This window comes from Suricata suricatta, chromosome 9, assembly GCF_006229205.1.
Source record: "Suricata suricatta isolate VVHF042 chromosome 9, meerkat_22Aug2017_6uvM2_HiC, whole genome shotgun sequence".
Classification (NCBI taxonomy): domain Eukaryota; kingdom Metazoa; phylum Chordata; class Mammalia; order Carnivora; family Herpestidae; genus Suricata; species Suricata suricatta.
Window position 1 is genome coordinate 9,520,118 of NC_043708.1, and position 64,958 is coordinate 9,585,075.

General features: G+C 50.2%; 2 protein-coding genes across 2 annotated transcripts; one reads left to right on the plus strand and one right to left on the minus strand.

Moving 5' to 3' along the window:
- The first annotated feature begins 17,279 nt into the window (after positions 1 to 17,279).
- DDX24 (DEAD-box helicase 24) lies at positions 17,280 to 35,154 on the plus strand. Its single transcript, XM_029950291.1, has 9 exons — positions 17,280 to 17,388; positions 18,585 to 19,295; positions 24,530 to 25,042; positions 26,094 to 26,247; positions 26,556 to 27,071; positions 29,155 to 29,230; positions 31,487 to 31,675; positions 33,043 to 33,172; positions 34,611 to 35,154. The coding sequence occupies exons 2-9, from the start codon at positions 18,590 to 18,592 to the stop codon at positions 34,883 to 34,885; spliced, it is 2,559 nt and encodes an 852-aa protein (XP_029806151.1). The 5' UTR covers positions 17,280 to 17,388; positions 18,585 to 18,589; the 3' UTR covers positions 34,886 to 35,154.
- Positions 35,155 to 39,510: 4,356 nt separating this feature from the next.
- OTUB2 (OTU deubiquitinase, ubiquitin aldehyde binding 2) lies at positions 39,511 to 57,906 on the minus strand. The gene is made up of 6 exons (XM_029950292.1): positions 57,718 to 57,906; positions 46,491 to 46,586; positions 45,047 to 45,165; positions 41,428 to 41,512; positions 40,694 to 40,888; positions 39,511 to 39,731 (listed from the first exon to the last, which is right to left on the minus strand). Exons 1-6 carry the CDS (start codon positions 57,718 to 57,720, stop codon positions 39,525 to 39,527), a joined length of 705 nt encoding a protein of 234 aa, XP_029806152.1. The 5' UTR covers positions 57,721 to 57,906; the 3' UTR covers positions 39,511 to 39,524.
- Positions 57,907 to 64,958: the final 7,052 nt, after the last annotated feature.

Below are 64,958 nucleotides of genomic sequence, written 5' to 3' on the forward strand. Positions count from 1 at the left end.
CCCGGTCCCCCTGGTGTTAAGGAGCAGAGAATGGCCCGAACAAAGGTAGCCGTGAGCTTCTATGGACTTCAGCAAGGCATCAAACATCATCACTCAGTTACCCAATTAAAGGTCACAGCACTCAGGACACCCAGTCACATTTTTACAGACAGACAGTAGTTCCGGCGGGACCCTATCAGGTTTAAAGTTCTTTGTCTTATGAGGGTCTTGGAATGACCAATCACAGTCAGGCCCTCCGGGTTCTGTGAGACGGTGACTCGCGACTTCTCACGCCTATGCTTTGTCTCGACAGCTTCAGACAGGGGGGCGGGAGTGCAATTTACAACCTAAGTTGTGTGTTTAGAAAGCAGGTGAATTTACAGGCGAGGTTAGCACCTTCTGATAGTTCCAACAGAGAGCCATAAAGCGTCACCAGGTAGTTGGAGCAGTGAGCAGAGAGATACATTTGCAAAGCAATGTACAGAAGCCAAACCAGCAAGTTAATGATGTTCAATTTTTCACTCAGTTTGCTAACCTACAACAACAGAAGCGAGACAAGGCAGTCAGCACCTTCTGACAACTGGCAGGGAGCTACATAGGCTTTTATCTCAATGTTTCAGCAGTCACCACGCAGTTAGAACAGTGAACGGGGAGATGCATTCGCAAAGCAATTTACAGAAGCCAAAACAGCTGGTTAATGATTTTCCATTTTACTCAGGTTTGTTAACCTACAACACTCACAGTTCATGAGATTGAGCCCAGGATTGGGCTCTGTGCTGACAGCTCAGAGCCTGAAGCCTGCTTCAGATTCTGTGTCTCCTTTTCTCTTCCCCCGACCCCCAACCGGGCTAGCACTTTGTCTCTGTCTCGCAGCCAAGAGGGTCCTGATTTCAGGATAGAAATCAAACATGAGCTGAGCAGAAGTGAGAGCAGAGTTTATTGAAGAGGGTAAGTGATAGAATATAAAACAGACAGAGTGTCTGGGAGATTCAGAAAGGAAAATCTCCTTTGCTTGGGGTCTGGGATTTTTACCGAGGACTGTGGTCCAGTATACATGTCTTCTCAGACATCCAGGAACTGGTCAAAACAGGATGAATGCTCAGGTGTCCTCCATGAGTCACTTAGGCCCTGGAGCCAGGGGTCTTGCAGTCAAGGTGTCTGGAGTCTGTAGTTTTGGAATATGTACATCCAAATGATGACCTGGCCCAGTCGCTCCTTAGATATTATCAATTGTGCTAGTGACAGGGAAAATCTGTTGTAAGATGGCCAACAAGACTAATAGAAAAACACCTGTCCCTGATTAATGAGGAATGCAGAAGCAACGGGCTATGAGTTGTTCCCTCTGCTAATGCTCTGGGCTCAGACCTCTGGAGAATGATCTCCTCTGAGCCCACCGGTGTAAAATAAACCTTCTGCCTTCCAAGATCTCCGAGTGCCGCTTGGTTCTTCCACCGGGTGATCCAGACTGTTATACATGAGTTTAGCTTCAGTCCTTCCATCTTGACCCAGAATTTTCCTTCTGGGCCTGCACTACGAGCTACTGGCTGTCCTCAGGTACAAGGACAAAAACCAGTAAGAAGGCAAGCGTTAATGTCCCTTGCTAATGAAAGGACACAGGTCTGAATCAAACTGACTCCATGACAGGCTTTAAGTTTCCCCTCTGAGCTTAAAGGCCTAAGTTTCAGTTTTCCAGAATCACTAGACAATAAAGGGAAAAGGGCACCACCCTAGTGACACCCAATCAGAAACGTCCAGCTAACATACTTAACATTCCTAAGGACAGGCCTGGAGATGGAAACTATAGATAGTCACTTATTGTTTAAGGCTAGGTTAACCAGTTACACACCCCCACGTGGGGGTCCTTAGCCCACCCTGTAATTGGTTATTTTCGAAAAAGCACTAAAGGTCATGATTGGGTCCTGCCAAAAGTAACGAACACTCCGGACAATGTGCATGGTTAGAATTGTTGCTAAGGGTGTTGTACAATGATGATTGGATTACTGTGTCTGTGACATAATTTTCTGTAAACCCCCTTTTCCAAACCCCTTAGGAACCCTACCCAGCCTTGGTTCGGGACTCTCAGCCCGGATCCACTGCGTTGGTGAAATCTGAGAGTCCGAGCTTAAACCCGAATAAACGCCCTTTGCTTTTGCATATGTGACTCGGACTCCTTGATGGTCTCGGCTGGTGGGGATTCTGTGATCTGGGCATAACACTAATCGTTGTTTATGGCACAGTTTGCATACTTTGTCCTTGAGACAAAGGTTTGTCCCCTACAACCCTCAACCGCACTTTCAAAATAACAAATGATGTCCTACATACCAGGGAGGGGCTGCTCTCTTGATCATTTTGTAGCCTTTTGTGGGTTTTTTTTTAATCTCACAATAACCACTCAATTCTGCTTCCTTCCTGCTTGCTGATTATAAAAAGCCCTGAGTCCTTGGGCTCAGGCCATACATGTAAAGTCTGTGTTAACCCTTGCGGTCCCGGCCAGTAATAAAGACACCCTTCATTTGGCTTCAGTGGTCTCGGTTGGTCTCTGTATCTCTCGGCATAACACAGACCAGATTCTGTGACACTAGAAGACCCCAAAGAAATCACTGAATCCTAACCTTTACGAGGAGGGCATTCATGATCTGAGCCATAAGGTATGTGTAAAATGGGGGTGTACATAAAAACCATATTTTTCCATGGGATCCCTCCAGTTTCCCTGTCTCCTATTGAAAAAAAAAGTTTTAAGCCCTTGGATTCAAGAGGCATTCTCAGAGAAGGTGCAAAAAGAATGTTCTGTTCTTTTTTCTCTGAGGTACTATTGGCAGATAGCCAAGAAAGCTCACTTTGGTAGGAATTTTCACCATTAGCCCAATCTGTAGCTCTGATATTTACCAGAATTTGGCAATTTTTTTAACTTTTTTTTTTTTTTTTTTGAGAAACAGAAAACGAGTAGGGGAGAGGCAGAGAGAGAGGGGGACGCAGAGTCCAAAGCAGGCTCCAGGCCCTGAGCTGTCAGCACAGAGGCTGATGGGGGCTTGAACCCACAAACTGTGAGATCATGACTTGAGCAGAAGTCAGATGTTTAACTGACTGAGCCACCCAGGCTCTCTGGTTTCTTGTTATTTTTAATTTTAGTTTTCCCTTGGATCTTTAAGAGAATAAGATAGCTTATCAGTAAACCCCCCCCCCCATCTCCACCACTTTGAGAGACACATGCCCTTCTCTGAAGGTAGACATGGGGGTGTCTGCAAGGCCATTAATTTGGTGCACTTTTGCTTATGGTCGTATAGTCTTTACAGAGTGGAAAAACAATGTAGGAGATTAGTCGTGTTGAGAGAGAGAGAGAGAGAGAGAGAGAGAGAGAGAGAGAGAGAGAGAGAGAGAGAGAAACAACTCCCTAATGGAGTCAGGACACCAAGAATTAATTGCAGGAATGGGAACCTTAAGCGGTCAATCTGGAATTTCCTGAAGACTCATGCCACCTCCCTGTCCCCCAAAGGAAGATGACCTGGCCTGAAACAAGGGCTTTCTTGTCCCACCCCGGTTCTACCTGTAAATGTCTCCCACTTGATAATACAGCATCTGGGAGCGCCTTTCTACTTGCGGGATGCGGTGGCGCCCTCATCAGGAGTATTTGAACAAAGCCAATTAGACCTTCAAAGTTTCTCAGCTGATTTTGTTTTATACCACTAGAGGGGACACGCAAGCAAAGGAGGAAGGAGGCAGTAGTTAAGAGTTACATCTGTCTTACAGTGTTTTATTTTGGTGCCTCCTTCATCTTTAATTTTTTTGTTTGTATTTTTGCAACACATCTTTCAATGAGGCTATTTTGGAATTTTGAAGCCTTTTGGAGGCTTTGAATGCCAATTAAAATAGGTATATCATTCCGTTTGCTTAATTGGGGGACTTTTGGTTTTTTCTTCATTTATTTTGGAAAGAAAGATAGAGTGAGAGAGCATGAGTAGAGGAGGAGCAGAGAAAAAGGGAGAGAGGATCCTTCTGTGCTGTGAGTGCGGAGCCCAGCACGAGCTCTGTCTCAGGAACCGGCAGATCATGACCTGAGCTGAAATCAAGGGTCAGTCAGACACTTAACCAAATGAGCCACCCAGGAGTCCCTAATTTGGGAACTTTTTTTTTTAAATTTAAGGTCTTTTAAGTGACTTCTTTTTTTTTAATGTTTTATTTATTTTTGATACAGAGAGAGACAGAGCATGAGAGGGGGAGGGGCAGAGAGAGAAGGAGACACAGAACCAGAAGCAGGCTCCAGGTTCTGAGCTAGCTGTAAGCACAGAGCCTGACGCGGGGCTCGAACCCACAAACATGAGATCTGACCTGAGCCGAAGTCGGAGGCTTAACTGACTGAGCCACCCAGGCGCCCCTAAGTGACTTCTTAAATGATGTTATCTAATAGGAATGTTCCTCATGGTAGCCATTGTAATTTTCCTCAAGGGCTAGCAGCAGTATGCTAGGACCCTAACCAAAAATGGGGTGCAACCTACATTTCTGTCTGGCCGTCTTTTGGGGCCCCGAACCTGATGGTTACCAAGACAAGTTCTCAGGAAACGAAATAAGCTTAGTAAGATTTTGCCATTTGGGTAGGTACTTATAGCTTCCAGGACTATAGTTCTTAGATTAAAAAAAAAAAAAAAAGGCAGGTGTACCAGAAAGTGGACCATTTGACCCTTTAGAGTTTAAGGATCTTTTTGGCTAAGACTTGGGGTTTCTCCGGGCTGAACCAATCCCAAGGACTGATGTGCTGCTGGGTTAGTGTTATACAGTGTACATCGCTGCATGGAGATTTTCTTGAGTCTGGTGGGTGACCTAGTGTTGTGATAGGGTCCCCTCCCTAAAGAGAGAGGAAAAAAAAGGGAGAGAAAACATCAAGGTAACCTGGCTATGCGCCTATGTGACTACATCCCTCATGACCTTGTAAACTGAAACTACTTAATCAGATGGTATGTTTAGGTGTGTTACCATATATGGGAGACAAAGAAAATGTATAAAAAACTATGCTATGTGACGTTCAGGGCTCAGTTCTTGAGTATGAACCCAACTGAGTGGTGCTGGCACGAATAAAACTGCTTCCTGGAAATTAAAAAGCCTTGGTGTCATGACTCCCTGTGCGAGAATCCTGCTCCATGGCCAACTTAAACTGTCATGACCAACTTATCCTAACACAGGAAGCTTTGGGTTCTGTAGTGATTGCTCTAATAACTCTTAGGTTCTTGACCCATGCCCACCAATTTTTGTGGCTTTTTGGCTTTGGAGACCCCTATTAGCAATAGCTTTTATGTACATAAAATAAGGTGCATGAGCGGCGCCTGGGTAGCTCAGTCTGTTAAGCATCTGACTTCAGCTCAGGTCATGATCTCATGGTTCACAGGTTCGAGCCCTGTGTTGTGCTCTGTGCTGACAGCTCAGAGTCTGAAGCCTACTTCAGATTCTGTGTTTCTCACTCTCTCTCTCTGTCCCTCCCCAGATCACACATTGCCGGAGGCCCGCTCCAGCTGGTCCAGGGCTCCCTGAAGGGGTACGGTGGGTGCAAAAATGGGTTGAGAGATATTCATGCAGTTTCTTTCTTTCTTGGCATCATCTTCCTGGCATCATCATCTTTCTCACCAGGTTTTGGGCCTTTATATATAGACGTATGACATCAAAAAGTGGAATTTTTACAAATAATTCTCAGTGATAAAGATGCCTTGAAAAGGGTGCAGAAACAGGTTGTACGGAGGCATTTTTGCAGAACTACTCTAATTACAATGAGGTAACTTAGACATCATAGGATAACAGGAGATTCTCAGTGAAAAGCAGATAACATACACATTTGTTTGAACCAGCAGTAAATCTTACAACTAAGAAGATAGCAGGATGTTTTCAGTGAGAAGCAGAGAGCAAACACATTTTATAACAATAACACTAAGATTCAGGCATAAACAGGGCTAGAAGGGATTCTATTAGGCTCACAAGGGAAAGAATGTATTTGTGACGGTTATTAAATAAACCTTTTGTCAACCTTGTTCTTCGATGTTGAAGGTGTAAGTGTCATAGGTGCCCTAGATGAGCCGGCCTTTACATAGGAATTTAAGTTGTAACTACTCTTACCCATCCTCAGCATGGGCACCAAATTAGCATATGTATGTGCAGTAACTTATGCCTGACTCTTGTTTGTTTCTTATTCCCAAGTTAGGCTCCTTTTCTCCAGCCCAGGGTAAACATTATTCTTGTGTTCTTTAACCCCCTTTATTATCCATGTCTTAAGTTTGTGAAGCTCAATAGAAGAGCCTTTCAGCAACATCTGCAGTGCTTTGCTTAACTTCCTCTTTATAGAGGTGGGAAAAGCTTCTTCCCATGAGGTATCTGTGTGGGGAATATCGGTCTGACTTGGAACATTGTGAGGCCTAATCAATAGCAATAGGCTTAATTTCACATGAGCAGTAGTAGCAGGAGATGCCAGTTTTCGCCTCTCATGGCAGGAGCCATGCAACGTCTGCCATTTCCTTACTGTGACCATGTCATCCAGCAAGGCCGGTGCAGCTCCCAGCAACACATTCCTTCTTTCTCAAAAAAATAAATAAACATTGGGACCCCTGGGTGGCTCGGTTACTTAAGCTTCTGACTTTGGCTCATCATGATCTCATGGTTGTAAGTTTGAGTCCCGTGTTGTGCTCTGTGCTGACAGCTAAAAGCCTGCTTTGGATTCTGTGGCTCCCTCTCTCTCTCTCTTCGCTTCCCTTGCTTATGCTCTGTCTCTCTGTCTCTCAGAAATAAATAAAAGTGTTAAAATTTAAAAATAAATAAATAAACATTAAAAATAAAGAAGGTGCACAAACATGTGTGCCTCACCAAACCAGCAGTAACCGAGAGATGATATTGGCCAAGAGGAGGCAGTGCACCCCACCAGTAATTCCCACTGTGGACTAACCCAGCAGACCAGTAAGTGGGGACTGCAGCCTGGAACTCGGGAAAGGAATCCCAAACAGCTGGGGAACTGTGCCCTGAACCAAGGGCTAGAGACTCAAGTTCCAGAGAGAACGGTCTTCCAGCTCTAGTTGACCTGCTAAACCTGGAACTAGAAAGCCAATTAGGTGGGGAGCTCGATGCCAAGAGGACAGAGCTCAGAACTGGAAGGACCTTGGCCCTGACCCCATATGGCGGCATGGGCTGGTGGTTAACAGCACGATCTCTGAACCAGTGGCCTGGGCTGGAATCCTTACTAGTTGTGACCTTGGGCCAGTTCACTAATGTTGATGTGCCTGAGTTTGGTGACAACGGGACACTCAGAAAATGGGTTTTTTCTTACATTTACTGTTTCTGTGTCTTGCTCCTGGTGGAATAAGTTCCATGGAAGTACAGATTTTCTGTCTTTTTCTCTTGGGTTAGTACTCAGGAGCTCAGTAAGTGTGTTTTGAATGGACACATGCATAAGGAGGGGAGGGAGGAAAGGGAGAAGAATCTTAGTGTGACGTTGACGAGGAAAGGAGGGGCAGGAAATGAAAGAAATGGCAGAATCTGGGGCAGGAGAGGCCTCTTATCCAAGACAAGGAAGTGAGGTGGCCAGACCCAGCGCCCTGCCCAGACCCCTTTAGCTTTGGAACAGCAACCCTAAGAGTTCGGCAAAAACTGCTCCAGCTTCACCGGGATCCTGTGTCATCAGTGTCCTTGGGACGAGGGTTGGGGTAGAGGTTTGCAGGAAAAGTCTCCAGATGGGCCGCTATTGGTTCTGCCTTCCTGGCGGCATGCACGGCATCAAGGACATTCCCCACAGGGAGAAAGGGCAAGGTCGTTTCTCTGAATCTCCGGTCACTAGAGGACAGCTAGAAAGACAACCCGTGGGACAGAAAAAAGCGGTGCCATCAGATCACATCTGCCATGAAAAACACCATGAATGAGGCTCAGAGCAAATGACCTGCCAAGGGAGAAAAAAAACCCCAAACCTTTGCACTGTTACTATCTCCATACTCAAGAATTCTTATGAATCAGTTTTTGAAAGGAACTATTTTCTTTCTTCCTTCCTTCCTTTTTTTTTTAAGTAGACTCCATGCCCAGCCTGGAGTCCAGTATGAAGCTTGAACCCAGAACCCTGAGATAAAGACCCAAGCTGAAATCAAGAGTCAGACACTTAACTGATGGAGCCACCAGGTGCCCTTGAAAATAACTATTTTCAAAAAGAAACCCGAAGACAAGAAAAGGTAGTCTCCAAGGAGAGAATTACATACGGCCAATAAATATTTGAAAAGGTGTTCAATCTCATGAACAGTAAAATTGTTTTTTAAAGGAGATAACTGTGTGTGTGTGTGTGTGTGTGTGTGTGAGAGAGAGAGAGAGAGAGAGAGACAGACAGACAGACAGACAGACAGACAGACAGACAGAAAGACAGACAGAGACAGAGAGAGATGCATCTATTATTGGTCCATTAGTCAAGGTTTGGCCACAGGTAACAGAAGTCACTCCAGCTAACTTAAGCAGAATGGGTTTTAACACAGGGAATCAGGTGCCTTCAAAATTATTTCAAGATGGGAAGACGGGGCTCGAGGTTGAAATTCCGTCCTCAGAGCAACACTGAAGACCTGGACCACCAACGGTGCAGCAACTCCTCCCAGCATCAAGAAACCGAGACATCAAGGGCACCTGGGAGGCTCAGTCAAACATCCAACTCTTGATTTGGGCTCAGGTCATGATCTCACAGTTTCAAGAGTTCAAGCACAACATTGGGCTCTGTGCTGATCCCTTGGAGTCTGTTTAGGATTCTCTCACTCTCTGCTCCTCCCTTGCTTGCGCTCTTGCTGTCTCTCTCAAAATAAATGAGTAAACTTAAAAAAAAAAAAAGAGGGGCGCCTGGGTGCCTCAGTCAGTTGAGCGTCCGACTTCAGCTCAGGTCATGATCTCATGGTTCATGGGTTCCAGCCCCGCATCAGGCTCTGTGCTGATGGCTCAGAGCTGAAGCCTGCTTTGGATTCTGTGTCTCCCTCTCTCTCTGCCCTTCTAAAGCTCATGCTCTGTCTCTCAAAAATGAAATTAAAATGTTAAAAAAAGATTTAAGAAAAAAAGAAACTTTGGGATATTAAATAGCCACTGTCCCACATGTTAGCTCTGGGACCAAACTGTCTCAGATGTCACCTATGCAGGAAGAATGCTGCATCTTGATAAGGTTAAGAGCTGGATCCCGGGACTCTACTGCTGCTTCTGAAAACCAGGGTCCCACTACTATGCTTGGCAGCTAAAGCCCTGTCCCCCTCCCACTTTCCAGTTCTGGTATGGAGGCGGGGACTGTGCTGGGAGCCGCACCAGTCTTGCTCCATGACAGGGTCACAGTAAGGAAATGGCACATGTGCACGGCTCCTGCCACTAGTGACAGAAACTGGCATCTCCTTTGCTACTACTGCTTATGTGAAATTAAGCCTGTTGCTATTGATTAAGCCTTACATTGTTCCAAGTCAGACGGATATTCCCCACACAGGTACCTCATGGGAAGAAGCATATTCCCACCTATATAAAAAGGAATTTAAACAAAGCATTGCAGATGTTGCCGAAAGGCTCTCCTAAGGGGTTAAAGAACACAAGAATAATATTTACTCTGGCCTTGAGAAAAAGAGCCTAATTTAGGAATAAGTAAACAAACAAGAGCCAGGCATAAGGTACTGCGCATACATATGCTAATTTGGTGCCCGTTGTGAGGATGGGTAAGAGTAGTTACAACTTAACCTCATGCAAAGGTGGGCACATCTAGGGCACCTATGGCACTTACACCTTCAACATCAAAGAACAAGGTTGACAAAAGGTTTACTTACTAACCATCTCGAATACATTCTTCCCCTTGTGAGCCTAATAGAATGCCCCCTAGCCCTGTTTATGCCTGAATCTTAGTGTTATTGTTATAAACAAATGTGTTTGCTCTCTGCTTCTCACTGAAAACATCCTGCTATCTTCTTAGTTGTAAGATTTACTGCTGGTTCAAACAAATGTGTATGTTATCTGCTTTTCACTGAGAATATCCTGTTATCCTATGATGTGTAAGTTACCTCATTGTAATTAGAGTAGTTCTGCAAAAATGCCTCTATAAAACCTGTTTCTGCACCCTTTTTAAAGCATCTTTATCACTGAGAATTATTTGTAAAAATTCCACTTTTTGATGTCATGTTAACACTTAAATTTATAAATAAAGGCACAAAACCTGGCAAGAGAGAGATGCCAGGCTGGTGACCAACTAAGAAAAAAAGAAACACATGACTCTCTCAACTCTCTCATCTCCAATTTTCCACCAAATTTTCACCAACGCTGTCACTTCCTTCAGGGGACCCTGGACCAGCCAGAGCTGGCCTCCAGCAGGACTGTGTGACACAACCCAGGTTATGTGCAGAATTGGTGCCATGCGGGCGGTTGGGGGACATGCACGTTAGCTCTCCGTCATGGAGAACTTAGAACAGGGGAGGAAAGAGAGATGATTGAGGACCGCTTCAACATCTGCTCCAGAAAGTCAGTAACTGAACACACGCAGTGTTTGCTGGGCACACAGAGGCGAGCCCTCTCCTACGGTGCTGGGTGGTGTGTGTTCTGAGGCCTCTTTCTGGTTAGCAGCATGAAAACAGATCATAAAAGCTTCCATTCCATTTGACCCAGAAATTTTGCTTCTTGGAATTCATTTTAAGAACAGAATCAGACATGTGCAGCAAAATATCAGCCCATGAATGGCTATCATGGTGTTACTCAGGACAGCAAGTGTTTGAAACAACAAGGAATTGAGTACACAAAACTTCATACCTCCTCGGGCGCCTGGGGGGCTTACTCGGTTAAGCGTCGGACTTTGGCTTAGGTCACAACCTCACGGTTCGTGGGTTCGAGCCCTGCGTCGGATTCTGTGCTGACAGCTCAGAGCCTGGAGCCTGCTTTGGATTCTGTGTCTCCCTCTCCCTCTGCCTCTGCCCTGATCATGCTCTATTTCTGTCTCTATAATAAATAAATGCAAAAATATTTTTAAAAAATTTGTACCTCCACATAATAGAATCCTATATAACAACTGATGATAGAAACAAAGGCAGGTTTGCCACAAAGCGAAAAAAGAAACCTGAGCTCAGGGACCCTTGCTTGTGCTGGCTCCTTCTGAGACCCCGAGAGCGATTCTGGCCATGTGTTCACTCCACTAGTCTCACTCTTTGCAGAAGTATGATATTTTTAAAGTACTTGGTTAAGACAGTTGTCTCTTTCCAATCTGACTTTCCTCATCCATCCATCTGATTTTGGATGACATTATAGCACTACTGGGATTTTGTATTGTAGTTATATTTTTTTTTAGAGAGCTCTCCCTCCCCAATTATGTAAGCTTCAGGCCTCTAAAACCTGGATCATTATGATAAGTGTGCCCTCCAATCTCCATCACCAATTTCACCCATCCCCCCCCATTCTCTGGTAACCATGAGTTTGTTCTCTGTGGTTAAGAGTCTGTTTCTTGGTTTGCCTCTCACTCTCTTGTTTCTTCTGTTCATTTATTCCTTAAAACCATATATGGATGAAATCATATGGTATGTGTCTTCTTCTGACTGATTAATTTTACTTAGCATAATACCCTCTAGGTCCATCCATATTGTTGCAAAGGTCATGATTTCATTCTTTTTTGTGGCTGAGTAATATTCCATTGTGTAGCTATACTACATCTTCTTTATCCATTCATCTATTGATGGGCATTTAGATAACTTCTAAATTTTGGCTAATGTAAATAATGCTGCAATAAATATAGAGGTGCATATATCCCTTTGGATTCATGGTTTTTTTTTTTTTTTGTAAATAGTAGTGCAGTTACTGCAACATAAGGTAGTTCTATTTTTAACTTTCTGAGGAAACTCCATACTGTTTTCCACGGTGGTTGCACCAGTTTGCATTCCCATCAACAGTGCATGAGGGCTCCTTTTTCTCCCACTTCCTCTCCCACACCTGTTGTTCATTGCGTTTTTGATGTTAGCCATTCTAACAGGTGTGAGGTGATATCTCGTTATAGTGATTTGTATTTTCCTGATGATGAGTGATACTGAACATTTTTTCATGTGTTTGTTGCCCATCTGGATGTCCCCTTTGGAGAAATATCTGTTCATGTCTTCTGTCCATGTTTAATTGGATTATTTGTTTTCTTGGGGTGTTGAGTTGTATCAGTTCTTCTTCTTTTTGAGCTTTTTTTTTTTTTAAGTTTATATACTTTTTTGAGAGAGAGGGCAGGGGAGGGCCAGAGAGAGAGGGAGACATAGAATCCGAAGCAGACTCTGCGCTGACAGCACAGAGCCTGATGCTTGAACTCATAAGCCACCAGATCATGACCTGAGGCAAAGTTGGAAGCTTAACAGAAAGAGCCAGCCAGGTGCCCTGAGTTGTATCGGTTCTTTTTTTTTTTTAATTTTTTAACAAATATTCATTATGAGAGTCATTTATTCATTTTGAGAGAGACAGAGCACAAGTGGCGGAAGGACAGAGAGAGAGGGAGACACGGAATCTGAAGCAGGCTCCAGGCTGTGAGCTGGCAGCACAGAGCCCCACATGGGGCTCAAACTCACAAACCATGAGATCATGAACTGAGCTGAAGTCGGCTGCTTAACCCACAAAGTACCCAAGTGCCCCATATCAGTTCTTTATATAATCTGGATACTAACCCTTTATTGTATATGTCATTTGCAAATATCTTCTAGCATTCAGTAGTTTGTCTTTTAGTTTAGTTTCCTTTGCTATACAGAAGCTTTTTATTTTGATGTAGTCCCACTAGTTTATTTTTGCTTGTATTTCCCTTGCCCCAGGAGACATATCTAGAAAGATTCTACTACTGCATATGTCACAGAAACTACAGCCTGTGCTCTCTTCTAGGACTTTTATGGTTTCAAGTTTCACATTTAGGTCTTTAATCTATTTTGAGTTTATTTTTGTGTTTTCTTGTGTATGGTGTAAGAAAGTGGTCCAGTTTCATTCTTCTGCATGTCTTTGTTGAGTAGACTGTCTTCTTCTCATTGGACAGTCTTTCCTCCTTTGTTGACGATTAATTGACCATATAATTGTGGATTTATTTCTGGGCATTCTATTCTGCTCCATTGATCTATGTGTCTATTTTGGGGCCAGTACCATATTGTTTTGATGACTACAGTTTTGTAATATAACTTAAAGTCTGGAGTAATGATACCTCCAGTTTTGTTTTTCTCTTCTGAGATGGCTTTGGCTATTTGGGGTCTTATGTGGTTCCATAAATAGTCTAGGATTACTTGTTCTAGTTCTGTAAAAGAATGCTCTTGGTATTTTGACAGGGATTGCATTAAGTCTGTAGATTTCTTCGGGGAGTACAGACATTTTAACAATATCCATTGTTCCAATCCACAAGCATGGAATGTCCTTCCATTTCTTTGTGTTGCCTTCGATTTCTTTCTTCAATATTTATAGTTTTCAGAGCACAGGCCTTTCACCTCTTTGGTTAAGTTTATTCCTAGGTGTTTTGTTAATTTTGGTGCAAATTATAAATGAAATTATTTTCTTAATTTCTTTCCCTACTGCTTCATTATTACCATATAGAAATGTAACAGATTTCTGTATATTAATTTTGTGTCCTGCAACCTTACCAAATTCATTTATCAGTTCCAGTAGTTTTTTGGTGGAGTCTTCAGGGTTTTTTATATATAGCATCATGTCATATGCAAATAGTGAAAAGTTTTACTTCTTCCCTACCAGTTTGGATGCCTAGGACTTCCAGTACTATGTTGAATAAAAGTAGGACCCCATGTGTTTTTCGTTTTCCAGGACTTTGTTGAAGAGGCCAGTCATCCTATAGAATTTTCCATAATCTAGACCTGCCTGAGTGTTTCCTCATGATTAGATTCAGGTTAAACTTTTTTTTTTGGTAATAATACAATGTAAGCATTGTAGTTTTTTCAACTTTGTAATTTTGAAATAATTATAGAATTACAGGGAGTTGAGAAGCTAGTACACAGAGATTCTATGCTCCCTGCACCCAATTTCTTCCAGTGACCACATCACCTGTAGTGATAAGACAAAAACTAGAAAATCTGCATCGGTAGAAGGTGTGTGTAGAGATCCGTCATTTTATTACATGTGTAACCACAATTGCGATTGAGACACAATGATTCCATCACCACAAAGGTTTCCTTTGTGCCACTCCTCCATCGTCACACTCGCCTCTAACCATGCCCTCCTTCCTAATCTCTGGGAACCGCAAATTTGTTCTCCATCTTATAATTTTGTCTTTTCAAGACTGTTACATGCCTTTTATTTATTTTTTTAAGTTTATTTATTTTGAGAGAGAGAGAGAGAGAGGGAGAGGTGGGGAGGGGCAGAGAGAGAGAGAGAGAGAGAGAGAGAGAGAGCGAGCAGGAGAGGGGCAGAGAGAGATGGAGAGAGAATCCCAAGCAGGCTCTGCACTGTCAGCATGGAGCTCCATGAGGGGCTCACACTCATGAACCGTGAAATCATGACCTGAGCTGAAACCAAGAGAGTTGGACACTTAACGGATTGAGACCCCCCAGGCGCCCCTGTTATATGCCCTGTAGACATGGGCTTTTTTCACTTGATAAAATACCTTTTAATTCCATCCAAGTTGTGTGTGCCATTAATTCATTCCTTTCTAATGTTGAACAGATGTACCACAGGTTTTCCCCCCAGTTTTATTGAGATATAATTGACAAGATTGATAACACTGTAAAATTGCAAGGTGTACAACATAATGGCTTATTATATGTAGATATCACAAAATGATTACCACACACCACACTTTAACCGCCCACCTATCTTAGGACGTTTTGGTTCTTTCTAGTTTTAGTCTGTAACAAGTAAAGCTTCTATGAACTATGAACAGGTGCTATATGACAAGGTCAGTACGCATTGTCACTTTCGGTGCTGGGTTCAACTACAAAAGTGGATGGGGGAACCTGTCCTCAAGCCAAGGTCAACTGCTTTTTTCATTCATTCATTCAACAAACAGCTATGACTCCCTAAGTCAGCCAGACACAGACTAGGCATTTTAGGGGATACCAAGATGAATCTAAGGGGAATTCCTTGAGGAACTTGTAATCCAGGAGAAGTAAGACAAGAAGGTAAATCTCCCAGTCGAATGCAGAGCTGAAAGTGCTATACTCTATAGAGAACGCCTGGGTAATCCTAAAGAAGGAGATGCTTGTTGAACTAAATTATTAGAAATCTGAATTATACTTCACTTAACCTTGGCCACGAGTTTTAAGCAATGATCTGCAAAGAAATTCTCTCTCTCAGCCTCTTCAATTTCAATCCTTTTATACTTTAAAGGAGGCTTTGAGCGAAGTGTCACAATTTGAGACAATTTCCTTGCTAGGTCTAACACTCTTCAAGGAACCTGCTTTAGAAAAAGCAAGGAAACCCTGCACTTACTATTTTCTTCTCAGTATTTTGCCTTCACTAAAACAGACTCAGAAAGAATGCCATTTTAATGCCTCATCCATAATAATCAGGGAAAACAACACTCTGTTATCTTTTGAAAAAAAGAATGAATAAACAGAAACACCATTTAACATGATGTCAAAATTTCCACTTCACATGCAAATGTATAACTTCTCTTTCTTCTCCAGCTTAGGTCTGATCCAGGCTCTGAAGCATAGAGCTGGGGGGACGGGAGGTAATCTGCTCCTCACCTCTCTTTACTTCCTCCCCATATGGCTGCTTTTGGTGACTTCAGGGTCAACTGAGCAAAACCATAAGGGACAAAAGGGCAAAAGGCTACTTTAACTTAGCTGGTGCTTGCACATCTTTCTTGGCTGGCCCTCAGAGTTGTCCCCTCCAACATGGAGGACATCCAAACAAAAATTTCCCTTTTCTCTCTTAGAATACTGTGATGGTTAATTTTATACACCATAGGATGGGCTACTATGCCTGGATATTTGGTCAAACATTATCTAGATGTTTCTGTGAAGGTGTCTTTTTGGATTAGATTAGCATTTAAATCTGTGGATTTTGGGGAAGGATTACCTTCCACAGTGATGGTGGGCCCCATCTAACCAGTGGAAGGCATCACTAAAACAAAGACGGCATCCCTTCACTAAGAAGGGATTCTGCCCATTGGCTGCCTTTGAACTCTTCCCTGAGACTTCAGCCTGCTGGCCTACCTTATCTGAGTTTGGATATGTCAATCCTCCACAATCACTGTGAGCCACTTTCTTAAAATAAATTTCTCTCTGTACATACCTATCCTGTTGTCTTTATTTCTCTGGAGAACCCCAACACAGATGCTTTTGTCAGTTTTTCCGAGGCCTCATTGAGAATCTCCACCATGCCCCATTTTGACCCTTCAATAGGGCCCCCAAGTCCCACCATAGGACCTCCTGTTTCTAGCCACTTTCTGTTGAGGACCCTTTTCCCACCACACAGCCACGTTAGGCAAGGTTCAGAGTCAGGATGACGCCGCAATCCTCCAAGGTGTGTAACGAGCCCAGAGGGGACAGGACTCGGTTCTGCCGTGTAGTAGGGACATGCAGCCCTTCCCCGTCACTCTGCCATCTGGACAGCCTTAGTCTCTAGTCATCAGACTCCTTCAGATAACCACTTGGGCACAGGCTTTATGCCATCCAGCCTCTTGGAGATCCTTGCAATTTTCCTCAAGAAATGAGTTAACTTCTGTCCCATGGTGGCTCCAAGATGGGGTGGTCACTTGACCTAAACTTTATGAATTCCTTTAGGACTTTCCAAGATTACCAGACAGAGACAGCATGCGGGAAATGTTTCCCAGGTGGTGTGATGATGCCCACATCGAAAAAGGGTCATCGCCTACCCTGACGCTGATTTCTCTGCATATAACAGAGGAGCCAGTTTAGCTTGGTGATTAAAGCATGAGCTTTGGGGTCAGGCCAACCTAGCCTAACCATCAGTGAGCAATAGGCGAGGCATGAAAAGACTGTAGAAAACAGTACCTCTGATTCAGGCTGGTTGGGGTTGCAAATTAGATGCGAAAACGTTTGCAAAAGGCTCCAGACACACAGTAGGTACTTCATTTGTGGACAGCCATTGCACTAAAACTAGACTAAGAATACAAGAAAACTTGCATTCCGGTGCCCGAACTGCACTGAGCCCATTTGGACTCTAGACAGCGGATTCGCTGGCCTAGCATGTGGGACTCAACCTCACCTCCCGACGCCCCCCCCACCCAGGCCCACCCCCTCGCTCGGTCCCGCCCCCCTCGCTCGGTCCCGCCCCGCTCCGCTCCCGCTCCCGCCCCTTCATCGCGGAGTCCGAGATCCAGCCGTAGCAAGTCACGTAGCGGCGTCTAGCTGGGGGCGGGACTTCCTGCCGCAGGGCGCACGCGTGCGAGAGCGCAAGCCCCGCCCCGGAACTGCAGTCGTCGCTGCAGCTGCGGGAGTCGCGGAGGCGTGCGGGGTGCTCGGCCGGCGTGTGAGGGAGCAGCTGCGGCTTCTCCAGGTCAGTACCGGCGCCGGAGCGGGACCGGGGTCGGCCGCGGGCTTCATGCCGCGGGTCTGTGTAAGCTGCTGGGCTCTCGGGCCCCGAGAGGGCGGCCGGTGGCGCCGCGCCGGGGTCCCCAGCTGTGGGCGTCCAGGCTCTGTGTTGGCCTCGGCCTGTCTGCTTCGTGCGCCTGTCGTGCCTGAGGCGAGGCGCGAGCGGGGCCGAGCATCTCGCCCGCTGGGCCTGAGCGCCCCTGGCGCCGTGGAAGCCGGGTGCTGTGCGGCGGTGGCGTCGCCGGTGCTGCGGGGGACGTCTCCATGCGTGCTGACGTGCGGCGTCGTGCCCGGCGGCCACCGACGCGCGCCACCTGCCATTGGCGTAACGGTCCCCCAAGACAGTCCCTTCGTCATCCCCATTTTACAGGCGAGGACTCGGGGGTTCACGGAGACTGGGGACGTCCCACCACGGACCCGAAGCTGGTCCGGATTGGAAACTACGTTTTACCTTTGTCCTTCCTTTCGGGATCTGTCCTTTTTTTCTGGGCCTTTCTGGAAAGGGAGACGATGGATCGAGTTACCCTCAAGCGGCCTCTGTTGAAAAATGCATTTAAGTCACTGCCAGTGTAATGACAGAGCTGGATGGGCAAAGGCCAGGCGGGTGGCATAGGCGGTTTGGGCGTCTTGGAGCCAGACGTGAAGAGGGGGAAGGTCTGTGCCCGGATCAGAAGGCTGGCCTCCTGTCCCCTCGCGCGCAAGCCACCTCATTCTTAATTCGGCCTTCAAAATGACTTGGGTGTGGCAGGCTTTATTCTCCAGGTGCTACATAATTTTGTTTATATGCGTAAAGCATTTTGTGACTAAGATATTAGGCGGCCTCTCCTCCATTTTAAAAGACGATGACACCTGTGGTCCAGGAGGATTGGGCAGACCTGTCCGTGGAACACGAGCAGTTAAGTATTTGACAGTTAAGTATTTGGGTCTGGAATCCAAACCAGAGGTAGCGCGTGTCTGCTCCGTGTCCGGGGCGCCCTCGGTTCCAGGCCGGGCTGCCTAGGCTGTTGGTATGTTTCTGCTCTAACTCGACCTTCTCTGTGTCTGTATCCTCGATTCGAGGGGCCTGATACTGTATTCCGCTTAGAAAATGTCTGTTGCCTCCTACCCCTGTGCTTCTCAGTTGCCGACTTAATGGACCATTTCCTTCCTTCTCTTTTTCAGCAACCATGAAGTTGAAGGAAACAAAGTCAAGGCCCAAGCCACCAAGCTATGGCAAGTTTCAGACGAAGGGAATCAAAGTTGTGGGAAAATGGAAGCAGGTGAAGATTGACCCAAATATGTTTGTGGATGGGCAGATGGATGACTTGGTGTGCTTCGAGGAACTGACAGACTACCAGTTGGTGTCCCCTGGCAAGAATTCCTCCAGTCTTTTCTCCAAGGAGCCCAAGAAGAGAAAGGTACAGGCTGTCTCAGGAGAGGAGGAAGGAGAGTCTAGCTCCTCAAAGAAAAAGATAAAGTTGAAGAAGAATAAAGACATGGAAACCGGAGGGACCAGTGCCGAGGAGTTGGAGGTCAGAGCTGCTGAGCCCGAGCCCCAGGGACATGGCACAGTTTGTCCTGATCTGGAGGTAGAAGAGATGGTATCAGAAAGCTCATCCCAGACTGTTCCAAAAAAGAAGAAAAAGAAAGGGAAAAAAAAATTGGAGCCTTCCCAGGGTACTGTTCCAAAGGTGCCCAAAAAAACAAAGACATGGGTGCCTGAGACGCATGACCAGAAGGCGGACGTAACAGCCTGGAAAGACCTTTTTGTACCCAAGCCAGTTCTCCGAGCACTCAGCTTTCTAGGCTTCTCTGCACCTACACCAATCCAAGCTCTGACCTTGGCACCTGCCATCCGAGACAAACTGGACATCCTTGGGGCTGCTGAGACAGGTAGGGGCATTTTTAGCTGGCCAGGGCAAGATTGCTTCTGGGTTAGACTTTCGGCTGTTAAAAGGTTGGATGGCTGAGAGAGGGCAGTTTGGGGATATAACTGCAAAAGCAGTGTTGAATCAAGGTCATTAGAAGTCAGCCAGCTCTGGTTCAGAATCTGGCACTTAAAAAAAATTTTTTTTTGAACGTTTGTTTATTTTTGAAAGAGAGAGAGAGAGAGGGAAAGACAGGGCATGAGCAGAGGAGGGGCAGAGAGGGAGGCACAGAATCTGAAACCGGCTCCAGGCTCTGAGCTGTCAGCACATTGGGGCTCGAGTTCACGGACCGCGAGATCATGACCTGAGCTGAAGTCAGAGGCCCAGCTGACAGTTCCCCAGGCGCCCATGATCTGCCACTTTGTAATTGGTACCCTGGACAGGTCACTTCATCTCTCTGACCTCTGTAGGTCCCATTATAAAATGGAGGTAACAGCAGTACCTGCTTTTTTTGTTTTTTGTTTTTGACTTTGTGGGTTAAATGTAAAGTCATGGTAAAGTTTCCACAGTATGTTGTAAGTGATCTGCAAATGATAGTTGTTTCCTGTTCTTGAGCCTTTCTCAGTGGCCCAGAGGGGTAAAGTCGGGCTAAGCTCAGCCCTCCGGAGAGGTAGATCCTCATTAGTGTAAGGAACAAGTGTCTCATTCTCAAGAGTGGTCCAAGGGAAAAAGGGCTGCCTTGGGAGTTGGTGAGTTTCTGTCCTTGGAAAGATTGGAGTGTGTGGTAAATAACCGTTAGGTGGATTGCGTAGGTAGACGCCGGTGTGAGATGGCTGTTAGGACTAGGCATTGTTTAAAGTTCCCTCGTTCCTGGGCCACCTAAGACTTTGTGAAGCAGTGACGGGTTGACTTGCCCTCAACAGACTAAACTACTGACTGGAGGGCGGAGCTTGTGCTCTCTGAAGTCCAGCTCGACCAGAAGTAACCAAAAGAAGTGTACGTGTAATGTGAGCCACGTATGTAATTTTAAATTTCCTAGGAGCCATATTTTAAAAAGGTAAAAAGAAACAGGTAAAAGGTAAAAATTAATTTTAAAATATATTTGTTAATGTAATCAATTATAAAATTATTGAGCTATTGTATATTCTTATTTTTATGTTAAGTTGTTTAAATCTGACATTTTGAGCTTGCAGCACATCAGTTTAGAGTAATCACATTATGGGGCGCCTGGGTGGCTCAGGTGGTTAAGCATCTGACACTTGATTTTGGATCAGGTCATAATTTCGCAGTTGTGATATTGAGCCCCACATCAGGCTCTGCACTGACAGCGTGGAGCCTGCTTGGGATCTCTCTCCATCTCTCTCTGTCCTTCCTCTGCCACAGTTCTCTCTCTGTGTCTCCATGAATGAATGAATGAATGAATGAATGAATGAATAAAAAATCTTACAGAGGAACTGCATTTTAAGGGCTCGATAGCCATACATGGCTAGTGGCTATTCAGTGTGTGGCAAAGGACTAGACCATCTGGACACTTGGTGCCTTGGATTTCTGGAACGAGTGGTGGGGGCACTGTGGGTGAGGTCCTGTGTGAGAGTCACAGAGATGGAAGAGTAAGGAAGCCTCAGGGAAATGAAAGTAATAATAATTCAGGACATTTTCTTAGATAAGATGTATCATGCACTGCGTTAAGTACATTACATTGATGAACTCAGTTCTGACAACCACCCCGAGATAGCTTGCATTATTCTTCTCATCTTACTGTGGAGGAAACTCAGCCTCACAGAGGACAGTCTCCCTAAAACTGCTCGGCCGCAAGTGGTGGTGCCTGATGCCAGGCGCGTTCTGTGCTGTCAGGCAGCCTGCTGCACTGCCTGGGCACGCACAGAGGCCCGGAAGTGCGTTTCTGGAAGCGGAGGCAAGGTTGTGCAACCCACTGTCGCTGGACCCTGACGTTTGGATTTGTACCACAGCTCCTACCTGGGTATGCCTGTGGCATGCTGTGACTCTGCGGGTCCAAGACTCACAAAGGCTTCTGGGGCTGGCGACAAACTGCTGCCCGTACGGATAATGAATGTGTCCATCACCCCCAGAAGATGCTTTGGGCCCTTTTTGTAATCTCTCCTTTCCTGGGCCTTACGCCTTGTTCATTCCCAGACAACCTCTGGTATGCCTTCTGTCACTATAGATTAGTTCGTGTTTTCAACAATTTATATAATGGAATCCTACAATATGGATTTTAGAGACGAGGTGGGTGTTCTGGGACTTAACCATTTTTACAAGTACCAGTAGTTCATTCCTTTTTATTGCTGAGTAATATTCCAGTATATGGATAAAGCACAGTTAGGTTATCCATTGATGAATATTTTTGTTCTTTCTATTTTTTGGCTGTTACAAATAAAACTGTCGTAGGGGCACCTGGGTGGCTCAATCAGTTATGCATCGGACTCTTGAATTTGGCTTAGGTCATGATCTTGAGAGTTCGAGCCCCGTATCGGGCTCTCTGCTGTCAGCACGGAGCCTGCTTTGGATCCTCTCTCTCTCCATGCCCCTCCCCTACTTGTGCACACTTTCTCTCTCTTTCTTTCTCTTTTTCTCTCCCCCTCCCTCTCTCTCTCTCCCGCCAAAATAGATAAATATTTTTAAAAACTATCATAGATATTGGCCTATTATTCCTGTATGTGTATATGCTTTGATTTCTGTTGGGTAAATACCTGTGAAATGGCCAGGTCTTACGGTGAATATAACTTTTTAGGAGTTTCCCAAAGTGATTATACCATTTTACGTACCCATCAAGTTATGAGAGTTTGAATTGGTCCATGTCCTTGCCAATACTTGGTATGTACAGTCTTTAATTTTATGTTAGACTTTAAAACATTTTTGTGTTCTTTCCTTGTGACTTTAATTGACATTTCCCTAGTGAGTTGTTGAGCATCTTTTCAAGTGCCTGTTTGTCATCCATATTCCTTGGTGGCATCTTGTCAGTTCTCTTACCCATTAAAAAAATGTTTTTTAAATGTTTATTGGAGAGAACGAGAGTGCAAGCAGGGGAGGGACAGACAGAGAGGTTTCCTTTTAGTAGGATGGGTTTTAACTACAAATTTAATTGCTTTAATATATTAGAATATTTGTGTTACTTATTTTTTCTTGAGTGTTAATTTTCTTTGCAGTTTCATTCATTTCTGTTTGCTGTCCTTTGAAGCTCTGTTATACTTGTGTTTAAATGTTTAGGACTGTTACATCCTCTAAATGAATTTATTCTTTTCATTATGAAATGGCCCTCTTTATCCCCAGTCGTCTTTTTTCTAAAATCTTCTTTATCTCATATTAATATGCCTTTTCCAGCTTTATTTTGATTAATGTTAGCATAGTGTGGTTTTTTCAGACTTGTACTTTTATTTTTTTAAAGATTGTATTTTTAAGTAATCTCTACACCCAGTGTATGGCTTGAATTTACAGCCCTGAGAATGAGTCACATGCTCTGCCCTTGAGCTGGCCAGGCGACCCTCCTACATGTACTTTTAACCTGCTTATGTCTCTATTTAAAGTGGGTTTCTTGGAGGTTCTAGGTTGGGGAACACACCGGTGTGCTGGGAGGGTCGTGCGCCCCCGTTCTGCAGGGACAGAAGCCCTTGCTCTTGGGACCCTTCCAGACCTTGCCCTAGGTACCTCTTCATCTGGCTTTTCATCTTTATAAAATATGCTTTATATTAAACCGAGACCTGTAAGGAAAACAAACAAAATGGCCTTCTTGAGGACAGCATATATTTGGATCTTGCTGTTCAGTCAGTCTGACAGTCTTATTTGTTGAGGTCATTTATCTTTAATTTGATTATTGATAATGGTTGGGTTGTAGTATGTTGTTTTGCTATTTGCTATTCTTTTTCCTCTCCTTTTGGGTTGAATATTTTTTGTGACAACATTTTATGTCGTTTATTATTAGCTGTAACTCTGTTGTGTCCTTTTAGTGGTTGCTTTTGGATTCATAGTATAGATCTTTAATATGTTACAGCCTTTAAGTAATAATACACTATTTTATATATAGTATAAGAATCTTACAAAAATATATTTCCATTTCTCCTCTCCTTTGTGCTTTTTGTCTTATACTTTATATGTGTTAGTAATCCAAAATACATTTTTATACATAATAATTTTAAGTTGAAGTAAGTTTAAACTTAAGTAGTATGTGTAAGTAAAAGACCTCTTTCATATTTACCCACGTTATTGTCACCATTTTTGGTGTTCTCCCTTTGTACAGATCTGGAATTTCATCCAGCAGCATCTTTGGCACGGAAGACTTCCTTCAGTACTTCTTGTAGTCCAGGTCCTGCTGATGATAAATTATTCAGCTTTCGTGTGCTAAAATTAGTCTTTACTTTGCATTTGTTTTGAGAGGAATTTTTGCTAAGTGTAGAGTTCTATGTTGTCAGGTTTTTTTTTTTTTCAGGTGTTCAGGTAAAGATGTAATATTGTTTTCTAGCTTTGATGTTTTGTGATGAAAAGTGCCATTTTATCTGAAGTGTTATGGGTCTGTTTTGCTCTCTTACTATTCTTGTTTATAGTATACCTTGTTTTCTTGTGGGTTTTTTTTTTTTTAACAGAGCTGCTCATTTTCCTCTGAAAATTACTAGAGAGAATTCTTTGAGTCTTACAATACAGGTTTCTTCCTCCAGAGACCATTTATTTGCTTTTGCTTGGGGCATTAGAACGTTGAAACTGCTTTAACTTTTCAACTTGAGGTGGTTTGTATTAACCACCTGGAGGCTGTGAATTTGGGCTTCATGTACATTCAAAGGTCAGTTTGAAAATGTTCAAGCATGGATAAAAGTGTGCTGATTTAGCATTTTCTCAAAAACTAAGACAATGGTCTTTTCCCACCTTCTTCATCAAAGGTCTTGCAAAACTATACAGATTTCCATTCCTAGTACCCTAACGTGGTGGGGTTCCTTCACAACAGGGACAACACGCGCACACAGAACTCACCTGTCTGTTCAGAGTTTCAGCGCGTGGATTTTGTGCGTAGTGCCCGTTGGTGACCTGAGCCTCAGGGCTCGTCTGCCAGACTTCTTCTCCGGCTCTGAATTACAGGTGCCCTCTGGCGGCGGTGCTGCAGGGAAGCTGTGCCGGGTGGGGGAGCTTTGGGTTGGTCAGCCTGACACTTGGCTATTCCCGGATCCCTTAGTGTGTAAAAGACAGAGCCCCAGAGAAAGAATATGTGCGTTTGTGGATTCACACTGTTTCTGTTCTTGTTTTACTTCTAAGGAAGTGGAAAGACTCTTGCCTTTGCTATCCCAATGATCCATGTGGTACTGCAGTGGCAGGGGAGACAGAAGCCGCCTCCGGCTCAAACGGACCCAGGAGCGGTCTTTGGCGAGACTGGGACTGATCCTGGAACCGAGGCTGGAGTTTTGCCTGATGAGATTGGAATTGAGGGGGAAGCCCTGCCCAGGGATGCTGAAGTGAAGGCTAAAGCACCACCCAGCAAGGTCAAGAGCGGAGCTGCCGCGTCAGAGCAGGCGCTTCCCCTCTGCGATGATGATGCTGGTGAAGGACCGTCTTCCCTGACCAGGGAGAAGGCCATCCCCAAGCAGGACGAAGACAAAGAGGAAAAGCTTGATGAAGAGCAGACTGGAAGGTTACAGCGGGAGTTGGGTGGCAAAACTGCCACCTGTAAAGCACATCCAAAGCGCCCTCTACTTGGACTGGTTCTGACTCCCACTAGGGAGCTCGCTGTTCAGGTCAAGCAGCATATTGATGCTGTGGCCAAGTTTACAGGTGAGGTTTGTTTAATTCCATATGATAAACGTCCTGAGAGGATCCTAGATACGGGGGTGGCAAAGGTGAAGGAGCATGGCTCCTTCCCTTCAGGGGAGTTGTTCTCATCTGCCAGAGAATTAAGCCTTACAGAAATTGAGTGACTTTTGTCCCTTCTCCCAAGGGTGACATGTAGCTAGTGGCATTTGAGATGCATAGGAAATTAGTTATTTATTGTATATGGGGGATGCTTAGGCTAGGCAGAGATGGGCAAAGTAACTCTTTTTGTAAATAAAGTGCAACCACACCCATTTGTTTACATCATGTCTGTGGCTGCTTTTGCACTGTCAGGGCAGAAGGAAGTGATGTCCACTTAACTCGGTAGGCCAGAATGTTCACTGTGGACCCTTTAAGAACAAGCTCCCCAGCCTCTGCCTTAGGGCCATTAGAGCTTCCTCTCCCGGGGAGCTCCTTTTGGGGTGGGCCGCAAGGTATGAATTTTAACTTTATGATAAAAGCAGCGTTTACTTACCAAGCTCTTACTGTGCCAGGCACTTTGCTAATAAGCACTTTGCCTGCATGATCCTGTGTTTCTTTCCACATTGGATACCTTGAGATGTCTCCACGAGAGAGAACAGAACAGTGGCTGTTAGAGGAGGTTCAGATTAATTCTAATTGAGGGGGATGGGCAGGGCTTCCTAGGGCGGTGTGTGACAGCTGCAGAGTGACATCATTCCCAGCACTGTGCACTGCTGCCCAGTTTTCCAGGAACTTTGGGTGTAAGCATGCCTGGGGTCGAATCCAGGTCTTCTGTTGTTGATAGAGGGGAGGGCGTAGAAAGAAATGAGGTTGGGGAAGCACGCAAGGCCTAGGTCACAGGAGACTTGATGTGCCTTCTAGGAGTGGCAGCCACAGTTAGGCCAGGCCCACTCTTTTAGTGCCCCCCTAAAAGAGAGGGGAACTGTCCTGGTGATTGATTGTCTCTGCTACTCTGGGAGCACCCATGGCAGCCATGGCAGAAAATAAGCAGCCGGACCGAATAACAGGGTCCCTTCTGTTCTGTGTGCCATAGGGATTAAAACCGCTATTTTGGTTGGTGGAATGTCTGCGCAGAAACAGCAGAGGATGCTGAACCGCCAGCCAGAGATTGTGATCGCCACTCCGGGCCGCCTGTGGGAGCTAATTAAAGAAAAGCACCCTCATTTGAGCAATCTTAAGCAGCTCAGGTAAGTGACAGTATCTCTCCTTTCCCTTTCCCTCCCTTTCTGAAGAGGGCCTGAGGTAGCATGGTAGTGTATGCAGTACCTTCTCCTCATCACTAAGTGCCCCGGTGTGGAACCAGCAGACTTTGGCCTTTAGGAAACCAACTGTGCGTGAGGGAGATTAGGTGAGGCCGTGGAGGTGGTGGTGGTGCGTGTGTGTGTGTGTGTGTGTGTGTGTGTGTGTGTGTGTGTGAGGGCTGGGGTGGTGGTCGAGTGTGCTGTAAGTGACTCCTGCTGCTGACCAGGTTAAGTGTGTGTGTCTGGATCTGCAGGTGCCTGGTGGTCGATGAGGCTGATCGGATGGTTGAGAAGGGCCACTTTGCTGAGCTCTCACAGCTGCTGGAGATGCTCAGTGACTCCCAGTACAATCCAAAGAGACAGACGCTTATTTTTTCTGCCACGCTGACCCTGGTACATCAAGCTCCTGCTCGAATCCTTCATAAGAAGCACACGAAGAAAATTGACAAAACTGCCAAACTTGATCTCCTCGTGCAGAAGATTGGCATGAGGGGCAAGCCCAAGGTCATTGATCTCACCAGAAATGAGGCCACAGTGGAGACACTGACAGAGACGAAGATTCACTGTGAGGCTGACGAGAAAGACTTCTATCTGTACTACTTCCTGATGCAGTACCCAGGCCGCACCTTAGTGTTTGCCAACAGTATCTCCTGCATCAAACGCCTCTCTGGGCTCCTCAAAGTCCTGGATATCATGCCACTGACCTTACATGCTTGCATGCACCAGAAGCAGAGGCTCAGAAACCTGGAGCAGTTTGCCCGTCTGGAAGAGTAAGTCGGGCCTGTATGCAGAGGCCAGGCTCTAGCCATTACAGCAAGGCTGTGGGGATGGTGGGAGAGGGTGGGAAGCGGCCTTCTGACCTGGAGGCCTTCTCCGTAGAAGGTTGACCTTTTCTGCACATCACAAAGCAGGCTTACTCTCACTAATGAATTTGTTTGCTAATAGTGTCCAATAGAAACTTTCTTAACAGTGAGTAATGATCGGGGCTCCTGGGTGGCTCAGTCAGTTAAGCTCTTGATTTCAGCTCAGGCAGTGATCTCACGGTTGTGGGATCAAGTCTGGAGCCTGCTTAAGATGTTCTCTTTGCATCTGTCTCTGCTCCTGCGTGCGCGCTCTCGCTCTCAAAAAATAATAATGAGTAACGGTTACGGTAATACTGTTATTGAACACTTAATAATAGAGTATTACACTGGCATTTTAGATACGTTATCACATTCATTGAATTTTAACATTCTTGTGAAGGAGCAGAATAGATTCATGGGTAAAAAGAGACTGGAACCAGAGTGTTTGAGATCAAGACTTTGGCTGTGCCTCTTCTAGCTGACCAAATTACTTTAGTTGTGTTTCACTTTTTTCATCATTAGCATAACGGTATAGTAATAGAAGCTAATTGTGAGGTTGTTAGGTAGGTTAAGTGCATTTATACATAAAAAGTATTCAGAACCATGCTTGGTCCACAGTGTGCCCTTGCTGAATGTTAGCCTTAATACTTAGTACGGGTCATTCACTATCATCATTCTCGTACTGTAGATTGAAAAAAGTAAGATCTAAGAAAGCTAATCAGCTTGCCCAAGGTTTCTCATCCTGACAGTGACAGAGCTGGGCCTCAGACATGCCTGTCAGGCCCAGAGCGCATGCTGTGTCCTGCTGTGCTGTCACTGTGCGTCTCTTCTTGGGCCAGACTGAAGCTCAGGCACTGTGTGCGTGTTGTCGGGAAGAAGGGCCTGTGAAGTTGAGGTTGAGTCTAGATCGACTTTTGCACAGTGTTTTGTCACACCTCCCATGGAATGTTGCTAGGTAGAAATTAGTGGTTTACTTGATCAGAGATTAGGAAACTATGGCCCATGGACCAAATCTGGCTCACTGCTAGCTTTTATAAGTACAGTTTTATTGGAACGCAGCAAGGCCATTTATATATTGTCTCTGGCTGCTTTTGTACAGAGAATAGCAAAAGTTGAGTAGTTTCAAAGAGACTATCCCTTGCAAAGCCCAGAATAATTTACCGTTTGGCACTTTACATAAAAAGTTGCTGCCCTTGACTTAGAGCCGTGATTTTATGTTTTATAAACTTTAATGTGCATCACATTCTCGAGCCCTACCTGGGAGTGGGGGTTCTGAAAGGCCCAGAATCTCACATGTTGAAGACCTACTCAGGTGCTTTTGACTTTCCTCGAGCTATGCATACGTTAAGAAACATAACCCAGTGAAATGATCTCATGCTTACTCTGAACCGGGCACTGTTGTAGGTAGTGGAACTGTTCACTAACAGTGCCAAGTCCTTGCTGTTACGGGGCTTGCATTCCAGTGGAGGGAGATGATAAATTGAAAAGCACGTACGTAGTTGTCCGGCTGTGCTGAGTGCCGAGGAGCAAAGTTGTGCAGACTGGATGTGGTCAGGGAGGCTTCTCTGAGGAGGATTGTAGCGGAGTGTGGACAGAGCAGGGCCACCTGAATGTCTGAGGAAGCCCTTGTAAGGCCTCAGGGGCAGCAAGGACAAAGGCTTAGAGGCCAGAGCATATTTGGCATGTTTGAAGCAAAGCGAGTAGGTCTGTGTGTGTGGATGGAGGGAAGGAAGAGGGAGGGTGACCGAAGATGAGGTCACTGACCTAGGATATGCGTGGCCTCATTTAAGTTACTGGAGATGTCGTTTTTATTGCGGAGTGTGGCTTGTTGACTGCAGTCAGTGAGGCCCCTCGTTGGATCCTGGCTTCACAAGTGAATAGCCCTGTTTGTGCCTTGGGAAGTTAATCTCCCGGAGCCTCAGTGTCTTCATCTAGTGTATTCAGCTGGTGGTAAGAATTTGATTAATGATAGCTGTTGGTTATTATTAATGAGCTTGTCTCTCCACCACAGTTGTGTTCTCCTGGCAACAGATGTGGCAGCTCGGGGTCTGGATATTCCTAAGGTCCAGCATGTCATCCATTACCAGGTAGGCACATCAGGGAAGTTGTTGTATCAAAAGGGGAATGTTTTAAGCGAAGTTTCGGGGAGGGCAGTGGGGGAGGAGGAATTGTTGGTCCTAAGGGCTCATGCAGCAGAGTACCACTGGCATCTAGTGACCAACTAGCTGCTGCCACTTTCAGAATACTTGTGAGATTTATTCTTTTTTTTTAAATATATAATTTATTGTCAAGTTAGCTAACTGATGGTGTATGCAGTGTGCTCTTGGTTTTGGGGGTAGATTGTCCTGATTCATCGCTTACATACGACACCCAGTGCTCATCCCAACAAATGCCCTCCTCAGTGCCCATCACTCATTTCCCCCTCTCCCCAACTCCTCCCATCAACCCTCAGTTTGTTTTCTGCATCCAAGAGTTTATGAGATATATTCTTAAAAATCTTGGCACTTCTGGTGTCTCCTAATTCCTCTCTCTGATTTGGGCAAACTAATTGATATTGGCAGGTTAGAGGCTTTCTTCCATGGAAGGGGCATAGTAGCATGTGAACTGGCTATCCTGGTAGAGAGAAGTCAAAGAGTGCGGTGGCTAAGACCTGCCTGGGCTTAAATCCTGCCCATGGAACCTTGAGCAAGCTCTTTTAGTCTCTTTATACCTCATGTTTTTATTTGTTAAATGGAAGTTTTTATACTATCTACTTTCCTAAGTTCTTACTAAAATAAACGAAATAATTATGTGTGGAGAGCTTAGAAAAACACAGGGCACATCCTAAGCACTTAGTAAATGCTAGCTGCTGTTGATACTGACGTTAATGTTAGTGCATGCACCTGGTCAGCATTAGCATAGAGCAGTATAGATTAGGAATACGGGCTCCAGAACTACACTTGCAGGGTTTGAATGCTTGTGGCCTGCCTCATAGTTGGTTAGCTTTGCATACTGCTTAGCATCTCTGGTTTCAGAGTCGTTGTTTGTAAACGGAGTGATAGTGCTGCTGAACCCCTCAGGGGATGATGAGAACGAAGTACTCAGGAAATGGTAGCTATCTGGTGTTATTATTTCTTCTTTCTAATTCTTCATGCCTTAAAAAGTCTTTCAGAATGCCAGTTCAGTTTAGCAAATCCTTCTTCATCTTTTTTTGGGGGGAAAGAGGCTGAGTCTGTTTTTGTGGGAGATATCCAGATGAACGAAACTCAGTCTTGGCCCCAGAGAAGTATCCCATCCGCTAGAGGAGATGCGATGACCGTAGCCATAAGGTGAGGCGGAACGTGTTGGAAAGTCGTAAAATATAATGGGAGAGAAAGGTGACTTCTAGTTTGGGAGGTTGGAGCGAGCTCTCTAAAAGATGCTTTGCGTTTAAGGATGGGGAAGATCTGGCTATGTAGAGGTGGAAGGAGGAAAGAACATGTGGAAGTGGGCAGTTGGCCATGAGTGGCGGGGGCTATGTTGGGAGAACAAAGTCAGGAATGACTAATAGACCTCGTCTCTGGCACCATCGTGAGTAGTTCATGGTGGTGCCGAGAGCTGCGCTGGAAATGCCCGTATTATCCGGCCTCGGCGGAGAAGGCCGGCCCTGATCAGCGGTGTGTGCCACAGCAGTGGGGGAGGGACTGTCAGCGCCGGCGCCACACCTGCGGACACGTCCAGTGCATATCAGCGTGGACTTCGAAGCTGGACTGCTGTGGCTCAGATCCTGGCTCCGCTGTTTAATTCTGCTGTTCGTTGGGGGGTATTGCGTGACATCGGTGCGTGTCCGTTCCTGGTCTGTAACGTGCATAATCGTGGAAGCATCTATTTTGTGTTACTGTTTGTGACGAGTAAGTGGGGTAATACATGCAAATGCTCTAAATCGCCCGGCCCGTTGTAACTGCTCAGTAAATGTTCTGATTTCCGTGTTCAGTCCTTCACACAGAGTTACTGAAGAATCAGCAGGTTCTTCAGTTTGAGTGGAAATTCTGGTCAGAGCTTTGACTCTGTAATATTAACAGTGGCAGTTTTGGGTTGGGTCAGGGGGAGTGGGGAGGACTAGGGAAGAACTAAGAAGTGACTGTCATTGTTCTGTTGAGTGGTCATGAGGGTCTGGGCAGGGGGCATGGGAAGGCAGGCCCTGCACAGTGAATGCGCTGAAGAATTAGGACTAAGGGAGAAGGGCTGGGTCTGTCCGCACTGCCGGAGAGGTTTCCGCTGCCCGGCTGGGAGGGAGGGAGGACCGGCACTGGCTTGCTGGCCGTGGGGGGAAGAGCGTGGCGGCAGATGGCCACACGTGCACTTCTTGGTTCCACCTTTGGCAGGTTCCTCGCACCTCGGAGATCTATGTCCACCGAAGTGGCCGAACTGCTCGCGCCACCAATGAAGGCCTCAGCCTGATGCTGATTGGGCCTGAGGATGTGGTCAACTTTAAGAAGATTTATAAAACCCTCAAGAAAGATGAGGACATCCCACTGTTTCCTGTGCAGACGAAGTACATGGATGCAGTCAAGGTAAAAATAAAAGTTAAAAACCCGGTGCTAATGAGGGAAGGGATCGTGCTGTGCCCTAACCTTGCTGCGAGGCTCTGGCAGGAGACACCCCAGAAACTAAGTAATGGTTCTGCCAACAGCTAAATGGGCAGATTTGTTAAAAAGAGAGAGAGAAAGGAAGGGAGGGAGGGAGGGAGGGAAGGAGGAAGGAAGGAAGGAAGAAAGAAAGAAATGGGGGCACTGGCTGTGTACAAGAGAGGGAGATGAGTAGCCAAAAACCTGGGGAGTTTTCTTCCTGAGCCCTGTCCTCACTGCCTGCCCCTGGAGCCTCCACCATGCCCTGCGTCCCCTGGACAAGGACCACGAGGGTGGCTGCCTGGACATCTCAGCTGCTGGTGTTAGGGAAGTAAGGTCAGCTTGTCTTGCTGAGGTGCGTACTGAAGGTTTGTCACATTCCTGAAGCAAATGCCAGTAGTTCCTACCTTAGGGGTTTTACATTTTACATTTACATTTAACTCGGCAAGCATTCAACTGAGTGGGTGCTGCTAACCGTGGGCCATCGTGTGTCCGGTACCAGAGTGGCGTGGGTTTTCTTCCATAGAGTCCACTGGCTCGTGAGGCAGGCTGAGCCTGTGCTGAAGTTTAGGTACAAGTGGAACACCATGGCACTGGTGGCCGTTCTGGTTATACTGGTAGGAGAAGCGGTTTCCTCAAGCCTCTTGCCTGCGGAGAGGTGGAGAGCAGAGAGAATTCCAGGGACTGAGGGAGCAAAGTGTGGAACCGTTCAGGAACCGTTGGCTCCTCTGGCTTGAAAGGAATGGTAGCCATGTGGGGAAGTGCAGCGGGAGGCGAGCTTGGAAGGATGGAGAGGACAGGACTCCGTCAGGAGAGTTGGCAGCCACCCTGGCTTCCCGTGGCTTCTTTCCCCCACACCACAAGGTCCCTTCCATTTTTCCCGTGCTGCCCGTCATTGCAGTCAGGCCCCAGCACCCACGAGCAGGAGGGTTGAAATGTTTTTGGCACAGGGCGACGTGGAAGACAGAAGGCATTTCTGTGAGTTTGTCGTCCCCGTGATCAGTCACAGTGGGGCCCTAACTTGGGGCTGTTGGGGTGTTTGAGGGCCCCAGGTCAGCTCAAGCGCTGTCGGTGGTGTCTGGGAAGAGGCCCCTTGGGACACCTGGAGGTGGCGGGCCGGCCGGGGTGGGCTTCCAGCGGGGGGGCTGGTCAGGCTTGTTGTTTGGAAAGCTGGCTCTTGTCAGGAACCAAAACGAATTCACGCTGATGGGAGCAGATCTCAGGAGCTTTTTTGAAAAACAACTTCTATAAGCCTTTGCTTCCCAGAGGCTGAACCCTCTGTCAAATGAACGCTTTCCACTCCTTTCCCCCAGGGACGAATACATTTAGCTCGACAGATTGAGAAAGCTGAATATCGGAACTTCCAGGCATGTCTGCACAACTCTTGGATGGAGCAGGCAGCAGCTGCCCTTGAGATTGAGCTGGAGGAAGAGATGTACAAGGGTGAGTGGGCCGGGTGGGGCTCGAAGGATACGTTCCGCATTTTCCTTCCAACTCGTGTGCAGGTGGAGCTGCTCACATCCATGGGTCCTTTTAAAATCAGCAAGATGCCTTTTCCTTCTTTGCAACAGGCTTCAGGCCCAGATGAGTCTATAGCCCTTGGCCTGTGTTCCCTGTGTCTTACTCGGCTGGCGCCATCACTGCCCCCTTCATGTGGAAAGGCAGGGGAGTCCAGCAACATTAGTGTAGGTTCTGTGGCCTGGCAGCCCGTGCTGGCCCATACCCTTGACTGGCTGGGTGACCAGGTTGAGTTCCTTAATCCCTCTTTTGTACCTAGGCTGTCCTCATTTATAAGATGCGTGTCATAAAGTTTCTACCTCATGGAGTTATTGCAAAGATGGCTTGAGTTGTGGAGGGTAAAGTGCCTAGAACTGTGGCCAGTAGAAAGTACGATACATTTTAAGTTGTTTGTGATCATTATTGTTACATACTGCGACACTGTTCATCATCTCCTTTGACCTTGGTGGTCTCCGGACTAAACAGCAGGAATTACTGTCCTTGTACACATGAAAACTAGAGGCTCACAGAAAAGGAACGGTTTGTACAGGGAAACTGCTCTACCACCGGGCCTTTCCTGAGCCCCTCCTCTGAACATGGTGGGCAAGAGCCTGAGGATCCAGGGATGAGTCTGTGCGGTCCCTGCCCTAGGAAAGCTCTCGAGTCTAAGAAGTGACAGAACCAAATCTAAAACTGACAACACCAGAGTTAGATCCAGTGTTCTTTCCATCCCACAAGTGGGCAGCTCAGCTGAGGTGTTGGCTTTCTCGGTGCCAAAGCCAGCAGATCAGGAGGCTGAAACTGCTCACTGTGGAAGCTGAGAACCAAATCAGTGGGCTTGGTGACAAGGAGCTGTTCCTCCTGTTAGCTCGGGCTTGGGCTGTTGACGGGTCAGGCTCTGGCTTCCCTTCCTGAGCGCAGGCCGTGGCGGCTTCCACAGGTGCAGTCGTGCTGATGGTGAGGCGCGGGAGGACTGGGCTGCAGACGGTGCGTGCACACGGGCTCCTGGGGACTCTGTCCCTGAGTCACAGAGTCACAGGAAGGAAATTGGTCTTCAAGTCAGGAAACTTGGGTGAAATCTTGGTTTGACAGCTAACTAGCTAGCTCTGTGATCTTCAGCAAGTGACTTCGACTATAAAATGGAGAGGGTTCTGGTCTTAGAAGCTTTTTTCCTTTTCTTTTCTTTATTTTTGAGGAGTGAAGACACGGCCCTGAGCATCCCTCCTAAACTATGTTGGAAGATAGCCAGCACTGGCTTCTGTAGAGAACTTTTGAGCCTTGCTTCCCCAAGAGTTCTGAAACATTTTTCATCACAAGTATCCATCGGGAAACAAAAAGCTTCTATAAATCACAGTGAATATGATGTTTTGTATTGTGTTTTAAGGAAGAAAAGCTGACCAACAAGAAGAGCATAGGAGACAGAAGCAGCTGAAGGTCCTGAAGAAGGAGCTGCGCCACTTACTCTCCCAGCCCTTGTTCACAGATGACCTGAAAACCAAGTATCCAACTCAGTCTGGCCGGCTGCCCGCGCTCATGTCTGCCCCCAGAAATGGCGAGTCTGCTTTGAGCTGCCTGGCCAAACAGAAGAAGAAGAAGAAGAAGAAGCCGCCGAAAGAGCAGCAACAGGAACAACCGCAGCCAAGTACAAGTGCAGGTTAACACCCTCCAGGTCAGAGTCTGGGTGGCGGCACGTTGTCTGTGTTCTCTGCTTAGATCTTCCCACTTCGCGTTTCACTCCGCCATCCACCCCGGTTCTAAAACTCCCCCTCTTCCTTGGTGCCCCCACGGCAGGTGAGACCTCCCGCACGGTTGTGATGTTTTGGGGTAAGAATTCTGTGCAGCAGCTTATATATTTCTGTATTCTGGTGTGTACAGGCTTCTTGTATGTTCAGCTTGATTTCCTCAATTAAAAACAGGAGTCAGAACCAGCACGTTGTCCTGGTTTTTAGCTGGAATGTAGCCGTGCTCATCCTCTGGCTGCAGGAGGCATGTGGGGGTGTCTCATCCCACCGACAGTGTGGGCGGGGCGGGACGCCTTCTCTCGTGTTCCTGCTTTTCTCCACAGCACAACGCTAACGGCTCTTGAGTTCTCTACTCACCCACTCACAGCCTCTGCCTTGTCTGAGCCACCCTGCAAGATGGGGCAGGGAAGAGGTCGGCCTTCTCCCGTTCCAGGAGAACACAGGCTTCCTTAACTTCAGAGCCACTTGGGGGGAAGTCAGTAACAGCGGGCTGCGCCTGCCACTGTGAGGGGCTCGGGCTCGGGCGCTGGCCAGTTTCTCCAGCCTCTTCGCTCCCCTCCTGTGTGTGGCTGAATGGATTGTTGCCTGTGGGTTCCCTGTGCCCCTTCCCTTGTCCTGAGCCTTTATACAAGCTTTTCCCTCTGCCTGCTTGGCCTTTCCCATCCCTGAGCACTGCTCTGTGTACTCTAGGTCCCTGAGCCCCCAGGAGGGCATAGGGTCCTGTGGGCTCCCATAGCAGCCGTGCTCACCCTCTTCCTAGCACTTGGCACACTGCATGGTCTCTGCTGAGCCTCCTGACAGCATAGGCCGTTCTTATTATCTCTGCAGCCCTTGGGCTTAGGTCGGGGCGTTGTGTGAGCACGTGCTGAGGGGACTGGTGACCTCTTGGGGACACCCCAGCTTTCTCTGGGTTAGACTAGGTGAGTAGCCGCAATTGCCAGAGAAGCACAGATTTGTCACAGCTAAGTCTGGGCTTCTAGACAGGTGTCCCCTTGGCCTCACAGTTGACAAGGTTGGCAGGATGCGGCAGTGTTCCCTCAGCCCCTCTGGGTAACAACAGCGGAACAGCTCTCCTGAATTCAGAAGCAGGTATCATTGAGAGTTGACCTAGTACCAAGCACTAGTAGGCACTTTGTTTTATCATTTAGTTTGACCGGGGTCCTGAGCTACAAGTCCCGGTAACTTTCTGTAGTTGAGAAAGTGGATACTGAGTGGTTAAGACTTGCTCAGGATCGCGGAGCAGCAGACTTGGGATTAGAACTGAGGGTTTTTCTTACGGGCTCGGGGCAAGTTCAGAAAGCAGCTTCAGGAAAGTCTCCCCAGGGTCACCAGTGGCCTGGAGAGGAGAATGCAGTAGGAAACAGTCCTACTCTGAGTGACAGCTGTCGGAAGAGGCAGGGGACTCTCCACTATCTAAATAGTACAGGGGAGGGTTACACAGGTTTAGGGAACCTTAGCGGCACGTGCGCCATGAGCGGATCACAAACAGATTCAGTGATGTCTGCTGACATCCTGCTCTTGTCTCCCAACAGCACATTCTTTCTGGGTTTTGGTGGGGTGACATGTTACAGGGGTGGCTCTTAAAAGATAAGGTCAGCCTCCCAAGCAGTTCCGACTTGAGGTAAAGCTCTGGGGAGTCCTGTGGTTTCTTTGGCATCTCCAGTCCAAGGGCAGAACTTCCTGAATATCTGGACCTTCCACTAAAAGAGAAGCTTCTCCCCGCTGCTGCTCTGCTCATCCACATAAGCCCTGGGAGGGCGGGGTGAGGGGGGTGTTGATCTTCCTGGTGGGCCAGGTACCTGTACTAAGAAACTAGGACAAAAGTTGTCATGGAAACCATTTTAAGGCCAAGAAAATGTTTCCACCAACTGCTGGGAGAAGCTGTAGGGCCTGGCCCCTATCACACAGGACTGCACAGGACCCGGGCCTCCCCCACCCCTGCCCGCTACTCACTGAGTCACCGCTCCTGCCCCCCTTGGCTGGGCGGGAGAAGGTTTCTTAGCCTTGTCTAATGGTTCCTGACACTTTCCCCTTCGGGACGCCAGGCTCCATCGCACGGCGGCATTCCTCCACGTTGCAGCGAGAGCCCTGTTTCCCTGCTTGTGGAGCACGGTGTCAGGCCTCAGGTTGTCCTCACGCAGGCTTGTCCCACATTAGCCAGTGATCCTGTGACACGTGGGGATTGTCTCCATTTCGCCAGTGTGGGAACTGGAACTCAGAGACGCAAAGAACTTGGCCAAGGTCAAATAGCTGGTAAGTGAAACGGTGGGATTTGAACCCAGGCAGTCTGGATACAGAGCCCCTTTGTGCTTAAAATAGGAACCTAGTTAAAGGCAAGGACAGTTTGTTCTGTTGCTAAACATTCCCATTTATAAAGTTCCCTTTGGAAAGAAAGTAGTAATTGTGTGGTTACAAGGACAGACTCTCAAAGCAACTTTCCTGCCTGCTTTGGTTTGGAAAGAGATGGCTTCGTGAGGTGGGGTGGAGAATTATCCAGAAGTGTGAATGCCAGCATGACTGGCTGCTGAAGACAGGCCAGGGGACCTCCGTGGGTGACTGGATTTTAACAAGTCACCCAATTCTGCAACTCCTTTTCTCCACGGGTGCTGGTCTTCATACAAGGTCTTGTGCGATGTGAGGGAAGAAAGCCAGGGCTTGGATCAGACCATTGATTTTGTGAGAAAAGGGGAAAGTGCAGAGTAAGAGCAATGTTCTGATTCTAAACTAGTAGGATCTCTCCTGGGAAGAGGGACCCATATGAGCACTGGCGGGCTCTCAGACCGGGAAGCACAGAATGTGGAGCCTGAGAGGGACTCTCTCCAGCGAGGCTGCCAGAGAGAAATCTGCCTTTGCGAACGCGCCACACTTACTGGGAAGAGGCAGCCGGCGCCCAGCTGGGGGCCAGGCCACCTCACGGCCCCTCGGAACAGCCAGAGGCCCTCAGCCGGGTACTGAGGTCATAGCCTTCGGTTTGAACGTGGCGATCCTGATGGCCAGAGGTCCCAAAATGTCCTCCTCCCCGTCCCCGTTCTAGTGCATCGGTCATAGACCCGGGCACTCCTGCCCAGAGCAGGGACATAACCAGTTCAGGGATCAAGCTCAGGTTTACGTTCCTGTGGAGAAGTGATGTCACTTAGTGTGAACTCTTGGGTTTAAACTCCCAACTAAGGGCAGGAGGGGAACTGGGGTCCCTGCCTAGAATTAACGCACCCTGACCTCTGTCTTCACGAAGGCACAAGTTTGTGGGCCACACTTCGGAGCGGTCTGCTGCCTAGTTCAGTGCACAGTCCGGCTGGCAGCAGACGTGCACTAGAGCGCCAGTGGATTCTCAGTCCTGCAGGAAGGAACCCGGGAGACAAGGCCGTAGGTTAGGGAAGTAGGCCCTAGGGCAGCTCCCGCTTCCACGTTCTCCATTTCCTCCCACGGAGGGGGAGAGCTTGCCAGCTGTACCCCAAATCAGCCAGGGCTCTTTGAGGTCCGGGGGCAGCAAGGTGACAGGGGGTTACTAAGGGACATGTCCAGGCGGATGAACAAGGCAGCTGCCAGCCAGGGCCCTAGGCTTCTAGGCAGAGTCCACGACAGAACTCTCCCCCACTGCCCTTTCCTTGTCTTATCTCCGTTCTTTCCCCCCTAACTTCCCGCCAGCCCGCAAACTAAGAAGGGGGTGGGGGGGGAGAAGCCACAGCCAGCCTTGCAAAACTTGTCTGCCCTGCCCGGCTGGGGTCTATGGCTGTGTGTGGGGTCTCCACCCGGAGAATGAGCTAGATTCTACTTGCAGGCTGTGCTGGGGATGGGGAGACCGCTTCTTGGCCCCACACCCCAGTCTTCCTTGAGCCTCTGCCCCGGCGGCGCAGGCTGCAGAGCGCTGCGTCCCGGCCCGAGCGAGGCAGAGGGCCCGCAGCAGCTTGAGCTTCATGCTGAAGGCCCCTTTCTAGACTTGGGCGTAAGTCTTTTTCCTCAAGGTAGGGTGGGAGAGCGTGCCCGTCATGAATGTTTGGAACCACGCTGAAGTCCTTACAATCAGGTTGGCCTCAACTGGCCAACGCCTCTGTCTGGCCATCCGCCACGGTCCAGTCCAGCAGCTGATGGGACTGGATTCTTTTCTGTAGAACTGATGAGTCGCTGGAGACAGCTGATCGCCAGCCTCCCCTCCCAACAGAGAGGTACTACCCCTGGTGGAAGGCAACCAGGGGGCCCTAGTTTTACACACTAACAGATGTCAGCACTGGCAGGAACATTGTCCAGATGAAGACACAGGCCCAGAGAGGGGAGGGGACCTGCCTGGAGCCTCAGGGACCTGGGAGCAGAGCCAGGCTTTCTGGCCATGTAGCCCTGAGTTAGAAAGCATTTGGTCCTCCATGAAAATAAATACTAAGAATATCACCAAGTTACCGTAGTCCGGGACGGGTAGGCCACGTTCCTGGCCCCTCTGCCCAAAAGGCTGTACATTTTCTAACTATAGTCTAAGTTGCTTAAAAAAAATTTAAAAGTCGGAATGTTCCATTTGGAATGTAGCCCCGTTAGGTGACAGGCTCCACTGCATGGCCTAAAAGTAATCAACGTTTATCGGCTGCATAGAGGATGTTGTAGTGGGATGTTTTATAGAGCAGGTACACGGAAGGGGCGGCAGCCTCGGGGAACACGTGGTGGTTCAGGGCCGTGTCCATCTCGTCCACATACTCCACCTGCAGGGCGATGTTCAGAGCCTGGGACAGGGCTGTGATCTGGATGTGGTCACACTCCATGGCCATGGGCTCCACTTCCTGCAAAAGCCAAAATGAAAAAACAAGCCCCGTTTAGGAAGGAGGACAGGGGAGAAGCCCAACCCTGACTTTCGTGGCGCCGGGTCACAGTGTCCATGCTGGGAGACCGTCTTCGTGACAACTCATCAGGGAGGAGGTAACAGCCAGGAATCCGCTAGCACTGCAAGGCCTGAATCTAGATCTTGATTCTGGGGGCTAAGCGCACGTGGGAAGCATGCTGCCTTGAGGAGTCGGGAGAGGGGACAGGAACATTGAGCTTGGCTTCTTAATGCCCAGAACCAGAGAACGTCCGAGCAGAAGAGGACTGTCCTGAAGGGGTTTGACAGAGGCCCGGCGAACGAGCCCAGATGCTGAAGAGACAACAGAGAGAGGGAGACAGGTGGTGGCCGGCTGGCCAGTGTGTCCCCATGACCAGGGCAGCTGCCGGCCCCTCGGCTCAGGCTGATTGTCGCCATGCAGGAACAAGGCCCTGGGAGCTGGACCTTGGGGAGAGGTCCACGCAGTCATGAGAATTGCCCAGTGCTTAAATGTTGGCAAGTCTTTCAGATAAACCCATCATAAGCCAAACACGGCTTAGGATGAATGTGATTCTGTGGCTGCTGCTATGCAACTTTGTAAACAGTCCAGTCCAAGGCCTTCATTTCTCAGACGGGGAATCCGGGGCCCAGGCAGGGAAAGTGCTTGCCCAGAGCCACGCCGTTCAGGCAGCTCAGGTAGGATCTGTCTCAGCTTGCTAACCTTGTTCTCCAGTTACAAAGGCCGATGTGACGTCCGGCCCCCTGCCTAGGGCTGCTGGTGCTAAAGTCTCCCGAGGGCAGAGGGACTTTCACAGCGCTTCCTCTCGGCCCACACACCGACCTGTCCCCTCCCCCGCAGTGTGCGCCGTCCCAGGAGGTGGGTATCACACAGCAGAGCCCGGGGCTGGGGCCAAAGTCCCCAAGCCTGAGACTCTGAGGACCTACATGAGTGCAGAAGTCCTTGACGTCCATCTCCTCGTCGATGAAGTGTCGGAAGAAGTCTGCGCGGTTCTTGATGAAGGCTGAGGTGAGCAGGCGCAGAAACTGCACGATCCGGTCGGAGGCGCTCTGGTCGTTGAACACCTTCAGCAGGCTGGACACGGAGCCGTCCTTCTCTACGAGCTCTACCACGCTGTAAAACTGCGCCCGCGGGCCGTCGGTCGGCGCAGGCCCCGGCCAGACCCGCCCTCCTCCCGGGGCCCTTTCCCCAGGACCCTCCTTCCACGTGTATTTCTGGTTTTAAATCCTCAAGTTGGGACCAAAGCAGAGTAAGAGGGGTAGAATGTTCTGCAGCGAGTGCCTCAGCCCAGAGCCATGTCTGGGGACAGCTGGTGGGGTCCCCCTCTGTCACTGTGGTGGCTGGGCTTCTTATTTACAGATTCAGAACTGAGTCCTTCACAAAGGGGACCAGGAGGGCAGGGTGGAGAGGGAATGGGTGAAGGAGGCTGGGGCAAGGTTCCAGCCTGAGAGCTACCTCCCCAAAGGAGGTGCCCCCTCCCTGAGGCGGGCAGGGCCCTGGGCTCCCCGTCCCCCGACAGCCCCGCAAGCAGGAAGCAGCTGCCAGTCCTTCCCCAGCCGGGAGGAGCCAGGAGGGCACAGCCACGGAGCCGTGGGCCGCGAGGGGCCCTGGCCAGTGTGGAGGACGCGGCCCCTCCACCGTCCTGCCCAGGTTAACTCACAGCATTAAAGAAGTTTCGGAACTTGTGCTCTTCAAAACCGGCGGCCAGAAGGTCATTTGGGGTCTGCAGGACACGCTCTTTGAACCTGAAGGGGGTAGACCGATGCTCGTATGGAAGCGCTTACGGAGCATTTCTGTGATGGGCAGTGCCACCCGCTTGTCACCGCTGCCCCCACACACCCGAGGCGGCGTGTGTCACTAATAGCTGAATGTCCACCTTTCACAGCACCTCCCTGTGGATCCCACACGGACTTTTCTGTCCTCCCCACTGTGTGCAACACACCCATTTCACAGAATAGGAGACTTAGGTCATCACCGTCTATTCCCAGACATGCTGATTCTACTTTGCAAGGATTTCTGAACTCTGTCCCTCTTTCCTGTCCCCATGGTTCCTGCAGTATCCTCCCCATCTGTGGCCTGGGCCGTGCCCAGCCTTCCTGTGCTCCCGGTCCCCTCCCAGCCGCCCTCTCCCGCAGGACACAGCTCCTCAGAACAGGTATCTCGGGGTGGGGTGGGGGGAGGTGGGCCCTGCCTAGCTCCCCAACCTCTTCTCCCTCTTCAGCCTCCCTCCCACCCCCCAGCCACTCCCCACTTGAATTTCACTCTGTAGCACCTGGTCCTCTCATCCAGTGCCCTGTACCTGCTCACAGTAGCTAACTGTTCAATTTTCAGGCCTTTGCCGGCCAGTTATTAAACAGCCATTATTTAAAAATCAAGGTGGGGCCCTGGGTGGCTGACTTCAGCTCTGGTCATGTCACAATCTGTGAGTTCAAGCCCCATGTCTGGCTGTGCTGACAACTCAGAGCCTGGAGCCTGATTTTGTCTGTCAGTCTCTGCCCCTCCCCCTCTCACGCTTTCTCTAATTTGAATAAACTTTAAAAAATGTAAAAATATCATGGTATATAGGGGCGCCTGGATGGCTTAGCGGTTAAGCATCTGACTTTGGCTTAGGTCATGAGCTCACGGTTCCTGAGTTCCAGTCCCACATCAGCGAAGCTCCAGCCCCGCTTCTTTCTGTCTCTCTGCCCCTCGCTCACTTGAGCACCCCCCAAGGGAAAAAAATCAAGATATGTAAACTTAACAATAAAATGAATTCTACTAAGACACAAAGAGAAACATTCCAAGCTCCATTTCCCGGTCATCTCTGCTCTGGAGGTTACCTGTCCGTCCGTGAGACGGCGGACCGCATACCGGGCTGCGGCGTGTTTCTCTTCCCCGCTCCCTGCTCCGCGACCCCACGACAGCAGCTTGAACACTAGTCCCAGCACGAGTATTTATACCACCAAATGGGCTGACGCCACAACCTGGGCCTTTCTGCCCTGCAGCCGTTGAACCTTAGCCAGCACGGACAGTCCTGACCTGTCCAACCGCCCTTCAGCTCCCTGTCTGCTCCCACCGCGGGCCCCCAGCGGCACGGCCCCCTTCCAGGACCAGTCCTGGAACTCCTGGGGGCGCGGCGAGGAGCCAGCAGCTGCAGGCCCCCCAGACGCACTTTAGCAGCAGAGAGGATACAGAACAAGTGACAGGGCTGGAGGGAGGCTCTGGGGACCAGCTGGCACCAGCCAAACTGCAGCCCTGGGAAGGGAGGCCGGACTCCAGGGGGACCTGGGGGTTGGAGGGGGGTGGGTTCACAAGGGACTAACGCACGAGGAGGTTTAGGGGCCTCACTGGGAGAGGGGTGCTATGTGTGGAGCAGAAACGTCTGGACCCCCGGGGGGAGGCCTGCTCTGGCCTGGGCGGGCGGGGGGAACACCTGCTGGCACCTGCTCTCGGGCTTTGGGCCCCTTCCCTCCCTGGGTGCCCTGAACCTCAGCTGCCTTCCCACATCCATTCCTCCCCATGCCTGCTGACCCTCGCCCCGTACCAAGCACTGATGAGCGGTACACGGGCTGGGCCAAGTGGGCAAACACCGCGGCCAGGACCCCCGCCCCCCGAGGCGAGTGTTGGGACTTGGAACGCAGTCTCTCTAGGCTGTAAGCCAGCTTCACTGCGACCTTGGGCATCTTGTAGCCTTCCTGAGGCTCAGTGTACTCAGCTGTAAAATGGGGTAACATGAACCTTGTACATCCCACTGCCCCCTGGACACCCCCGCCGGAAGGCTCACAGACATCTTGGACCCTGTGTCACCAGAACAGAGTCCCCAGCCTTCCCCAGTCCCCTTTGCAGCAGGTGGCTTTCCCATCCTGGGAACGCGCAGGCCAAATACCAGCAGACCGCCATGACTGCCCTCAGCTCCCGCGCCATAGCCACAGCCACTGCCACCGCCACCTCGGGAATCTGGAATCCGACCAGTTCCTTCCACCTGCTCGCGAAGCCAGTGTCCACCGTCCATTCCCTGAGCGCTTCCTTGCGCCCTCCCAGTCTGTCCTGCAGATAGCAGGCTGGGCCAGGCTCCACTCAGACCCTCAGTGGCTCCATCTCATTCAGGCTGAAATTCAAGGTCTTTATGGAGGCCCATGACCCCCCCGCCCCTGCTCCCTAGCTTACCTCCACCCCCTACTTAAAACTGCAGCCCACCCCCACCCCCTACCCCAACCCCAGGTAACTTGGCCACCTTCCCAGGCTAGTTTTCTCCTACAACACTTATCAGCGCCTGACACCTCCTAGCACGGCTGCACCGCGGGCAGGGAGTCTGGTCTGCTCTGCTGCATCCCCAGCGCCTACAACAGGGTCTCTGGGGTGCCCTGCTGGGTGAAGCCTGCAGGGAGGGAGGGTGCCCTGGGAGGAGTGTAGGGGTGAAGATAAACAGCATGCAGGGCTGGTACAGGCACTCGAGGGCCGGGCTTTGCTAGCATCCTGTGCTGAGTCCTCCTGACAACACCCTAAGTATGCGGCATTATCCACCTTCCACAGATGGTGGAAACGGAGGCTCAGAGAGGTGGGTAACTTGCCCAAAGTCACACAGCAAGTAAGCAAGAGAGCAAGGTCTGGCCTCAGAGCCCCTGGCCTCCGCCTGGCACAACTGTGGGGGACACGGGTAGCGGGGAAAAACCCTGTACGAAATTGTCTCAACCCTCAGGGCTGCAGTGAGACAGCAAAGTGGGTCTGGCACCAGGGCCCACAGATCCAGCCCAAGCGCCCCGTGACCTGTGTCTGCTCTGCTCTGCCCCCGCATGCGTCAGGGAGTGGCCTTTGTCAGATTCTCAGGGCAGTGGGAGCTCCAAGGTCAAGAAGCAGGTCTTTTAGCTCCTTGCAGCTCCAAGTGTGGCCTGAGACCCAGCCCTCAGCAGCGGCCCGGGGAGCTCGGGAGAAATAGAATCGAGGGCCCTGCCCCAGACGGAACGGAGCCACCCCCGATAAGACCCAGGCGGGTTGAACAGACGGCTAGGGACGCCCTGACCGAAGCCCAGACTCAAAGGCCTCAAGGATCGCTCTGGGAGCAGCTCCTGGACATCTGCCTTCCTCAGCCAAGACTCAGGCCTGACGAGCGAGATGCCTGGTCACACACCCCCAGAAAGGGAGGCCACCTGACAGAGCTCCAGGTCACTGGTCCCCTCCCCCGCCCCCCGGGGCCGCCCCCGCCCCTGCCTTGGCAGCCCACCGCCACCACCCCCAGGCGAGGAGGGCTGTGCCCAGGCTGGGGGGCTTCGGGGGCCCAGCGGTCCCTCGCGGCCACTCACCGGAGGACCTCCCTGCTCCTCCCCAGCAGAGACTCCAGGTAGGCGTAGCCCAGGGCCCGGTAGAAGCAGTTCCCGTCCCCCTTGGTCTTGCGGATCTCGGTGAACCTCTTGCTGAGTTCCTGCGGGGCAGAGAAGGAAGCATGGATGTCTGTGACACCACTGACCCTCACGTCACGTCCTGGGACACTGGCTGTCTCAGACCGGCTGCCCCTGCTGTCTGCCAGCTTCATCGCACGAGCGCTCAGCTGTGCTGAGCAAGCATGTCCTTGTGGGGGTCGCGGAGTGATGAGCGCCCTCAGGCACACTACAGTCTGTGGGAGACGGACCGACGGACGGACAGGACGGGGAAGCACAGGGGTGCCTCAGAGCAGGGGCATCTTCACCAGACTTCGGAAGTCTGGGAGGACTTCCTGGAGGAGAAGTGGAGTGTGTGGCAGGGGCAGCATGGGTGAGCGGAGGCCGTGGGTGTCGGGGGCGGGGGTGCGGTGTGACCGGAGGGCCGGGAGTCTGCAGAGTTGGTAGAAAAGGCCTCCTCAGACGTAACCAAGCCGTCTGCCGGTCCTTCAAACATGTCTCAAGAGCCGCGGCCCTCCCCACGCCACCCACCTCCGTGTGCTCCTAGCTTCCAGCTTCCCACTGAAATGGCCCGGAGTCCCCTTTGCTGCCCCCTGGGTGGGGAGGGGGCTGCAGTCGGGGTTTTGACAGCAGAGCGAGGTCTTCCAGGAGCCGGGAGTCCCTGCTGCCACTGCAGCGACAAGATGGCTTGCAGCTGCCAGCCCGTCCCAGGCAGGCCAGCAGGAGGACCCCACCTCCTGTCCTGAGAGGGTGCCCGGGGCCACGGGTCTGTGCCACCCAGCCCCTGCCCCAGGGAGTGCCCCCCACGGCTGCCGGACAAGAGCAGAGGCCTGCTGTCCCCAGAGACCAACAGCGCCCGGGCTCCCACCACTGCCCCGGTTCTGTGAGTGGTGCCTGTATCCAATCCTTCCAGCAAACTCCCCGTCTGCGCAGCCCAGCTCGAGTGGCCTTTCCCCGCTGAGAGACGCCCTAACGCCTCGGTTATGGATGCAACCAACGAGATGAGGCGGCTGGGTCCAAACCCCCGCTTGTCCGCAGGACTGGGGGCCGGCCATCTCGTTTCCGTGCCTTGGTTTCCTTGGCTGTAAAATGTGGATACTGAAAGTACTGAGCTTGCAGCACTGTAATGAGGTCCCAGTGAGTAAATAGAGCACTTAGGACAGCACCTAGCTTTAAAATCAATTGCTATATATGGGATTTTTGTTTTTGTTTTGGCAACGAAAAGATTTCTCAGTAAGGCAAATGCCCAGCATGGAAATATTCTGGGAGCCCTTTCATTGGCCTGGAGCCCAGCCTTCACAGTGGCCCCTTCACCTCTGGTCCCCTCTCCAGCCCCTTTGGTCTAAGGTCCTCTCCTCCTGAACCTCACCTGGATTTTCCTCTGGTAAATTCTGTTTTCAGGATGATCCCGAAGAATTGATAGAATGTCACATTTTTCTGATATTAGGTCGAAAGATGTTTCACTCTGAAAGAAAAAGCAGCAAAGCTGTGACCATTTCAAAGCGACTGATGGGTTTCCACCAAGGAGGAAGCCTCTGAACTGCCAGTCACATGCCCTAGTGACAGTCACCTTCCCCCCAGAAGGCACACGCGAGGACGCTCCCAGCATCCTGGACAGGAGGGCTAGGGTCTGCCCCATTCAAATAACTTCCGGATAGGTTCATTCTAGAGCCTTCAATGCTGGAGCATGAGGTGTCCCTTGCCTCCTGTCCCTCCTGTCTCATTCATTCATTCTTTTGTTTGCCGACAATTCCCGAACACCAGCTTGCTCCAAGTGCCCTGTGATGTGCTAGAAACGGAGGTTAGAACATCTGGCAGACGCGCCACCTACCGGTGAGAGTCCGCACTGCAGCTCAGGAGTCTGGGTCCGTTCCAACCCAGAGGCAGGGCGCTGGAGGGCTGAGAAATCTGCGCAGGCAGCATAAGGGCAGGAGACATCTCTGTTTTAATAGCCAACTCCCTGCCAGCCTCCTCCCTGCCTCACGCTTTCCTGCCCAGATAAGTGGGAGATGCACCCCTGCCTCCCAGCTCAAACCCAGCACAGCTCTGATCTCAGCACAAAAATAAAATAAGGAGAATTGGTGTTAAAGCCCCGTGTTGTTGAATTTAAGAAGGGTGGCCCTGGGCCCCGCACGGGGACAACCTAAAGAGATAGTCAGGCAATAGCGCACTAATAAAGGTGGGTGTTATTTGGAATTTCCGTGAATGGAAATCCAGTTTTCCATCAACTGATTGCCATCATTTTGACCAGAGCCCACAGCTTTGACTTTACCCCTCCAACCAGGAGGGCCTTTCCTGGGCAATCTCTCTGCCCCCACAGGGACCCAACAGTGACCTCAACTCCACAGCACAGGGCTCACAGAAGAGCCTTGATGCCACAAGCCCCTTTCGGCCTGGAAAAACGTCTGGGTTTTTGAGGATCCGATTTCTCCGAAGCTCACCGCTGGAGCAGAGAGCTGGGCCAGGAGGTCACATGAGGTGTAAACGGCTTGCAGGCCACCCATCTCCACACCGGGCAGACTCGGACTCCGGTCTCACAGTGAGCTACTGCGGCTCTGGTTCCTGTACCCGCAGCCAGGATGGAGGAGAAGCACCCTGGCTGGTTAGGGGCATTTCTGGGGCCCGGATGCTCGCTGCCATCCAGGAGTCCACACAGGCCTCCCTTGGCCTGATTCCCCAGGGCCCATCACAGGGCCTGGAACAGAGGAGGGCATGAGAGGTCTGTTAGAGGAATAAAAGCCACCTCCTCCATGAAGCCTGCCTCCCTGGTTGCCCCACCCCACCCAGGTCAGGCTTGAGCTCTCCCTCGAACTCACGCTTTATTCCTTTTCTCCCTCTCTGGGGACCCAGTCATGCCTTCTCCTGGATTTGGGGCGGGGGGAGGGGGCGTCAAGCTAACTTCCCAGAGAAAAACCTGAGAGTGGAGAAGGAGGAAGGTGTTGTCCCAAGAAGAACCAGAGAAAAGGGGTTTCTAAAAGAGGGAACAGAGCGTGCAAATACTTGGGGGGGAGGGGAAGAGATTCTGAGTTTTACTTCTGGAAGCTTCCATACCATACCCATCCTTCTTTGCAATATTAAGTCAGCTTCAGGCTCCTTCCTCACTTCAGCTCTGACATGACCGGGGCAGGGAAACCCTCAGAAGTCCAATAAGCATTCAGGGGCAGATGCTGTGGGTGCCTTTTCCACCAGTCACCACCTACTTCTTCCCTACTAACAGGGTCCCTGCTTTACTCCGGGCAGCACGGTAGAAAATACCTGGCCTAAGTCATGACAACCCCAACTCCTCTTTCAATGATTTTTCTAGCCTCCCTTGCATCCAAGGGACTGGGGCTGGCCAACCGGGTCCATGACAAGTGTGCTGGGGTCGGGGCAAGACTTTCAGTTTTAGAGAAAAGGAACAGAGATCAAATGTCCTACTCCTTCCTTCTGCCTTCGGTGCAGACCCAATGTCTGTATTACAGCAGCCATCCTGTGCCCATGAGGCTGAAAGCCAATCCACGGAGAATGCTTTGATGAGCTGCTGCTATTCTAAGCCCAAGATGTAGGAAATGAGAGGTGCCGTTATTGCGTACCTACTGTGTGCCATGGTCTGGGACAGAGGCTTATGTATCCCCATTAGCTCATTTAACATCCGTGAACAATTACTGTATGCATTCTCCTGGCAAGGTCAGGTCCCTTGTGCCAGGAAGTGACTTGATGCAGATCTGACTGAAACCCACGGAAAGTCGACCAAGCCCAAACGGCTAGGCAGACAGAGTGCAGAGTCTAGGAGTTCCTGAGGGATCAGGCTGCTAGACCTCAGAAGCATTCACTTTCGAATGTCCCCTCTCTGTAGAGAGAGCTTTCATACTATTCTTCGTCTCTCATCTTTAATAAATTTTTGAGTCCTGCTAAACAACAAACAAAAAGATGCTAGACTTCAAAGTAACACTGTGTGCAGGTCAGACTAGAGCCTCCGCACCGTCAGGCAGGGTCCCAGCCTCCCTCTCCTGTGGCCCCACTGGGCAGGTGGCACAGTTCTCTACCAGCTCGCTGTCTATGGCAGCATCTTCCAAGCTGAGTGGGGAGCAAGAGACAATTACCAGGTGATGTCCAGAAACAGACATTGAGACATCTGGAGGGAAAGTTCTCTATTCAAATTCCTTCAAACCTAATCACAATCACACCAGGGAGAAAGTTGGCTTCTAGCATACCTTTAACTCCCTGAATGCTCTACTAGCGTCTTTTGACCAGTGAGCAGGGAGTCTAAAAGTGTTCCATTTTCTTTTCTTCTTCTTCTTTTTCTTAAGTAAACTATATGCCCAGTGTGGGACTTGAACTCACAGCCTGGAGATCAAGAGTCCCAACTGAGCCAGCCAGATGCCCCAAAGTGTTCTGTTTTCATTTGCAATTCTTCTTAAACGTACAACAAACCAGCTTTGGGGGCACCTGGCTGACCCAGTCTATGGATCTGTGACTCTATCTCTGGATCATGAATTCAACTCCCACGTTGGGCCCAGAGCTTACTTAACAAACTACAAGCCAGCTCTGTTAACTTCATTGGTAGATTTATGAAAAGTTGACATGTTTTGATCTATTCTAAGTCATGGAAGACTTCCATTACTAGTATTACAACAGTTGCTGGTGTGTAGTTGATTTCGCGCTCCTACTGTGTGCCAATAAAGCAAATACCCACGGGACCCCGTGAGTTTCAGAATACAAAGTTCACCCCTGCTGCTTGGAGGGAAAAGCAAGGTGGCCCCCAGGCGTGTTTACACACAGCAGGTGCCCGACTCCGCAGCCCAGTCTTCTTCCACTGCGGGGTCCTATTAACCGCCTCACTAACAAAAGTCCGGTGTTACGGACAGCAGACTTAAAATGTTGGCTCAGGTCTTTCTGAACATGGATTAAAAAGCACTACAACCCGCATTTAATGCTACTTTTATGCCTGGCCTGCCCCAAACAAAACCCAACCAAAAGGTGAAGTTACTTATATTTAGTAGTTTGAGACAGTAGCAATGGGCATGTAGAAAGGAGTTTCAGGAATTAATCTGAACTATGTAAGGTAAGTACTTAAGGAGGTAGAAAACTGCAATGGTCATAAATGAGAATATGAACCCTAGATCAAGGAAAAGGACGTTCGCTTTGCACCAAGGAAGCCAGTCCAGGTTTTCACTTGCCACGGTGTAAACTTGGCATTTTGGGGGTGCCTGGGCGGCTCAATCAGTTAAGCATCTGGCTTGATTTTGGCTCAGGTCATGATCTCGTGGTTTGTGGGATCGAGCCCCACATTGGGCTCTGCACTGACAGTGGGGAGCCTGAGTAGGATTCTCTCTTCCCCTCCCCTGTCCCTCCCCTCCACTTGTGTTCTCGCTCTCTTTCCCTCAAGAATAAACATTAAAAAAAATAAAGTTGGGATTGAGGGCAAATTTATGAATGCTTCTTAATTTAAAAGGGAAGCTATTCAATAGTTTGGTGGAGGGGCTCTCAGCACTGAGAGTCAAGTTCATCACTTGGGGTTAGAGGGACCCACGGCCAACACTGGGTTCCCCTTTCTCCCCATTGCCAAGGCCCACCTTCTACAGGTAGTCCTGTGGTATATCAGTCAATATGTATCTGTCTTTTTAGTAGCAAAATATACCTAACATAAAATAGACCCCCGTGGCCACTTTTGAATGTACAGTTTGGTGGCATTAAGGAGGTTCACCTGTTGTGGGACCATGCCCACCATCCCTTTCCAGAACTTCTTCTCTATCCCCACCTGAAACTTAATCCATTAAACACCAGCTCCCCATTCCCCACCCCAGCCCCACCCCTGCAACCACCATTCTATTCCCGGTCTCTGAATTTGCCCTATTAGGGACCTCATGTAAGTAGAATGCATTGGTCGTTTTTTTTTTTTAATTAAAAAAAAATTTTTTTTAATGTATTTTATTTATTTTTGAGAGATAGAGAGAGACAGCGCAAGCAGGGGAGGGTCAGAGAGAGAGGGAGACACAGAATCTGAAGCAGGCTCCAGGCTCTGAGCTAGCTGTCAGCACAGAGCCCGACACAGGGCTCGAACCCACGAACTGTGAGATCATGACCTGAGCTGAAGCCGGCCGCTTAACCGATTGAGCCACCCAGGCGCCCCTTTTTTAATTTTTTAAAAATGTCTTTTATTTATTTATTTATCTTTGAGAGACAGAGACAGCGTGAGCAGGGGAGGGTCAGAGAGAGAGGGAGATACAGAATCTGAAGCAGACTCCAGGCTCTGAGCTGTCAGCACAGGGCCTGATGCGGGGCTTGAACCCACAAACCGTGAGATCATGGCCTGAGCCCAAGCCGGCCGCTTAACCGACTGAGCCACCCAGGCGCCCCTGCATTGGTCTTCTTCAAACCACGGAATTGTTTTATGTTTGCATGTGTTTTATTTTCGTTTTATTTTTTAATTGACATCCAAGTCAGCATATAGTGCAATAATGTTTTCAGGAGTAGATATACACCCAGTGCTCATCGCTACAAGCGACCTCCCTCACCCCCCTCACCCATTTGGCCCATCTCATCACCCACAACCCCTCCAGCAACCCTCAGGTTCTCTATATTTGAGTCTCTTATGTTTTGTCCTCCTCCCTCTTTTTATATTATTTTATGTTTGCCTGTGTTTTAAACGTGTATACAAATCATTCTGCAGATATCGTGGCCGTTTTTAAAGGTTTTCTGCACTCAGTGCTATTTAAGATTTACCCCTCCTGACGACGGTTCCCTGGTGGGCTTCCTGGACCACCGGTGATGGAGCCTCGGGTTAGCTCCGGCTCCCCCTAGTGGCCACAGGTGTATCTATTGGGATATCGGGCTGGGAAGGGGTGGGCAAGAGGGTTTCTCCCCTGGTGCCTTCAAGTCCCATCCTGGCAGGCATTCAGGCAGGCCCAAGTCAGCTGGAGAAGGAGGTCCCTATCCCCCTCCCCGCCAGCATGGCCCTGGTCACAGCTCTGGGGAAAAACTAGTCTCAAACTCCAGGGAGCACCCGGGCACAGCCTCAATTTACTGGCCCATAAATCAGGTATGATGCTCTGGATTTCACACTGGCTTGCTCTCATTGATGCTTTTTAAATTTCATTTTAATTGCGGCTGAAAATTTCCAGGATGTTCCAGAAAAAGGACAGGCCACGCCTGACAGTGTCCGTCAGACCTAATCTGGCCACCGATAGCCTTTAATTGCTGGTTTGCTAACAGATGCGAAGTCTGTCAGGCAGTTGGGAACTCTGCTTGGGGCGGAGCCGGGGTGGAGGGGCGGGGCCGGGCGGAGGGGCGATGGGCGGGGCCGGGCGGAGCGCGCTCTGGCATCTCAGTCCAACCTGTCCCAAAGCCTGGTCTGGAGATGAGTGTGACCCCAAGCAAGGCCCCTGCCCTCCCATGACCTCTCAGTAGGCTCCTCTTGGAATAGGTGCAGCTGAGGGTCTGAATCCAGCCTCTCTGGGCTTTCAGGAGAAACAAAACAGTAGGAGAATCAAACTCAAGGTCATTGGTCACTCTGGCTCACCAGTGTGTGGACCCCCAAATGCTTGGAACAGGCACTGGTGCCCAAACAGACGTTCTGTGATCATCAGCTCGGTGCCTGAATGAAGCCACCTCTGCTGGGCCTTTACTATGGCGGGCGCTGTGGATTAACTCATTCAAGCTTCGCGATGTCTGTTTTACACATAGCAACAGAGGCACAGAGAGGTCAAGCCATCTGCCTAAGGTCATATAGGGAGGCAATTTTAGGCAGGGACTTGGACCCAGCTCACCCAGAATCAAAAGTATTCGACAGACCTGGGTGCCTTTCTGCACCTTCTCACCCTCCACTAACGTAAGATTCTTGGCCTTCACGTGTACCCTCTGGTCACATCCCACCAGCTCCTGGAGCTCACACGTCTGCCTATCACCACCCATCCCCCACCAATGCACCCTGAGAGCATCGTGGACACCCCTTAGCCCAGGCTCTGAGGTGCTGGGGGGGGCCTCTCCCAGGCTGACCTGGGCCCCAGCAGGCAATGCCAGCCCTCAGCCAACCGGACCTCCCTCCGAGGCTGCTCCATCAGCAGGGCTGCCTGCGGGCTGACTCAGTCTCGTTAACCAGACTCAGCACCCCAGAAGCCACAAGTCACTGCGGGACCCGACCTCAAGCTATCAACTCCTTCACAATAGAGGCCAGAGCCTCCAGGGCCACCTGCCAACAGGGCTCAGGACCCAGCCCACCTCCCCTTTCCTCCCAGAAGGTCCCTGTCGCTTACAGAGACTCCCCAAAGGCTCCAGGCCTGGTCTTGCCTGGGGTCTCCACCGTGGGCGGCCGCTGGAGCTGTAAGGAACACCCTTTGAACCATCTACTTGGGGTATGACGTATAATACGTGAACGGGCAGAACCATCCATTTTTTTAATTGAAGAGTGATCAAAATGTTTGGAGGCACAAGATTTCACAAAGACCTAGTGCCCTGAACTGTTTCCTGTTGCCGCTGGAACAAGCTAGCACAAACTCAGCGGCTTCAAAACAACACAGATTTATTATCTCGCATTTCCGGAAGCTCAGGGGCAAATCTATTTCCTTACCTTCTCTCCCTTCTAGAAGCTCCTTGCATTCCTTGGCTTCATGATCGCCTCCTTCCACTGTCAAGACTCCTCACGCTGGCCCTCTTGCCTCCCGCGCGTCCCCACCCATTATCAGGACCCTTGTGATTACATCACTGGGCCCACCTGGGTGATGCAGGGCACGCGCCCATCTCAATATCCTGTAACCTCGTCACACCTGTGAAGCCCTTGTTGCCCAGGGACGGGCCTGTCCACAGGTTCCGGGGATTTGGTGTGGACACCTTCAGGGGGCTGTGACTCAGCCCGCCCCCCGTGCCCCCCTTCTCTGCTGTTCAGCTAAGGAAACAAGGCAGGCCCTGCATCTGGGCTCCCACCCTTCTTGGGTCACATTTATTGGCTACCCTTTCAAGACCCTGAACGCAGACCCCAGCCACCTCTCATTTGACACCTGCACTCATAGCACATCTCATGAAGGACCCGCAGATCATCTCTGGCCCTGACCTCTCCCTGAAGCTCCGGCTTCAAACAGCCACCAGCCACCAGCCACCAGGATGTCTGGCGGTCGTCCCCCAATTACTGTGCCCGCAGAGTTCTCTCTCTCCACACCTGTCTCCCCTCCAGGGGTCTCCAGTGCCCCAAAAGGCCCCTCCAGCCAGCCAGAGCTCATACCAAACCCAGGAATCCTCTTGCACCCCTCTCTTCCCCATCGGCTCTGCTCCGGGTCTGGCCCGAGCTGCCACTATCTGCCCGACTGACCTCTGGCTCCGGCTTCTGTCCCCCTGTCCCCCAGTCCCCACAGCAGCTAGCGCAGGCTGCTTAACATGTAAGCCAGACGAGGGCGCAACTTTCCTCAATCCCTTCCAGGGCTTCCCCACTTCCGAAGAGACTCAACCTTTTGCTGACAACCTCTGATGTCCTGCCACATGTGGCCTTGCTTACCTTAGGCTTCCAGACCCTCTGTGTTCCTCCAACAGACACATCCGCTTCTACCTCAGGGCCTTTGCACGTGCTGCTCCTCTGCCTCTTCGTAAGACTCAGGTGGCATCCCCTCCTCAGAGAGGTCTTCCTGACCGTCCTGTGCCAAGCTGCCCCTCCCCCACCTTCACTGCCTTGACTCGTGAATTGGCTGACATGTTAGGTTCCCTTGGTTCCTGGCATTTGGTCTCTCCCTCCACTAGAATGTCAGCTCCACGAGGGGAGGGGCTTTGCCTGCCTGTCATGACCGAGACCCCCAGTACCTGGCACCAAGTACTGCTCCAAAAATGCATACTGAGTGCACGCCTGAATAAATGGATGCGCTGGTCTCATCTCGCCTGGCTACCTCCAACCCTGAGTGCTTTGCGTTGCCACAGATGTCGCCCAAGTCAACCACCTTTCACTTGTCAGAAATACATGGCGGTTCTCCCTCCCTCCCCACCGGCAGAATAAAACCCAAACCCCACAGCATAGCACACGAAGTCAGTACCTTCTGACCCTACCTACCTTTCCACTCTTCTCTCTCCCTTCCTCTGAGCTCCCTGCATCCGCACAGACCTTTCCCAGAATGTTCTATTCTGAACCAGGTTTCCAGGCCTTGAAGCAAGCTGTCCCAGCCCACCTGGAAAGTCCTTTTCCTCAAATCCTTCCAGAGCACTCCTATGTATGCTTCAAAACCCCATGCAAAAGACCCCCTTATGAAGACTTTCCTGATATTCCCTGCACCCTCCGAGTGCACCAGCTGCCTGCTGTGCTCCCAAAGCTGTTGGTCAGGCCTCCTAGGCCGTGATCAGTAGCTCGGGAATTGCTTGTGTCCAGCTCTGTCTGGGCCAACAGGCAGCGAGCTCCTAAGAGAGGTCAGGCCCTTAGTCTTTCTCATCTCTGCCCGTTGTGGGGCCTGAACAGAGTGCCTACCAGGGGCTTATTTGACAAATAAAAGAACAAAGCACCGAAGGGCCCGGGGGTTTTACTGTTCACCTCTGACCCTCACTCATTTGTTAAATGCATTTTGAGTGAGCACTCACTGCCTATGGCCCCAGCCAGGGGCAGCCCCGGGCCTGGACTTCATCCACGGCCTGCCTTCCAAAGGGGCCCTGTTTCTACCTGGGACCCTTCCTCAAGCTTTGCGAGAGGAAAGACGATGCTGTATTTCCCAAGGGCATTCCTCTCCTCTGCTCCCCACACATACAGCAGCATTCACACCACGTGAAAACATAAAACACCACCACATGGCCCACACAGCGTGGGACCTGGCTAACAGTAGGTGCTCAATAATGCTGGGCAAACAAAAGAGAACAGACCCTGCACAGCCCTCCCTGATGCCATGATCCCCAGGCGGACATCCCACTCAGTGGGTTAACGCCCCCTCTCCGAGGCACCCACGTCCTCCCCGCGACGGGGTTGGTGCTTTTGACCCCATCTGGCCTCCTACTTCGGGCTTGGGAATCCAGGGCAGAGGGAAAGTGGGGTCAGAGGCCTCATCGCTGTGCAGCACAAGGCCCGAAAGTTCAGCTCTCAGCCCCCCACCACCCCCGGCCTCTCGGCTTCCCGAGGGTGGCCAGAGGCAAGCCGGCCTCCAGCTCCAGGGTGGCGTTTAAACGCGTTAATTACCACAGCCCCTGCCACTCCCTCGTGGGTGATACAGAAGCATCTGGGCCTTTCTAGGCACAGCAGAGCCAGGGAAAGCTTTGGGCACTGGGTAGAAGCAGGAAGCCGAAGCTTCTAGATGCCCAGAGGCCCTCCGCCACGCCCAGTAGCAGGCTGGTTTGTCCAGGAGCCCCGCCTTAGGTGACCTGGCTGCCCACGCCAGACTCAGGACGTGCCGGGTCATGACCAGGCTTTGACCCATGCCCCAGCCCAGCAGCCTCCAGAAGAGGTGACCATTGTCCTGGCAGACATGGGAGGGAGGGAGGAGGCCCCGAAGACCCCGACGCCTGCGTACAACCGCGTCCAGGGTTCCGTTCTCACAGGGACAGCCGGGCTGGTGAGCTGAGCCAAGCGCTCCACTTGCGGGGATGCACCGGGTCCTCAAGGCAGCCCATTGCACAGATGAGCAAAATAGTGCTGGGGGCGGAGAGACCAGTCAAAGCCTCCTGGCTTTCCAACGAGTGGAGGTGGCATCTGAACTCAGGGCTGTGGGACCCCAAGCCACCTAAGAGCCCTTACAAGCCACAGGCTCCCAGAGCGGGAGGCTCAGGATGGAAGTGTTTTCGGCAGTCAGCACACCTAGTCCCTTGCAGACTGCCCGACTCCTCCCTCCGCGAACATGGAGGTGGACTAATGTAACACCAAGAGCACTGGACTGGGAGTCCAGAGGCTTGGGTTCAAGTCGCAGGTCTACCATGATCAGTCCCAGCCCTTTCCTTATCTAGGCCTCAGTTTCCCCACCTACCCAAGTTCCAGGTTTGGCCTGGCTCAGCGCGTCTCTGGGGCCATTTTGGCTCCAAACAGTACCCTGAATCAGGGTCATTCCTTTGCCTGGACCCCTGATTCACGTGCCTCGTGACTGGAGGCAAGCTCTACACGTGGGTCCTAACTGCAAACACCATCTGCTGATCTGTGGGGTGGAGAGGATGTCCAGCTACCAGCTGCTCCAGCAGCACCTAGGTCACTTTGTAGGGTTTGGAGGGTGAGGTCTCCGATGGCAGAGCCCTTGGGTGAGGGGAGTCATGAGCTGCCCACGGAGGGGCTACTTTACAAAGGGGGCGACCCTTAGCCCTGGGGCCTCCCAGTTCCTGGCTCCCATCGAGGGCCCCAACTTTGCGATCTCCGGGCTGCACCCTCGGGGATACCGGGGATGTGAGAGCCGGGACGGAGGGCCCGTGAGACCGGGCTGGGGTCCCCTTCATTGGGCTTCCACGGGGAACGGCGAGGCGTCTGTAGGGCCCTGCAGGGCCTTCCCAAGAAAGACAGGGGGCTCCAACATCCATCCCGACTCACTATTCCCAGGGGTCCGGACGCCGCGGGACCGCGCTGGGGGCCCAGTCTGGGGCTGGTCCCCTGTCCCGCAAGCGCACATGCGCCCGGGCTGCGAGCCCATCTACCGCGCCCCCTTCCCGCTCCCCCTCCCCCGCTTCCCCCTGCGATCACTGACCATACTGGCCGGAGCCGCCGGGCCAGGTCCCGCCCCAGCGAGGAGCGATCCGGTGCGGGAGGGCGCCGCAGGAGCCACTGGCTGCCTCCGCCGCTGGTCGGGCGGCGGGGGCCTCGAGGGCGTGGGGGCGAGCTGAGAATACACCCGACCGCTCCGCAAACCACAGGTTAGACCTTCACTGTGTCCCAGCAAGACACACGCCCCGTTATTGACGTCTGAGGCGAGCAATCAGAAGGCGGAGCCCAGGACGTCACAGAAAGTGGGTGGGACTTCACGCGTTTTCAGCCTATGCTTTGAGGTTCCCCTGACAGGGTACCGCCCCCTTTTAAAGGCATCGAAGGCTTTTAACTAGCAAAGGAGTTAGCCCAACCCAGAAAGACTGGTCTTAGTTTGTAAAGGCTAAAGGGCTTTTGACCAAAACTGCAAATTGAGGTCTTCTGAAAAATTAGCTGGCTCTCATTAATCCCTAAACAGCGCCGTGTAAGTATAGTTTGGTCAAGATCAAAGGGCAGGTGCTTAGGGAACACGTGCCCAATAACATTAAGTTACCTGCCTGCCCTTGTGTAGCTTCTAAATAATATTTTACCCACTTCTGGCTCATGAATCAGTAGGTTAGCAGGCACTCAATTAATGGTTGTTGAATGAATGAATTTCCACGATCGTTGATCGTGTGCCTCTGGAACTGCATGGCTATACATGCGTGGCATAGACGTGAATCAGGTTTGGCGACTCAGCCTGTATACAAGCTCATTATTACTGAACATAAAACACAGGAATACGTATTGTTCAAAGGTTTACTCACCAGCCCTCCACCCCTGGAAGAGATGCTTTGGGCGAGGGAGAAGGGGTTTCTGGGGAAGGGGGCTCCAGTATATCATATGTGCCCATTTTACAGGTGTTACTATTTCCAGGAGTGTGTTAAGCCATTCCCCATTCCCACACTCACCTTCCTGCCCCAGGCCCCAGGCTCGGCTCTTGGGACAAACAAACATCTGTGTCTTACAAGTGCGTATCATTTACTAGGTGGGGAATTTGGGGGTTAATCGCGGCTCAAGGACCAATAGCAACAAAGGCTAATTTTTATTGAGCACTTACTGTGTATTGGGCACCGTCCTCAACTCAACCCATATTGTCCTACTTAATTTTCTCACAACGAATTTATGGGAAAAGATCCTATTATTATCATCCCTATTATACAGATGAGGAAACTGAGGCACGGGACATTAAGGTACTTGCCCAAATTCACCCAGCATGTGGTGGGATTCAATCCCAGGCAGCCTGACTCTGGAGCTCATTCTGAATTCATTCTGTTGAGGACCCATGCATGTGGTGGTGAGGATGTTTGTCCCCACACCTCTCTTTGCTTTTGGTCTTTGTTTTTTAAGGTCAAGGGAGTCAGAGAGGTAAGAAAAGTGCCCAGTACTGCTCAGCTACAAAGTTGCCCAGCTAGGCTGGATTCCCCAGACTTTTGACTCCTCATGCAGTGCTCGCTCCAAGCTGTGTTAGGCTTCCCTCAGTGCAAGAATGATGGAGCCAGGGGTCTTCCATGGGGAGCAGGTGAGGACTCTTTGCTGAGGAAGGGAGGGAAGAGCCCATGGGGCATTGTCTCAGGCTTAGCCCTGGTCAAGCTCAACATCTGAGGCATTTAGGGCCCTAAGGAGGAGGATCCTCAGTGAGCCGAGGCTTCTAGGAGCCCTTGGCCCACTTTCCGCTTCTCCCCAGGCCACGGCAGGTCCAAACCAAGCTGGCATCTGCGTATGAAAGGAGCATCGGGCTGGAGGTCCAGCCCCAGACTGGCCCTAGACTCTGCCGTTCACTGCTGTGTGGCCTTAGGTGACTTCCAAGCCCTCTCTGGGCCTCTGATTCCTCACTCACTGAGAGAGTTGGACAATCTGAGCAATTTGAAAACAAACAAACAAAACAGATCCTTAAACAATATTTTGAGTAGTGAGCCTTTTAAACCAAAAAATCATACGCAGCATCTCAATACATGTGTAATGCTTAACCACAGCTGGAATGAGCAGGGGGGAGAATGTGATCTCCTTATTCCTAACTAATCAGCCTTCTTCCTGAGCTCTCTAAGGGCTGCTTGGACGAGATAAAAGAGGCCAGCTGGTTTTCAGGCTGGGTCTAGGTTGGAACCGTGAGCAGGCCTTTTCCGGCTTGCCCCCTGCCTGGGTGTAGACACGCTCTGAGCTCTGAAAGGGGGTCTCCTCTTCCTGCACTGTCTCTGCCTGGGGAGGGGGGGCAGCTGTCTGCAGGGAAAGCTCAGGAGATGGCTGTCCGCAGGCCACGGGTTCAGAGAATAGGGTCTTGGCCTCCAAGCAAAGGAGCTGGGCTCATGGGTGGCGGACACCCCGGACATTGGGGGCTGGGCCCTGTGGCCCCAGTTGACTCCCAGTTTGGCCTTTGTCAGGCGGGTCAGGCCCGGAGAGCGCTCCACACTGGCCCCCACTTCACTATGTGCAGTGCGGCCCCTGCACACCTTGCTCCTCCCCTTGCTCCCCGACTTACCCACTTCCTCAACACATGAGCTTAAGACGATGGCTTCCAGTGCCCAGAACCTTCCCCGGGCTTTCTCACCTCTCAGTCTTCGCTCCTCCCGGATGCCCGTTTCCCAGGCCTCGTGTGAAGGCCTCCCAGACTGCTGGACTGGGCATGAAGCCCCCTGAATGTCCCCCACACTGTGGCTGTCCTTCTGGGGTGCTCATCCCTCGTGGCTGTGACTTGGCAGGGTGGTAGGACACGATCATTACAAGCGTGGGGAGTGGCATCAAGAATATTCGTGTCTGGGGCACCTGGGTGGCGCAGTCGGTTAAGCGTCTGACTTCAGCTCCGGCTCCGTGCTGACAGCTGGGATCCTGGAGCCTGTTTCCGATTCTGTGTCTCCCTCTCTCTCTGCTCCTCCCCCACTCATTCTCTCTCTCTCTCTCTCTCAAAAATAAATAAACATTTAAAAAATTTTAAAAGGATATTTGTGTCATAAAAAAAAACATTGAATAATTGGGGGATGGGAAAGCCTGGGTGGCTCAGTCCATTAAGCGTCTGACTCCTGATGTTGGCTCAGGTCATGAGCTCACGGCTGTGAGTTCAACCTCCTCCTCCTGCTCTTCCCTAGCAGCGTGGAGTTGCTTGGGATTCTCTCTCTCTCTCTCTCTCTCTCTCTCTCTCTCTCTCTCTGCCCCTCTTCCCCAAAATAAATAAATACACTTAAAAAATATTCATGTCATGATCCCCATGTAATAGCTTTTGAGCAAGCCACACCTCCCTGTGCCTCAGTTTCCTTGTCTGTAAAGTGAGGATATTTGTACCTAATATCAAAGGTCTGCCGGGAAGACTAAACGACGTGGTCATGACACTGTGCTTGGTCCCCAACACTTGTGGGCTTTGCCTGGTAGTTACTGAGGCCTGAGTCTCGCTCATCCTTGTGTGACTAAGCCTACTGGGGACAAGGTAAGGGCTTGCATGTGGCAGGGAGGAGCCCTGAGGGTGCACCTGAGAGGGGGTGCCTGCCATCTCCCTAGCTCAGTGAGACAGAGTTTGGGGCTCAGGAGGCAGGAGCTGAAGCCAGTGCTGGGTGGGGGGCCTGGGCTCAGTAAGAGCTGAGGGTCCCAAGCCCTGTCCTCACCATCCTGGGGCCGGGCAGAGAGCCCGGCTCCCGAAGGTGCCCTCGTTATGAGCCCCGGGGCAGGGTGCGTGCCCTCTGTGACCCTCTAATGGCCCCCAGCACCCTGCCTCCGGTGCTCACACCCTGCGTGATCCTCTCCCCCTCGAGCCTGGGCTGGACTTAGTGATGGGCTTGTGAGGAAGATGACAACGAAAGTGACTGAATGTCACCTCTGCGATCAGAATACCCACAGACCGGCTTGGTTGCTTGCTCCGCCCTCTCTGTCGTTTGCCACCTGGTGAGCTGCCCTGTGGAAGGATCTGCAGGGCAAGGAGCTGAGGGGCGCCCTCAGCTGACAGCCAGCCAAGTGCGAGGCCCCAGTCTCACAGCCCGTGGGGAGCTTCCTCTGTCAGAGGCCGTGCGTGAGCCTGGAGGCTGATTGTCTTCCGGTCGAGCCTTCAGGTGAAACCACAGGCTGGCCTGAAGCCTCATGGGGAGACCCTGAACCAGGGAACCCAGCTCTGCCCAGATGCCTGAGCCCAGGAATAATAAGGAGATAGTAGATGTTCGATAGTTTCAGCGAAGTTTTGGGATGATTTGTTACGCAGCATCAGAGGATGAATACAGCTCTCTTGCTCTTAGCCTCAGTCTGCTCCTCTATGAAATGGGGTTAATGAAACTTGTATCTCTGTGACTGTGTGGGTGATCCCCGTCACTTCCTCAGGCCCTCCCACCTAGCCTAGTGGGTGTCCCAGCCCACCCTCCTCTCTACTGCTTTCGTCACACAAGCCAAGGTCTAATCACAAACTATGGCACGTGCTTCTGGGAGGGAAGAGGACGGGGTGCAGTGGGAGTGGGTAACCGAGGCCCCCAGCCTTGTCTGGAAGGGAGGGGAGACCCCACAGCCTCAATTAGACTGAGCAGAGCTCAGCGCCTGGGTGAATCCTGTGAATACCATCTCCCAGGGCGTGATAAATGGAAGAGTCCAGGGCTCTGTGACCCTGTAGACTCTCTAGGGTCCCGGAGAGCTTGTGTTTACAGATAATAGAGGTTTGAGGGGTGAGTGTGGGCTCCTCCATCCGGGTCCCAGGGGACCACGGAGCTCTGCAAGGCAAACTTGAAGTGCAGCATAAACACAGAGCAGCATTCTGGATCATCTGTTGTCCTTAGAGATAATTTGCAGGGAGAAAACATCTTATTTTTTTTTTGTACAAGAATAATGCGTTATGAAACATAATGTGAATTAGCTTTGATAAAATTTTCAGACGAAACACCAAAGCACAAAAATACTCAGTTCCCTTCAGGTCTGAGCACCGGGCCCCTGAAAGTCTGGGTTCACTTGCTGCCATTGGAGGCATTTGGGGAAAGTTCTAGAAACTTTAATTAGGAAAAGTACACTAGCTTTGAGGCTTGGGCTCTGCCACCTGTTTGCTGTGTGACCCGGAGTGACTTACTGCACCTCTCTGAGTTGAAGTATCAGTTTTGGCTGCCTTAGAAAAACCCCATCCCTCCCAGAAGGACTCTGAGCAGATGGTCCTCCCAGACTGGCTGCGTGACTCACATTCTCATCTTCTCACCCTTGCTGGAGAATTAAAATTTGTTCATTTTCTAGGTGGCAGCATTTTGCCCAGAATAATTTCGTGTAAGAGATCACAGGAAACAGAAAAATGAAAAGCAGCCATTATAGGCATAAGGGCAGCCTGGCCTCCGCCCCCACCATATCCTATGCAGAACTTGATAGTAAAATTCTGAGATCAACGTTTTGAAATCTTCTTTCTTTTTTTAATTTTTAGAAAGGGAGGGAGAGAGAGAGAGAGAGAGAAGGAGGAGGAACAGAGGGAGAGGGAATCTTTAAAGTCAAAGACATCTCTCCATCTTTATTTATTTTTTATTTTTTAAATGTTTATTTTTGAGAGAAAGAGAGAGCTCGAGGAGGGTAGGGGAGAAAGAGAGGGAGACACAGAACTCAAAGCGGGCTTTAGGCTCTGAGCTGTCATCACAGAGCCTGATGTGGGGCTCAAACCCACAAACCGTGAGATCATGACCTGAGCCGAAGTTGGACGCTTAACAGGTGCCCCAGGGAGAAAGAACTTGAAGCAGGCTTCATGCTCGGTGTGGAGCCCAACACAGGGCTCAATCCTACAACCCTGGGATCATGACCTGCCTGAGCTGAACTCAAGAATCAGATGCTCAACCGACTGAGCCACCCGCATACCCAGTACCCCTGAAATCTTTTTAAATAATGTGCTATTCTGGGGCACCTGGGTGGCTCAGTCCGTTACACATCCGACTTTGGCTCAGCTCATGATCTCATGGCTTGTGGGTTTGAGCCCCACATCGGGCTCTGTGCTGACAGCTTGGAGCCTGGAACCTGCTTCAATTCTGTCTCCCTCTCTCTCTGACCCTCCGCCACTCACACTCCATCTCTCTCTTGCACAAGAATAAACAAACATTAAAAAAATTAAATAATGTGCTCTTCTGTGTGAAAGGGAAAAAAGAAAATTTGGGAGCCCCTCACCTCCACCAGCCAATTTCTAGATATGGTGAGATCTCATCCTTAGTCAAGTCTTCCCAAACCCAACATCTACAGCTGGTGACAATCTATCCAGCCACTGGTGAATGCATTAGTAACGGACAGGAATTTAAATATCTGCATGCATATGTGTGTGTGTGCGTGTTTGTATGTGTGTGTGCATACATGTGTGTATACATATGCGTGTATGCATGCGTGCATGTTTACACACACACACAGGGCTAATCCCATTTCTCTACTCCTTTTCATCTCACCTGTCCCAACTCCTGTGTTAAGGAGGCCTGAGTAGCTCAAATAAGAGCATGGCTCTCCTGGCTTCCAAGAGATGGGGGCCATCCCTGGCGCGGGGCAGGGGGTGCTGGCTGTCCCCAGGTCCCCTTTCCCCTCCTTCCACGGCAGTGCCCCAGGGTGACTGGCTGCTGTGGAGACTTATGATGCTGTGGAGAGAGGGGAGATGGAGCTCTTGCCCCAGTAATTCCCCTGGAGAACTGCTGGGAGCCGCATCGGCCTTGCTGGATGACACAGTCACAGTGAGGAAATGGCAGACATTTGCACAGCTCCTGCCATGAGAGGCAAAACTGAAATCTCCTTCTGCTACTACTGCTCATGTTGAAAATAAGCCTGTTGTCATTAATTAGGCCTTACGGCGTTCCAGACCAGACCGATATTCCCCACACAGTTACTCCATGAGAAATAACATTTTCCTGTCCCTGCATAAGAGATTTTAGATAAAAACATTATAAATGTTTGACAAAAGCCTCTTCTCACGAGCCTTGCAGACCCAGAACATAGACTCAAAGGGGTTAAAAACACAAAAATTGCATTTGAGTCTGGCCCGGAGAAAGGGAGCCTAATTTGGAGATAAGAAATAATTACGAGGTCAAAAACATAGTCCATTTGAATCTGGTCTGAAGAGAATTGGAGCCTAAGCTGGAGATTAGAAGTGGAAGACAAGGACAGAACACAGTGCCTTCCCAAGGTCTACCTTCCACCTTGTGCTGACTTCAGTTATGAGGATGGATAAGGATGTGAGAAACCCAGGTCCAAGGTCAACACACACAGCGCCCCCATTATGCTTGCATTAGAAAAAGGACCTTCTCA

Coding starts and splice junctions, on each gene's coding strand:
- OTUB2 (XM_029950292.1), bottom strand. Junction 45,166..46,490: donor TTTACCAGAGGAAAATCCAG/GTGAGGTTCAGG, acceptor TCTGCCCCGCAG/GAACTCAGCAAGAGGTTCAC. Junction 40,889..41,427: donor TCCGAAACTTCTTTAATGCT/GTGAGTTAACCT, acceptor CCGCGGGCGCAG/TTTTACAGCGTGGTAGAGCT.
- DDX24 (XM_029950291.1), top strand. CDS start 18,590: ATGAAGTTGAAGGAAACAAAGTCAAGGCCCAAGCCACCAAGCTATGGC. Junction 19,296..24,529: donor CCTTGGGGCTGCTGAGACAG/GTAGGGGCATTT, acceptor TTTACTTCTAAG/GAAGTGGAAAGACTCTTGCC. Junction 33,173..34,610: donor GGAGGAAGAGATGTACAAGG/GTGAGTGGGCCG, acceptor TTGTGTTTTAAG/GAAGAAAAGCTGACCAACAA.